Consider the following 67,573-nt stretch of genomic DNA (forward strand, 5'->3'; position numbering starts at 1 on the left):
CATCCTCCCAGCAGCAATCTCCTTCTCCTCCACCTCTTTGTTCTTCTCCTCCACCTCTTTCCTCTTCTCCGCTGCAAGACGGACCAGCTCCTTGTTTTTGCCCCTTTTCTGTTGCAAGAAGAACACCAAACTTTATTGAGCCAATAACAGCTGAGTTACAAGAACATGTCACACTCGCTTAAAATCGACCCTTACGTCAAGTGTTTATTGTCCTCACCATAAAAATCGAATTCTACTATCAAGATTGTTCAGCATTGTTATTCAAGAGTGTGTGGTCCACATAAGATAACTTGTATACTGTATATTGCAAACGTATATACAGTCATTTCTGCCAAATCCCTCTTAGCCCATCAGTGCCCAGCTGACCTCCATCTCCTTGAGTTTTCGGATCTCCTTCTCCTCGTCAAACTCCCTCTTTATTTGAGCCCTCTGCTCTGCCAGCCTCCTCTCCTCCTTCGCCTCCTCCAGACGTAGCTTCTCCTTCTCCTCTGCCTCCTTAAGGTACTTCTCCTCAATCTGGACAGGGCCCAAAAGGTAAACGGTTTGTTATACAAAATCATGTACCTGTGTGTGTGTGTGTGTGTGTGTGTGTGTGCGTGTGTGTGTGCGTGTGTTTGTGTACAGTACACAACATCCTGCAAATCAATGGCTTGTTGAAGCTAAAAGACCCTATAGCCACCAGAGGCCAGGGTCTTGAAATCTAAACAGAACACATCCCAAACCATACCACACAGTACCTGTTGTTTTAGGGCAAGCTTATACTTATCCAGTTCAGTGAGTTGATGAAGCGTTGGCTGGTTAGGAAACACATTTCCTCTGGCATACATGGAGGTCTGGACAGGGGCAAAACCTGCAAAGATAAAGTAGAACAGTCATGTGCATTTTGTGTACGTGTGTATTACATTTGCGTGAAATGATGTGATGTCTGCAGTGTGCCAGCTGGTGCAGTGACTGTCTACCAGAGACTGTGTTGATGGGAGGCAGTCTGTCCTCTCTCGGGATGGGCCTGGTGGCTTTTTTCAGAGAGGTCTCGGGGTTCAGCCAAGCTTCCTCATTCTGCTTGTGCATCTGCTTCAGGTCAGCTAGACAGGCAAAGTACAGTCAGACACTATACACAGAAATATCTGCCATCAACTGAACTCCAATCAACCTATGCAATCCTGTAGGGTGAGCCAACATGGAGTGTAAGTGAACCATGCTACAACGTACTAATGAGGTCCCCTTGGGTGTCTCTGAGGGGTGCGCCGCACCCTCCCCGGCCCCATGGGTCATAGTTTTTTATTTCGGCCTCCAGCTTGGCCTCGGCCCGGTCCCTCTCTGCCTTCTCCAGCCTCCGGCGCTCCTGCTTCTCCTGGATCTGCAGGGATTCAAGGTTACAAAAGAATTTGGTGAGGAATACTGACTCGCCTGGCACTACATGTACCAGAGGTTTGAGGATAGACACAGTCAGCGTACACTATGACATCATCATGAACATGAGACTTTCAACTTGCACAACTCGAATAATTAGTCCTTTGTGAATAAAGATGGTCTTGTATTTACCTTTATCAGGTTATAAAAGCATAATGATTATTTCATTATGAAACAGAGTCGCTAAAGGCTCTAAATGGAAAGGATCCCCTTTGGGAATTAAAGTAACGTATAAAAAACATAAATCTACTTTGATGTACAACTGCTCTGTTTCATCTGACCAAAAGGCTACCTACTCCCTTTTCTCTACCCTTTCTGTTAAAAACCTTACATGCCACCATCACAAGGTCCACCTTGAAATTTCAGTCTCCATATCTCAATTTTAACCACAACACATCAAAGTTGATGAAGAACATTCCATGTTCTACAGTTCAGTCCACATTGTGGTGAGTTTGTTCTTTCAATCCCGAAACATTATCTATGAGCAGAACTAATTGCATTTGGTGTATTTTGGTACTGATTTCCAACTGATAGAGGTGGGGGGAGGAGGTCACCTGCTGTTCCAGTTCCTCCTGGTATGTTGGCGCCCTCCTCTCATCAGGCTCCACCCTTCCCAGTCTGGTGGTCCTGCTCTCTCTATAGGGGGGTCCACCCTCATCAGCCCAGGGACCCCTGCCCTCGGCCAGGTGGTGCCCCCAGTGCGCCCCTGTCTGCTGGTTAGCCAAAAAACTCCTGGAAATGTCACTGGTCTGGACATGATCAGAACCTGCAAAGATGAAATATATTACAACCATGTGTATTCCATGCACATTAGTGTATGTGTTATCTGCAATGTGCCAGCTGGTGCAGTGATTGTCTACCTGAGACTGCGTTGATGGGAGGCAGTCTGTCCTCTCTCAGGATGGGCCTGTTAGCTTTTTTCAGAGAGGTCTCGGGGTTCAGCCAAGCTTCCTCATTCTGCCTGTGCATCTGCTTCAGGTCAGCTAGATAGGCAAAGAACAGTCAGACACTATACACAGAAATATCTGCCATCGATTGAACTCCAATCAACTTATGCATTCCTGTAGGGTGAGCCAACATGGAATGTAAGTGAACCATGCTACAACGTACTAATGAGGTCCCCTTGGGTGTCTCTGAGGGGTGCGCCGCACCCTCCCCGGCCCCATGGGTTGTAGTTTTTTATTTCGGCCTCCAGCTTGGCCTCGGCCCGGTCCCTCTCTGCCTTCTCCAGCCTCCGGCGCTCCTGCTTCTCATGGATCGGCAGGGATTCAAGGTTATGAAGGAATTTGGTGAGAAATACTGACTCGCCTGGAACTACATGTACCAGAGGTTTGAGGATAGACACAGTCAGCGTACACTATGACAATGACATGAACATGAGACTTTTAACTTGCACAACTAGAATAATTTGTCCTTTGTGAATAAAGATGGTCTTGTATTTACCTTTATCAGGTTATAAAAGCATAATGATTGTTTCATTATGAAACAGAGTCGCTAAAGGCTCTAAATGGGAAGGATCCCCTTTGGGAATTAAAGTAACGTATAAAAAACACAAATCTACTTTGATGTACAACTGCTCTGTTTCATCTGACCAAAAGGCTACCTACTCCCTTTTCTCTACCCTTTCTGTCAAAAACCTTACATGCCACCATCACAAGGTCCACCTTGAAATTTCAGTCTCCACATCTCAATTTTAACCACAACATCTCAAAGTTGATGAAGAACATTCCATGTTCTACAGTTCAGTCCACATTATGGTGAGTTTGTTCTTTCAATCCCGAAAAATTATCTATGAGCAGAACTTATTGCATTTGGTGTATTTTGGTACTGATTTCCAACTGATAGAGGTGGGGGGAGGAGGTCACCTGCTGTTCCAGTTCCTCCTGGTATGTTGGCGCCCTCCTCTCATCAGGCTCCACCCTTCCCAGTCTGGTGGTCCTGCTCTCTCTATAGGGAGGTCCACCCTCCTCAGCCCGGGGACCCCTGCCCTCGGCCAGGTGGTGCCCCCAGTGCGCCCCTGTCTGCTGGTTAGCCAACAAACTCCTGGAAGTGTCACTGGTCTGGCCATGATCAGAACCTGCAAAGATGAAATATATTAAAACCATGTGTATTCCATGCACATTAAAGTATGTGTTATCTGCAATGTGCCAGCTGGTGCAGTGACTGTCTACCTGAGACTGCGTTGATAGGAGGCAGTCTGTCCTCTCTCCGGTTGGGCCTGGTGACATTGGCTTTTCTCTGAGAGGTCTCGGGGTTTAGCCAAGCTTCCTCATTCTGCCTGTGCATCTGCTTCAGGTCAGCTAGACAGGCAAATCATAAGAAGAGTTCAAATACAAGATTCCAAAGTAAAAATCAGCAGACCAGCAAACATTTTTACCCCTGCCTTCAAAACTGTTTAAAATGTGGCCCTCTACAAAGTGACTATATCAAATCATGTTATTTGTATAGCCCTTCTTACAAACAATGTCACAGAGGGCTTCACAGATCAGATGAGCAAGTATACATATATGGGGATGAGCCTGTATCTCTCATCAATTTAACACAGATCCACTTATGCGATCCTGAAAGGTGAGCCAACAATGAAGGTAAGTGAACCATGCTACAACGTACTTATGAGGTCCCCTCGGGTGTTTCTGAGGGGTGCGCCGCACCCTCCCCGGCCCCATGGGTTGTAGTTTTTCATTTCAGCCTCCATCTTGGCCTCAGCCCAGTCTCTTTCTTTCTTTTCCAGCCTCAGGCGCTCCTGCTTCTCCTGGATCTGGAGGGATTCAAGATTTTGAAGGAATATGGTGAGGAATACTGACTCCCCTGGAACCACATGTACCAGAGATTTGAGGATAGACCCAGCCTAGATTGTGACATAATCATGAACACGAGACTGACTTTCACTGGGTGAGACGGTCTAAATGGGATGAATCATACTAACTTACAAATGATGTTAAAAATCGATATATAAATCTACAACTTTTATAATTGATCTGACCAAAACATTCACTCCTCCATTCTCTGTGCCATTCACGTCAAAACATTACGTGCCCACCATCATTGCTCTACTTGTTTCAAACATAGACCAAGGTAAGACACAGAATCTCAACTCAAAGTTGATCAAGACAATTCCATGTATCATAGTAGGGAGGGGGGAGTCACCTGCTGTTCTAGTTCCTCTTTGTACGTTGGCGCCCTCCGCTCATCAGGCTCCACCCTTCCCAGTCTGGTGGTCCTGCTCTCTCTATAGGGAGGTCCACCCTCCTCAGCCCAGGGACCCCTGCCCTCGGCCGGGTGGTGGCCCATGTACACCCCTCTTCCCCCTTCAGTCAGAGTGGAGGGATCTCTTCTGAGGGAGGCACCGTACTCCTAGGAAAGAGAGAAAAGGCTTCATGCTATGAGCAGTGATCCATTTCAAATTACATTTACTCACCACAAATGAGGTGCAATTCACAGATCAGTATTCCTCTCACACCATTTATAAAATAAAAGCCAGTCAGCTCTCTGTACTCTACTGAATAAAGAGAAACTCACCCTTGTTTCCATGTAAGGACCATCTTGTTTTAAGTTTGGGTGAAGCTTCATTTTCTGAAACTTTGGCCCTCTGTTGCTTGGGAAAGTTCTCAAGTTCAGTTTTCTCAATTTTGCAGATGGAAAATTGTGAACACTTCTATGAACACAAGACGCTGTTTACCTACTAGTATTTGGCAACTGGTAAGGCACACAGGTAGCCTACTTAAGGCTTCTCTTCCAACTAAAGCACACCAAAAGTTCTCACAAATGATGTAACTCCCATATTTCTGACAGTGCTTGTTCTTAACTATGCAATGACACTAATATTAGTGGTACGCATTAAGACCTTCTCTCTGTACTGAGTTTCTGTTTGTGTCAGTCTTAGCTAATATCGGCTGCCAAAAAGCATCAGGCGTGACATCATAATGCTTTGGAATGCCAAGATGTGTCCGTTGCTATGTCAACTTCTGATTATGATGTCACGCCTGATGCTTCTTTGCAGGGAAGTTCCCTATGGTAAAAGTGGGGGTACGTGCACCCCGAAGGACGCGGATCGTTCTCTGGTGTATGCAAAATAAATCAGTGATTTTCCTTCCCAAACAATCCTTTTGATGATTGGCCGACTGCAGTGTCAGTATCACAAATAAACACATGCACTCTAGGCCTAGTGAATCAACAGAATAATATCATCACAATGTCTAATATGTCGGCTAAGGGATAATGTTGAAATGATATCATTAGGCTACCAAATAACAGTGTGTGAATAGCGCATGGTCATTTACTTTTGTTCGTATGTTGAGTAAACATTTGCATCCCGCCGACACAATTCATTCATTCATTTTACAAGTTACATCGGAAAGTCATCAATAGGCCTACTAAGTATCTTGATTTGATCAGTAACACTCCTGAAGTTTTAATGTATTTAAATGGTTATCATGAAGATTTTGATCTCATTAGGCCTACAGCTTACCATTCTTTGTCAAGAACGGTCTGAAACAAAATCCTGTATTTACCTCAGTGTATTCCCTAAATGCTTTGAGCTGTGTGTGTCATCCAAAAATACTACCAGTGGAACGAGTTCTGTTGTTATGCCGTATTAATATTACAAGGGCAAAATCTGTCATTAATGGTTTAACCAAAAGAAAGAATTTGCTGGAAGGGAAATAATGGTAGAATTTGTGAAAGTTAGTGTAGAAAGTTGTGTCCAGTCAATCTTGAGTCTTATGTAATGAGTTTGTGTGACAAAGACAATTGGTTCAGTTACAAATGATGCAGTTCTAATGATGATGCTATTCAAGCTAGTTTTAATTCACTCAACAAGCAATTAATTTCCAGAAGTGATAAGTTGCCATTTATTCTCCACTTTTTTCCGGAACTTTTTATGATCTAATGGATTCTTAGGGTAAAGAAGGTTGCAGTCTAGAAGACATTCTTTTCTCAGAAAGCCAACGAGAGAGAGAGAGAGAGAGACAGAGAGAGAGAGACAGAGAGAGAGAGACAGAGAGACAGACAGAGAGAGAGAAAGAGAGAGAGAGAGAGAGAGAGAGAGAGAAAGAGAGAGACAGAGAGAGAGAGACAGGGAGACAGAGAGAGAGACAGAGAGAGACAGAGACAGAGAGACAGAGAGACAGAGAGAGAGAGACAGGGAGACAGAGAGAGAGACAGAGAGAGAGAGAGACAGAGAGACAGAGAGAGAGAGAGAGAGAGAGAGAGAGAGAGAGAGAGAGAGAGAGAGAGAGAGAGAGAGAGAGGGAAAGAGAGACAGAGACAGAGAGGGAGAGAGAGAGAGAGAGAGAGAGAGAGAGAGAGGGAAAGAGAGACAGAGACAGAGAGGGAGAGACAGGGAGACAGAGAGAGAGAGAGAGACAGAGAGAGACAGGGAGACAGAGAGAGACAGAGAGAGAGAGAGAGAGAGTTCTTTGGGTCCACCCTCTTTGACAGGATGTAGTCATCTGGCAGTCTGATAAACTTCCTGGAAGGCTCCATCCTAAGTCACATAGAGAAATTTAGCATCTCATACTTCATGACCAAACTCTGTTCTACTCTCCCCTAAACTTTGCAGTAGTGCCCCAGTAGTGGAGGGTGTTACCTGTCAAGTGAGTCCAGCTCCTCTCACTCTGAGCGCATCATCTGGCCCTCCGCCCGTTTCTGCTCTCTGAGCAGCTTTTTACGGATTGCAGACAATTTACAGAGGACTTCCTTCTTGTACTCTGGTAGGCCGTCTGACACACATACACACACATACCAGTTACAACTAATGTACAATGTGTTGGTTCTAGTTATATGGAACATTTTGTGTTTGTGTGTGTGTGTTACCTGCAGCTCTCAGCTCCTTCCTAACAGCTGGGACAGAAGGTGTCTGGGATTGGAGCCCTGAAAGAGAACCCGTCTAAAAGGTGTGTGGGGGGAAGAGAGACATCAGTTTCTACCTGTTTTCAGACCATGCTCTCCATACTACGTTTATGGTTTATACAAGCGGTAACCTACAGGCATGGGGGTGGTGGGGCATTTCCTGTCCATGCTGGGGGGACTGGGGGTGGACTGAGGTGCCCTGTGTCTCTTCTGGAGGGTGGGGATGGGGGGCGAGATCTCCCTTTGCATCTGCAGATAGACAGTAAGATGGGGATCATACTGATATTTCTGTTGGTTCAAATCTTTCTAATAAAGTTTTGTGGTCCTCTCACCTCTCGAATGCGCGCCTGTCTCTCTTTCTCATAGCGCATCCTCCCAGCAGCAATCTCCTCTTCCTCCACCTTTTTTGTCCTCTTCTCCTTTGCGAGACGGACCAGCTCCTTGTTTTTGGCCGTTTGCTGTTGTAAAAGGAGAAGACCAAACTTGATTTAGCTAATAACGGCTGAGTCACAAGAACACTCCTGAAAGAGAACACTCCTAAGAGGTGCCTGTGAGGGAAAGAGACATCTGTTTCTACCCGTTTTCAGATGATGCACTCCATAGCACGTTTATGGTTTATGCAAGCGGGTAACTTACAGACATGGAGGAGGTGGATCGTCTGCTGTCCATGCTGGGGGGACTGGGGGTGGACTGGGGGGCCCTGTGTCTCTTCTGGAGGGTGGGGATGGGGGGCGAGATCTCCCTTCGCATCTGCAGATAGACAGTAAGATGGGGATCATACTGATATTTCTGTTGGTTCAAATCTTTCTAATAAAGTTTTGTGGTCCTCTCACCTCTCGAATGCGCGCCTGTCTCTCTTTCTCATAGCGCATCCTCCCAGCAGCAATCTCCTTCTCCTCCACCTCTTTGTTCTTCTCCTCCACCTCTTTCCTCTTCTCCGCTGCAAGACGGACCAGCTCCTTGTTTTTGCCCCTTTTCTGTTGCAAGAAGAACACCAAACTTTATTGAGCCAATAACAGCTGAGTTACAAGAACATGTCACACTCGCTTAAAATCGACCCTTACGTCAAGTGTTTATTGTCCACACCATAAAAATCTAATTCTACTATCAAGATTGTTCAGCATTGTTATTCAAGAGTGTGTGGTCCACATAAGATAACTTGTATACTGTATATTGCAAACGCATATACAGTCATTTCTGCCATATCCCTCTTAGCCCATCAGTGCCCAGCTGACCTCCATCTCCTTGAGTTTTCGGATCTCCTTCTCCTCGTCAAACTCCCTCTTTATTTGAGCCCTCTGCTCTGCCAGCCTCCTCTCCTCCTTCGCCTCCTCCAGACGTAGCTTCTCCTTCTCCTCTGCCTCCTTAAGGTACTTCTCCTCAATCTGGACAGGGCCCAAAAGGTAAACGGTTTGTTATACAAAATCATGTACCTGTGTGTGTGTGTGTGTGTGTGTGCGTGTGTGTGTGCGTGTGTTTGTGTACAGTACACAACATCCTGCAAATCAATGGCTTGTTGAAGCTAAAAGACCCTATAGCCACCAAAGGCCAGGGTCTTGAAATCTAAACAGAACACATCCCAAACCATACCACACAGTACCTGTTGTTTTAGGGCAAGCTTATACTTATCCAGTTCAGTGAGTTGATGAAGCGTTGGCTGGTTAGGAAACACATTTCCTCTGGCATACATGGAGGTCTGGACAGGGGCAAAACCTGCAAAGATAAAGTAGAACAGTCATATGCATTTTGTGTACGTGTGTATTACATTTGCGTGAAATGATGTGATGTCTGCAGTGTGCCAGCTGGTGCAGTGACTGTCTACCAGAGACTGTGTTGATGGGAGGCAGTCTGTCCTCTCTCGGGATGGGCCTGGTGGCTTTTTTCAGAGAGGTCTCGGGGTTCAGCCAAGCTTCCTCATTCTGCTTGTGCATCTGCTTCAGGTCAGCTAGACAGGCAAAGTACAGTCAGACACTATACACAGAAATATCTGCCATCAACTGAACTCCAATCAACCTATGCAATCCTGTAGGGTGAGCCAACATGGAGTGTAAGTGAACCATGCTACAACGTACTAATGAGGTCCCCTTGGGTGTCTCTGAGGGGTGCGCCGCACCCTCCCCGGCCCCATGGGTCATAGTTTTTTATTTCGGCCTCCAGCTTGGCCTCGGCCCGGTCCCTCTCTGCCTTCTCCAACCTCCGGCGCTCCTGCTTCTCCTGGATCTGCAGGGATTCAAGGTTACAAAAGAATTTGGTGAGGAATACTGACTCGCCTGGCACTACATGTACCAGAGGTTTGAGGATAGACACAGTCAGCGTACACTATGACATCATCATGAACATGAGACTTTCAACTTGCACAACTCGAATAATTAGTCCTTTGTGAATAAAGATGGTCTTGTATTTACCTTTATCAGGTTATAAAAGCATAATGATTATTTCATTATGAAACAGAGTCGCTAAAGGCTCTAAATGGAAAGGATCCCCTTTGGGAATTAAAGTAACGTATAAAAAACATAAATCTACTTTGATGTACAACTGCTCTGTTTCATCTGACCAAAAGGCTACCTACTCCCTTTTCTCTACCCTTTCTGTTAAAAACCTTACATGCCACCATCACAAGGTCCACCTTGAAATTTCAGTCTCCATATCTCAATTTTAACCACAACACATCAAAGTTGATGAAGAACATTCCATGTTCTACAGTTCAGTCCACATTGTGGTGAGTTTGTTCTTTCAATCCCGAAACATTATCTATGAGCAGAACTAATTGCATTTGGTGTATTTTGGTACTGATTTCCAACTGATAGAGGTGGGGGGAGGAGGTCACCTGCTGTTCCAGTTCCTCCTGGTATGTTGGCGCCCTCCTCTCATCAGGCTCCACCCTTCCCAGTCTGGTGGTCCTGCTCTCTCTATAGGGGGGTCCACCCTCATCAGCCCAGGGACCCCTGCCCTCGGCCAGGTGGTGCCCCCAGTGCGCCCCTGTCTGCTGGTTAGCCAAAAAACTCCTGGAAATGTCACTGGTCTGGACATGATCAGAACCTGCAAAGATGAAATATATTACAACCATGTGTATTCCATGCACATTAGTGTATGTGTTATCTGCAATGTGCCAGCTGGTGCAGTGATTGTCTACCTGAGACTGCGTTGATGGGAGGCAGTCTGTCCTCTCTCAGGATGGGCCTGTTAGCTTTTTTCAGAGAGGTCTCGGGGTTCAGCCAAGCTTCCTCATTCTGCCTGTGCATCTGCTTCAGGTCAGCTAGATAGGCAAAGAACAGTCAGACACTATACACAGAAATATCTGCCATCGATTGAACTCCAATCAACTTATGCATTCCTGTAGGGTGAGCCAACATGGAATGTAAGTGAACCATGCTACAACGTACTAATGAGGTCCCCTTGGGTGTCTCTGAGGGGTGCGCCGCACCCTCCCCGGCCCCATGGGTTGTAGTTTTTTATTTCGGCCTCCAGCTTGGCCTCGGCCCGGTCCCTCTCTGCCTTCTCCAGCCTCCGGCGCTCCTGCTTCTCATGGATCGGCAGGGATTCAAGGTTATGAAGGAATTTGGTGAGAAATACTGACTCGCCTGGAACTACATGTACCAGAGGTTTGAGGATAGACACAGTCAGCGTACACTATGACAATGACATGAACATGAGACTTTTAACTTGCACAACTAGAATAATTTGTCCTTTGTGAATAAAGATGGTCTTGTATTTACCTTTATCAGGTTATAAAAGCATAATGATTGTTTCATTATGAAACAGAGTCGCTAAAGGCTCTAAATGGGAAGGATCCCCTTTGGGAATTAAAGTAACGTATAAAAAACACAAATCTACTTTGATGTACAACTGCTCTGTTTCATCTGACCAAAAGGCTACCTACTCCCTTTTCTCTACCCTTTCTGTCAAAAACCTTACATGCCACCATCACAAGGTCCACCTTGAAATTTCAGTCTCCACATCTCAATTTTAACCACAACATCTCAAAGTTGATGAAGAACATTCCATGTTCTACAGTTCAGTCCACAATATGGTGAGTTTGTTCTTTCAATCCCGAAAAATTATCTATGAGCAGAACTTATTGCATTTGGTGTATTTTGGTACTGATTTCCAACTGATAGAGGTGGGGGGAGGAGGTCACCTGCTGTTCCAGTTCCTCCTGGTATGTTGGCGCCCTCCTCTCATCAGGCTCCACCCTTCCCAGTCTGGTGGTCCTGCTCTCTCTATAGGGAGGTCCACCCTCCTCAGCCCGGGGACCCCTGCCCTCGGCCAGGTGGTGCCCCCAGTGCGCCCCTGTCTGCTGGTTAGCCAACAAACTCCTGGAAGTGTCACTGGTCTGGCCATGATCAGAACCTGCAAAGATGAAATATATTAAAACCATGTGTATTCCATGCACATTAAAGTATGTGTTATCTGCAATGTGCCAGCTGGTGCAGTGACTGTCTACCTGAGACTGCGTTGATAGGAGGCAGTCTGTCCTCTCTCCGGTTGGGCCTGGTGACATTGGCTTTTCTCTGAGAGGTCTCGGGGTTTAGCCAAGCTTCCTCATTCTGCCTGTGCATCTGCTTCAGGTCAGCTAGACAGGCAAATCATAAGAAGAGTTCAAATACAAGATTCCAAAGTAAAAATCAGCAGACCAGCAAACATTTTTACCCCTGCCTTCAAAACTGTTTAAAATGTGGCCCTCTACAAAGTGACTATATCAAATCATGTTATTTGTATAGCCCTTCTTACAAACAATGTCACAGAGGGCTTCACAGATCAGATGAGCAAGTATACATATATGGGGATGAGCCTGTATCTCTCATCAATTTAACACAGATCCACTTATGCGATCCTGAAAGGTGAGCCAACAATGAAGGTAAGTGAACCATGCTACAACGTACTTATGAGGTCCCCTCGGGTGTTTCTGAGGGGTGCGCCGCACCCTCCCCGGCCCCATGGGTTGTAGTTTTTCATTTCAGCCTCCATCTTGGCCTCAGCCCAGTCTCTTTCTTTCTTTTCCAGCCTCAGGCGCTCCTGCTTCTCCTGGATCTGGAGGGATTCAAGATTTTGAAGGAATATGGTGAGGAATACTGACTCCCCTGGAACCACATGTACCAGAGATTTGAGGATAGACCCAGCCTAGATTGTGACATAATCATGAACACGAGACTGACTTTCACTGGGTGAGACGGTCTAAATGGGATGAATCATACTAACTTACAAATGATGTTAAAAATCGATATATAAATCTACAACTTTTATAATTGATCTGACCAAAACATTCACTCCTCCATTCTCTGTGCCATTCACGTCAAAACATTACGTGCCCACCATCATTGCTCTACTTGTTTCAAACATAGACCAAGGTAAGACACAGAATCTCAACTCAAAGTTGATCAAGACAATTCCATGTATCATAGTAGGGAGGGGGGAGTCACCTGCTGTTCTAGTTCCTCTTTGTACGTTGGCGCCCTCCGCTCATCAGGCTCCACCCTTCCCAGTCTGGTGGTCCTGCTCTCTCTATAGGGAGGTCCACCCTCCTCAGCCCAGGGACCCCTGCCCTCGGCCGGGTGGTGGCCCATGTACACCCCTCTTCCCCCTTCAGTCAGAGTGGAGGGATCTCTTCTGAGGGAGGCACCGTACTCCTAGGAAAGAGAGAAAAGGCTTCATGCTATGAGCAGTGATCCATTTCAAATTACATTTACTCACCACAAATGAGGTGCAATTCACAGATCAGTATTCCTCTCACACCATTTATAAAATAAAAGCCAGTCAGCTCTCTGTACTCTACTGAATAAAGAGAAACTCACCCTTGTTTCCATGTAAGGACCATCTTGTTTTAAGTTTGGGTGAAGCTTCATTTTCTGAAACTTTGGCCCTCTGTTGCTTGGGAAAGTTCTCAAGTTCAGTTTTCTCAATTTTGCAGATGGAAAATTGTGAACACTTCTATGAACACAAGACGCTGTTTACCTACTAGTATTTGGCAACTGGTAAGGCACACAGGTAGCCTACTTAAGGCTTCTCTTCCAACTAAAGCACACCAAAAGTTCTCACAAATGATGTAACTCCCATATTTCTGACAGTGCTTGTTCTTAACTATGCAATGACACTAATATTAGTGGTACGCATTAAGACCTTCTCTCTGTACTGAGTTTCTGTTTGTGTCAGTCTTAGCTAATATCGGCTGCCAAAAAGCATCAGGCGTGACATCATAATGCTTTGGAATGCCAAGATGTGTCCGTTGCTATGTCAACTTCTGATTATGATGTCACGCCTGATGCTTCTTTGCAGGGAAGTTCCCTATGGTAAAAGTGGGGGTACGTGCACCCCGAAGGACGCGGATCGTTCTCTGGTGTATGCAAAATAAATCAGTGATTTTCCTTCCCAAACAATCCTTTTGATGATTGGCCGACTGCAGTGTCAGTATCACAAATAAACACATGCACTCTAGGCCTAGTGAATCAACAGAATAATATCATCACAATGTCTAATATGTCGGCTAAGGGATAATGTTGAAATGATATCATTAGGCTACCAAATAACAGTGTGTGAATAGCGCATGGTCATTTACTTTTGTTCGTATGTTGAGTAAACATTTGCATCCCGCCGACACAATTCATTCATTCATTTTACAAGTTACATCGGAAAGTCATCAATAGGCCTACTAAGTATCTTGATTTGATCAGTAACACTCCTGAAGTTTTAATGTATTTAAATGGTTATCATGAAGATTTTGATCTCATTAGGCCTACAGCTTACCATTCTTTGTCAAGAACGGTCTGAAACAAAATCCTGTATTTACCTCAGTGTATTCCCTAAATGCTTTGAGCTGTGTGTGTCATCCAAAAATACTACCAGTGGAACGAGTTCTGTTGTTATGCCGTATTAATATTACAAGGGCAAAATCTGTCATTAATGGTTTAACCAAAAGAAAGAATTTGCTGGAAGGGAAATAATGGTAGAATTTGTGAAAGTTAGTGTAGAAAGTTGTGTCCAGTCAATCTTGAGTCTTATGTAATGAGTTTGTGTGACAAAGACAATTGGTTCAGTTACAAATGATGCAGTTCTAATGATGATGCTATTCAAGCTAGTTTTAATTCACTCAACAAGCAATTAATTTCCAGAAGTGATAAGTTGCCATTTATTCTCCACTTTTTTCCGGAACTTTTTATGATCTAATGGATTCTTAGGGTAAAGAAGGTTGCAGTCTAGAAGACATTCTTTTCTCAGAAAGCCAACGAGAGAGAGAGAGAGAGAGACAGAGAGAGAGAGACAGAGAGAGAGAGACAGAGAGACAGACAGAGAGAGAGAAAGAGAGAGAGATAGAGAGAGAGAGAGAGAGAGAGAGAGACAGAGAGAGAGAGACAGGGAGACAGAGAGAGAGACAGAGAGAGACAGAGACAGAGAGACAGAGAGACAGAGAGAGAGAGACAGGGAGACAGAGAGAGAGACAGAGAGAGAGAGAGACAGAGAGACAGAGAGAGAGAGAGAGAGAGAGAGAGAGAGAGAGAGAGAGAGAGAGAGAGAGAGGGAAAGAGAGACAGAGACAGAGAGGGAGAGAGAGAGAGAGAGAGAGAGAGAGAGAGAGGGAAAGAGAGACAGAGACAGAGAGGGAGAGACAGGGAGACAGAGAGAGAGAGAGAGACAGACAGAGAGACAGAGAGAGACAGGGAGACAGAGAGAGACAGAGAGAGAGAGAGAGAGAGTTCTTTGGGTCCACCCTCTTTGACAGGATGTAGTCATCTGGCAGTCTGATAAACTTCCTGGAAGGCTCCATCCTAAGTCACATAGAGAAATTTAGCATCTCATACTTCATGACCAAACTCTGTTCTACTCTCCCCTAAACTTTGCAGTAGTGCCCCAGTAGTGGAGGGTGTTACCTGTCAAGTGAGTCCAGCTCCTCTCACTCTGAGCGCATCATCTGGCCCTCCGCCCGTTTCTGCTCTCTGAGCAGCTTTTTACGGATTGCAGACAATTTACAGAGGACTTCCTTCTTGTACTCTGGTAGGCCGTCTGACACACATACACACACATACCAGTTACAACTAATGTACAATGTGTTGGTTCTAGTTATATGGAACATTTTGTGTTTGTGTGTGTGTGTTACCTGCAGCTCTCAGCTCCTTCCTAACAGCTGGGACAGAAGGTGTCTGGGATTGGAGCCCTGAAAGAGAACCCGTCTAAAAGGTGTGTGGGGGGAAGAGAGACATCAGTTTCTACCTGTTTTCAGACCATGCTCTCCATACTACGTTTATGGTTTATACAAGCGGTAACCTACAGGCATGGGGGTGGTGGGGCATTTCCTGTCCATGCTGGGGGGACTGGGGGTGGACTGAGGTGCCCTGTGTCTCTTCTGGAGGGTGGGGATGGGGGGCGAGATCTCCCTTTGCATCTGCAGATAGACAGTAAGATGGGGATCATACTGATATTTCTGTTGGTTCAAATCTTTCTAATAAAGTTTTGTGGTCCTCTCACCTCTCGAATGCGCGCCTGTCTCTCTTTCTCATAGCGCATCCTCCCAGCAGCAATCTCCTCTTCCTCCACCTTTTTTGTCCTCTTCTCCTTTGCGAGACGGACCAGCTCCTTGTTTTTGGCCGTTTGCTGTTGTAAAAGGAGAAGACCAAACTTGATTTAGCTAATAACGGCTGAGTCACAAGAACACTCCTGAAAGAGAACACTCCTAAGAGGTGCCTGTGAGGGAAAGAGACATCTGTTTCTACCCGTTTTCAGATGATGCACTCCATAGCACGTTTATGGTTTATGCAAGCGGGTAACTTACAGACATGGAGGAGGTGGATCGTCTGCTGTCCATGCTGGGGGGACTGGGGGTGGACTGGGGGGCCCTGTGTCTCTTCTGGAGGGTGGGGATGGGGGGCGAGATCTCCCTTCGCATCTGCAGATAGACAGTAAGATGGGGATCATACTGATATTTCTGTTGGTTCAAATCTTTCTAATAAAGTTTTGTGGTCCTCTCACCTCTCGAATGCGCGCCTGTCTCTCTTTCTCATAGCGCATCCTCCCAGCAGCAATCTCCTTCTCCTCCACCTCTTTGTTCTTCTCCTCCACCTCTTTCCTCTTCTCCGCTGCAAGACGGACCAGCTCCTTGTTTTTGCCCCTTTTCTGTTGCAAGAAGAACACCAAACTTTATTGAGCCAATAACAGCTGAGTTACAAGAACATGTCACACTCGCTTAAAATCGACCCTTACGTCAAGTGTTTATTGTCCACACCATAAAAATCTAATTCTACTATCAAGATTGTTCAGCATTGTTATTCAAGAGTGTGTGGTCCACATAAGATAACTTGTATACTGTATATTGCAAACGCATATACAGTCATTTCTGCCATATCCCTCTTAGCCCATCAGTGCCCAGCTGACCTCCATCTCCTTGAGTTTTCGGATCTCCTTCTCCTCGTCAAACTCCCTCTTTATTTGAGCCCTCTGCTCTGCCAGCCTCCTCTCCTCCTTCGCCTCCTCCAGACGTAGCTTCTCCTTCTCCTCTGCCTCCTTAAGGTACTTCTCCTCAATCTGGACAGGGCCCAAAAGGTAAACGGTTTGTTATACAAAATCATGTACCTGTGTGTGTGTGTGTGTGTGTGTGCGTGTGTGTGTGCGTGTGTTTGTGTACAGTACACAACATCCTGCAAATCAATGGCTTGTTGAAGCTAAAAGACCCTATAGCCACCAGAGGCCAGGGTCTTGAAATCTAAACAGAACACATCCCAAACCATACCACACAGTACCTGTTGTTTTAGGGCAAGCTTATACTTATCCAGTTCAGTGAGTTGATGAAGCGTTGGCTGGTTAGGAAACACATTTCCTCTGGCATACATGGAGGTCTGGACAGGGGCAAAACCTGCAAAGATAAAGTAGAACAGTCATATGCATTTTGTGTACGTGTGTATTACATTTGCGTGAAATGATGTGATGTCTGCAGTGTGCCAGCTGGTGCAGTGACTGTCTACCAGAGACTGTGTTGATGGGAGGCAGTCTGTCCTCTCTCGGGATGGGCCTGGTGGCTTTTTTCAGAGAGGTCTCGGGGTTCAGCCAAGCTTCCTCATTCTGCTTGTGCATCTGCTTCAGGTCAGCTAGACAGGCAAAGTACAGTCAGACACTATACACAGAAATATCTGCCATCAACTGAACTCCAATCAACCTATGCAATCCTGTAGGGTGAGCCAACATGGAGTGTAAGTGAACCATGCTACAACGTACTAATGAGGTCCCCTTGGGTGTCTCTGAGGGGTGCGCCGCACCCTCCCCGGCCCCATGGGTCATAGTTTTTTATTTCGGCCTCCAGCTTGGCCTCGGCCCGGTCCCTCTCTGCCTTCTCCAACCTCCGGCGCTCCTGCTTCTCCTGGATCTGCAGGGATTCAAGGTTACAAAAGAATTTGGTGAGGAATACTGACTCGCCTGGCACTACATGTACCAGAGGTTTGAGGATAGACACAGTCAGCGTACACTATGACATCATCATGAACATGAGACTTTCAACTTGCACAACTCGAATAATTAGTCCTTTGTGAATAAAGATGGTCTTGTATTTACCTTTATCAGGTTATAAAAGCATAATGATTATTTAATTATGAAACAGAGTCGCTAAAGGCTCTAAATGGGAAGGATCCCCTTTGTGAATTAAAGTAACGTATAAAAAACATAAATCTACTTTGATGTACAACTGCTCTGTTTCATCTGACCAAAAGGCTACCTACTCCCTTTTCTCTACCCTTTCTGTTAAAAACCTTACATGCCACCATCACAAGGTCCACCTTGAAATTTCAGTCTCCATATCTCAATTTTAACCACAACACATCAAAGTTGATGAAGAACATTCCATGTTCTACAGTTCAGTCCACATTGTGGTGAGTTTGTTCTTTCAATCCCGAAACATTATCTATGAGCAGAACTAATTGCATTTGGTGTATTTTGGTACTGATTTCCAACTGATAGAGGTGGGGGGGGGGGGGGAGGAGGTCACCTGCTGTTCCAGTTCCTCCTGGTATGTTGGCGCCCTCCTCTCATCAGGCTCCACCCTTCCCAGTCTGGTGGTCCTGCTCTCTCTATAGGGGGGTCCACCCTCATCAGCCCAGGGACCCCTGCCCTCGGCCAGGTGGTGCCCCCAGTGCGCCCCTGTCTGCTGGTTAGCCAAAAAACTCCTGGAAATGTCACTGGTCTGGACATGATCAGAACCTGCAAAGATGAAATATATTACAACCATGTGTATTCCATGCACATTAGTGTATGTGTTATCTGCAATGTGCCAGCTGGTGCAGTGATTGTCTACCTGAGACTGCGTTGATGGGAGGCAGTCTGTCCTCTCTCAGGATGGGCCTGTTAGCTTTTTTCAGAGAGGTCTCGGGGTTCAGCCAAGCTTCCTCATTCTGCCTGTGCATCTGCTTCAGGTCAGCTAGATAGGCAAAGAACAGTCAGACACTATACACAGAAATATCTGCCATCGATTGAACTCCAATCAACTTATGCATTCCTGTAGGGTGAGCCAACATGGAATGTAAGTGAACCATGCTACAACGTACTAATGAGGTCCCCTTGGGTGTCTCTGAGGGGTGCGCCGCACCCTCCCCGGCCCCATGGGTTGTAGTTTTTTATTTCGGCCTCCAGCTTGGCCTCGGCCCGGTCCCTCTCTGCCTTCTCCAGCCTCCGGCGCTCCTGCTTCTCATGGATCGGCAGGGATTCAAGGTTATGAAGGAATTTGGTGAGAAATACTGACTCGCCTGGAACTACATGTACCAGAGGTTTGAGGATAGACACAGTCAGCGTACACTATGACAATGACATGAACATGAGACTTTTAACTTGCACAACTAGAATAATTTGTCCTTTGTGAATAAAGATGGTCTTGTATTTACCTTTATCAGGTTATAAAAGCATAATGATTGTTTCATTATGAAACAGAGTCGCTAAAGGCTCTAAATGGGAAGGATCCCCTTTGGGAATTAAAGTAACGTATAAAAAACACAAATCTACTTTGATGTACAACTGCTCTGTTTCATCTGACCAAAAGGCTACCTACTCCCTTTTCTCTACCCTTTCTGTCAAAAACCTTACATGCCACCATCACAAGGTCCACCTTGAAATTTCAGTCTCCACATCTCAATTTTAACCACAACATCTCAAAGTTGATGAAGAACATTCCATGTTCTACAGTTCAGTCCACATTATGGTGAGTTTGTTCTTTCAATCCCGAAAAATTATCTATGAGCAGAACTTATTGCATTTGGTGTATTTTGGTACTGATTTCCAACTGATAGAGGTGGGGGAGGAGGTCACCTGCTGTTCCAGTTCCTCCTGGTATGTTGGCGCCCTCCTCTCATCAGGCTCCACCCTTCCCAGTCTGGTGGTCCTGCTCTCTCTATAGGGAGGTCCACCCTCCTCAGCCCGGGGACCCCTGCCCTCGGCCAGGTGGTGCCCCCAGTGCGCCCCTGTCTGCTGGTTAGCCAACAAACTCCTGGAAGTGTCACTGGTCTGGCCATGATCAGAACCTGCAAAGATGAAATATATTAAAACCATGTGTATTCCATGCACATTAAAGTATGTGTTATCTGCAATGTGCCAGCTGGTGCAGTGACTGTCTACCTGAGACTGCGTTGATAGGAGGCAGTCTGTCCTCTCTCCGGTTGGGCCTGGTGACATTGGCTTTTCTCTGAGAGGTCTCGGGGTTTAGCCAAGCTTCCTCATTCTGCCTGTGCATCTGCTTCAGGTCAGCTAGACAGGCAAATCATAAGAAGAGTTCAAATACAAGATTCCAAAGTAAAAATCAGCAGACCAGCAAACATTTTTACCCCTGCCTTCAAAACTGTTTAAAATGTGGCCCTCTACAAAGTGACTATATCAAATCATGTTATTTGTATAGCCCTTCTTACAAACAATGTCACAGAGGGCTTCACAGATCAGATGAGCAAGTATACATATATGGGGATGAGCCTGTATCTCTCATCAATTTAACACAGATCCACTTATGCGATCCTGAAAGGTGAGCCAACAATGAAGGTAAGTGAACCATGCTACAACGTACTTATGAGGTCCCCTCGGGTGTTTCTGAGGGGTGCGCCGCACCCTCCCCGGCCCCATGGGTTGTAGTTTTTCATTTCAGCCTCCATCTTGGCCTCAGCCCAGTCTCTTTCTTTCTTTTCCAGCCTCAGGCGCTCCTGCTTCTCCTGGATCTGGAGGGATTCAAGATTTTGAAGGAATATGGTGAGGAATACTGACTCCCCTGGAACCACATGTACCAGAGATTTGAGGATAGACCCAGCCTAGATTGTGACATAATCATGAACACGAGACTGACTTTCACTGGGTGAGACGGTCTAAATGGGATGAATCATACTAACTTACAAATGATGTTAAAAATCGATATATAAATCTACAACTTTTATAATTGATCTGACCAAAACATTCACTCCTCCATTCTCTGTGCCATTCACGTCAAAACATTACGTGCCCACCATCATTGCTCTACTTGTTTCAAACATAGACCAAGGTAAGACACAGAATCTCAACTCAAAGTTGATCAAGACAATTCCATGTATCATAGTAGGGAGGGGGGAGTCACCTGCTGTTCTAGTTCCTCTTTGTACGTTGGCGCCCTCCGCTCATCAGGCTCCACCCTTCCCAGTCTGGTGGTCCTGCTCTCTCTATAGGGAGGTCCACCCTCCTCAGCCCAGGGACCCCTGCCCTCGGCCGGGTGGTGGCCCATGTACACCCCTCTTCCCCCTTCAGTCAGAGTGGAGGGATCTCTTCTGAGGGAGGCACCGTACTCCTAGGAAAGAGAGAAAAGGCTTCATGCTATGAGCAGTGATCCATTTCAAATTACATTTACTCACCACAAATGAGGTGCAATTCACAGATCAGTATTCCTCTCACACCATTTATAAAATAAAAGCCAGTCAGCTCTCTGTACTCTACTGAATAAAGAGAAACTCACCCTTGTTTCCATGTAAGGACCATCTTGTTTTAAGTTTGGGTGAAGCTTCATTTTCTGAAACTTTGGCCCTCTGTTGCTTGGGAAAGTTCTCAAGTTCAGTTTTCTCAATTTTGCAGATGGAAAATTGTGAACACTTCTATGAACACAAGACGCTGTTTACCTACTAGTATTTGGCAACTGGTAAGGCACACAGGTAGCCTACTTAAGGCTTCTCTTCCAACTAAAGCACACCAAAAGTTCTCACAAATGATGTAACTCCCATATTTCTGACAGTGCTTGTTCTTAACTATGCAATGACACTAATATTAGTGGTACGCATTAAGACCTTCTCTCTGTACTGAGTTTCTGTTTGTGTCAGTCTTAGCTAATATCGGCTGCCAAAAAGCATCAGGCGTGACATCATAATGCTTTGGAATGCCAAGATGTGTCCGTTGCTATGTCAACTTCTGATTATGATGTCACGCCTGATGCTTCTTTGCAGGGAAGTTCCCTATGGTAAAAGTGGGGGTACGTGCACCCCGAAGGACGCGGATCGTTCTCTGGTGTATGCAAAATAAATCAGTGATTTTCCTTCCCAAACAATCCTTTTGATGATTGGCCGACTGCAGTGTCAGTATCACAAATAAACACATGCACTCTAGGCCTAGTGAATCAACAGAATAATATCATCACAATGTCTAATATGTCGGCTAAGGGATAATGTTGAAATGATATCATTAGGCTACCAAATAACAGTGTGTGAATAGCGCATGGTCATTTACTTTTGTTCGTATGTTGAGTAAACATTTGCATCCCGCCGACACAATTCATTCATTCATTTTACAAGTTACATCGGAAAGTCATCAATAGGCCTACTAAGTATCTTGATTTGATCAGTAACACTCCTGAAGTTTTAATGTATTTAAATGGTTATCATGAAGATTTTGATCTCATTAGGCCTACAGCTTACCATTCTTTGTCAAGAACGGTCTGAAACAAAATCCTGTATTTACCTCAGTGTATTCCCTAAATGCTTTGAGCTGTGTGTGTCATCCAAAAATACTACCAGTGGAACGAGTTCTGTTGTTATGCCGTATTAATATTACAAGGGCAAAATCTGTCATTAATGGTTTAACCAAAAGAAAGAATTTGCTGGAAGGGAAATAATGGTAGAATTTGTGAAAGTTAGTGTAGAAAGTTGTGTCCAGTCAATCTTGAGTCTTATGTAATGAGTTTGTGTGACAAAGACAATTGGTTCAGTTACAAATGATGCAGTTCTAATGATGATGCTATTCAAGCTAGTTTTAATTCACTCAACAAGCAATTAATTTCCAGAAGTGATAAGTTGCCATTTATTCTCCACTTTTTTCCGGAACTTTTTATGATCTAATGGATTCTTAGGGTAAAGAAGGTTGCAGTCTAGAAGACATTCTTTTCTCAGAAAGCCAACGAGAGAGAGAGAGAGAGAGACAGAGAGAGAGAGACAGAGAGACAGACAGAGAGAGAGAAAGAGAGAGAGAGAGAGAGAGAGAGAGAGAGAAAGAGAGAGACAGAGAGAGAGAGACAGGGAGACAGAGAGAGAGACAGAGAGAGACAGAGACAGAGAGACAGAGAGACAGAGAGAGAGAGACAGGGAGACAGAGAGAGAGACAGAGAGAGAGAGAGACAGAGAGACAGAGAGAGAGAGAGAGAGAGAGAGAGAGAGAGAGAGAGAGAGAGAGAGGGAAAGAGAGACAGAGACAGAGAGGGAGAGAGAGAGAGAGAGAGAGAGAGAGAGAGAGGGAAAGAGAGACAGAGACAGAGAGGGAGAGACAGGGAGACAGAGAGAGAGAGAGAGACAGACAGAGAGACAGAGAGAGACAGGGAGACAGAGAGAGACAGAGAGAGAGAGAGAGAGAGTTCTTTGGGTCCACCCTCTTTGACAGGATGTAGTCATCTGGCAGTCTGATAAACTTCCTGGAAGGCTCCATCCTAAGTCACATAGAGAAATTTAGCATCTCATACTTCATGACCAAACTCTGTTCTACTCTCCCCTAAACTTTGCAGTAGTGCCCCAGTAGTGGAGGGTGTTACCTGTCAAGTGAGTCCAGCTCCTCTCACTCTGAGCGCATCATCTGGCCCTCCGCCCGTTTCTGCTCTCTGAGCAGCTTTTTACGGATTGCAGACAATTTACAGAGGACTTCCTTCTTGTACTCTGGTAGGCCGTCTGACACACATACACACACATACCAGTTACAACTAATGTACAATGTGTTGGTTCTAGTTATATGGAACATTTTGTGTTTGTGTGTGTGTGTTACCTGCAGCTCTCAGCTCCTTCCTAACAGCTGGGACAGAAGGTGTCTGGGATTGGAGCCCTGAAAGAGAACCCGTCTAAAAGGTGTGTGGGGGGAAGAGAGACATCAGTTTCTACCTGTTTTCAGACCATGCTCTCCATACTACGTTTATGGTTTATACAAGCGGTAACCTACAGGCATGGGGGTGGTGGGGCATTTCCTGTCCATGCTGGGGGGACTGGGGGTGGACTGAGGTGCCCTGTGTCTCTTCTGGAGGGTGGGGATGGGGGGCGAGATCTCCCTTTGCATCTGCAGATAGACAGTAAGATGGGGATCATACTGATATTTCTGTTGGTTCAAATCTTTCTAATAAAGTTTTGTGGTCCTCTCACCTCTCGAATGCGCGCCTGTCTCTCTTTCTCATAGCGCATCCTCCCAGCAGCAATCTCCTCTTCCTCCACCTTTTTTGTCCTCTTCTCCTTTGCGAGACGGACCAGCTCCTTGTTTTTGGCCGTTTGCTGTTGTAAAAGGAGAAGACCAAACTTGATTTAGCTAATAACGGCTGAGTCACAAGAACACTCCTGAAAGAGAACACTCCTAAGAGGTGCCTGTGAGGGAAAGAGACATCTGTTTCTACCCGTTTTCAGATGATGCACTCCATAGCACGTTTATGGTTTATGCAAGCGGGTAACTTACAGACATGGAGGAGGTGGATCGTCTGCTGTCCATGCTGGGGGGACTGGGGGTGGACTGGGGGGCCCTGTGTCTCTTCTGGAGGGTGGGGATGGGGGGCGAGATCTCCCTTCGCATCTGCAGATAGACAGTAAGATGGGGATCATACTGATATTTCTGTTGGTTCAAATCTTTCTAATAAAGTTTTGTGGTCCTCTCACCTCTCGAATGCGCGCCTGTCTCTCTTTCTCATAGCGCATCCTCCCAGCAGCAATCTCCTTCTCCTCCACCTCTTTGTTCTTCTCCTCCACCTCTTTCCTCTTCTCCGCTGCAAGACGGACCAGCTCCTTGTTTTTGCCCCTTTTCTGTTGCAAGAAGAACACCAAACTTTATTGAGCCAATAACAGCTGAGTTACAAGAACATGTCACACTCGCTTAAAATCGACCCTTACGTCAAGTGTTTATTGTCCACACCATAAAAATCTAATTCTACTATCAAGATTGTTCAGCATTGTTATTCAAGAGTGTGTGGTCCACATAAGATAACTTGTATACTGTATATTGCAAACGCATATACAGTCATTTCTGCCATATCCCTCTTAGCCCATCAGTGCCCAGCTGACCTCCATCTCCTTGAGTTTTCGGATCTCCTTCTCCTCGTCAAACTCCCTCTTTATTTGAGCCCTCTGCTCTGCCAGCCTCCTCTCCTCCTTCGCCTCCTCCAGACGTAGCTTCTCCTTCTCCTCTGCCTCCTTAAGGTACTTCTCCTCAATCTGGACAGGGCCCAAAAGGTAAACGGTTTGTTATACAAAATCATGTACCTGTGTGTGTGTGTGTGTGTGTGTGCGTGTGTGTGTGCGTGTGTTTGTGTACAGTACACAACATCCTGCAAATCAATGGCTTGTTGAAGCTAAAAGACCCTATAGCCACCAGAGGCCAGGGTCTTGAAATCTAAACAGAACACATCCCAAACCATACCACACAGTACCTGTTGTTTTAGGGCAAGCTTATACTTATCCAGTTCAGTGAGTTGATGAAGCGTTGGCTGGTTAGGAAACACATTTCCTCTGGCATACATGGAGGTCTGGACAGGGGCAAAACCTGCAAAGATAAAGTAGAACAGTCATATGCATTTTGTGTACGTGTGTATTACATTTGCGTGAAATGATGTGATGTCTGCAGTGTGCCAGCTGGTGCAGTGACTGTCTACCAGAGACTGTGTTGATGGGAGGCAGTCTGTCCTCTCTCGGGATGGGCCTGGTGGCTTTTTTCAGAGAGGTCTCGGGGTTCAGCCAAGCTTCCTCATTCTGCTTGTGCATCTGCTTCAGGTCAGCTAGACAGGCAAAGTACAGTCAGACACTATACACAGAAATATCTGCCATCAACTGAACTCCAATCAACCTATGCAATCCTGTAGGGTGAGCCAACATGGAGTGTAAGTGAACCATGCTACAACGTACTAATGAGGTCCCCTTGGGTGTCTCTGAGGGGTGCGCCGCACCCTCCCCGGCCCCATGGGTCATAGTTTTTTATTTCGGCCTCCAGCTTGGCCTCGGCCCGGTCCCTCTCTGCCTTCTCCAACCTCCGGCGCTCCTGCTTCTCCTGGATCTGCAGGGATTCAAGGTTACAAAAGAATTTGGTGAGGAATACTGACTCGCCTGGCACTACATGTACCAGAGGTTTGAGGATAGACACAGTCAGCGTACACTATGACATCATCATGAACATGAGACTTTCAACTTGCACAACTCGAATAATTAGTCCTTTGTGAATAAAGATGGTCTTGTATTTACCTTTATCAGGTTATAAAAGCATAATGATTATTTAATTATGAAACAGAGTCGCTAAAGGCTCTAAATGGGAAGGATCCCCTTTGTGAATTAAAGTAACGTATAAAAAACATAAATCTACTTTGATGTACAACTGCTCTGTTTCATCTGACCAAAAGGCTACCTACTCCCTTTTCTCTACCCTTTCTGTCAAAAACCTTACATGCCACCATCACAAGGTCCACCTTGAAATTTCAGTCTCCACATCTCAATTTTAACCACAACACATCAAAGTTGATGAAGAACATTCCATGTTCTACAGTTCAGTCCACATTATGATGAGTTTGTTCTTTCAATCCCGAAAAATTATCTATGAGCAGAACTAATTGCATTTGGTGTATTTTGGTACTGATATCCAACTGATAGAGGTGGGGGGAGGAGGTCACCTGCTGTTCCAGTTCCTCCTGGTATGTTGGCGCCCTCCTCTCATCAGGCTCCACCCTTCCCAGTCTGGTGGTCCTGCTCTCTCTATAGGGGGGTCCACCCTCATCAGCCCAGGGACCCCTGCCCTCGGCCAGGTGGTGCCCCCAGTGCGCCCCTGTCTGCTGGTTAGCCAAAAAACTCCTGGAAATGTCACTGGTCTGGACATGATCAGAACCTGCAAAGATGAAATATATTACAACCATGTGTATTCCATGCACATTAATGTATGTGTTATCTGCAATGTGCCAGCTGGTGCAGTGACTGTCTACCTGAGACTGCGTTGATGGGAGGCAGTCTGTCCTCTCTCAGGATGGGCCTGTTAGCTTTTTTCAGAGAGGTCTCGGGGTTCAGCCAAGCTTCCTCATTCTGCCTGTGCATCTGCTTCAGGTCAGCTAGATAGGCAAAGAACAGTCAGACACTATACACAGAAATATCTGCCATCGATTGAACTCCAATCAACTTATGCATTCCTGTAGGGTGAGCCAACATGGAATGTAAGTGAACCATGCTACAACGTACTAATGAGGTCCCCTTGGGTGTCTCTGAGGGGTGCGCCGCACCCTCCCCGGCCCCATGGGTTGTAGTTTTTTATTTCGGCCTCCAGCTTGGCCTCGGCCCGGTCCCTCTCTGCCTTCTCCAGCCTCCGGCGCTCCTGCTTCTCATGGATCTGCAGGGATTCAAGGTTACAAAAGAATTTGGTGAGAAATACTGACTCGCCTGGAACTACATGTACCAGAGGTTTGAGGATAGACACAGTCAGCGTACACTATGACAATGACATGAACATGAGACTTTCAACTTGCACAACTAGAATAATTTGTCCTTTGTGAATAAAGATGGTCTTGTATTTACCTTTATCAGGTTATAAAAGCATAATGAGTATTTCATTATGAAACAGAGTCGCTAAAGGCTCTAAATGGGAAGGATCCCCTTTGGGAATTAAAGTAACGTATAAAAAACACAAATCTACTTTGATGTACAACTGCTCTGTTTCATCTGACCAAAAGGCTACCTACTCCCTTTTCTCTACCCTTTCTGTTAAAAACCTTACATGCCACCATCACAAGGTCCACCTTGAAATTTCAGTCTCCACATCTCAATTTTAACCACAACATCTCAAAGTTGATAAAGAACATTCCATGTTCTACAGTTCAGTCCACATTATGGTGAGTTTGTTCTTTCAATCCCGAAAAATTATCTATGAGCAGAACTAATTGCATTTGGTGTATTTTGGTACTGATTTCCAACTGATAGAGGTGGGGGGAGGAGGTCACCTGCTGTTCCAGTTCCTCCTGGTATGTTGGCGCCCTCCTCTCATCAGGCTCCACCCTTCCCAGTCTGGTGGTCCTGCTCTCTCTATAGGGAGGTCCACCCTCCTCAGCCCAGGGACCCCTGCCCTCGGCCAGGTGGTGCCCCCAGTGCGCCCCTGTCTGCTGGTTAGCCAACAAACTCCTGGAAGTGTCACTGGTCTGGACATGATCAGAACCTGCAAAGATGAAATATATTAAAACCATGTGTATTCCATGCACATTAATGTATGTGTTATCTGCAATGTGCCAGCTGGTGCAGTGACTGTCTACCTGAGACTGCGTTGATAGGAGGCAGTCTGTCCTCTCTCCGGTTGGGCCTGGTGACATTGGCTTTTCTCTGAGAGGTCTCGGGGTTTAGCCAAGCTTCCTCATTCTGCCTGTGCATCTGCTTCAGGTCAGCTAGACAGGCAAATCATAAGAAGTGTTTCAAATACAAGATTCCAAAGTAAAAATCAGCAGACCAGCAAACATTTTTAGCCCTGACTTCAAAACTGTTTAAAATGTGGCCCTCTACAAAGTGACTATATCAAATCATGTTATTTGTATAGCCCTTCTTACAAACAATGTCACAGAGGGCTTCACAGATCAGATGAGCAAGTATACATATATGGGGATGAGCCTGTATCTCTCATCAATTTAACACAGATCCACTTATGCGATCCTGAAAGGTGAGCCAACAATGAAGGTAAGTGAACCATGCTACAACGTACTTATGAGGTCCCCTCGGGTGTTTCTGAGGGGTGCGCCGCACCCTCCCCGGCCCCATGGGTTGTAGTTTTTCATTTCAGCCTCCATCTTGGCCTCAGCCCAGTCTCTTTCTTTCTTTTCCAGCCTCAGGCGCTCCTGCTTCTCCTGGATCTGGAGGGATTCAAGATTTTGAAGGAATATGGTGAGGAATACTGACTCCCCTGGAACCACATGTACCAGAGATTTGAGGATAGACCCAGCCTAGATTGTGACATAATCATGAACACGAGACTGACTTTCACTGGGTGAGACGGTCTAAATGGGATGAATCATACTAACTTACAAATGATGTTAAAAATCGATATATAAATCTACAACTTTTATAATTGATCTGACCAAAACATTCACTCCTCCATTCTCTGTGCCATTCACGTCAAAACATTACGTGCCCACCATCATTGCTCTACTTGTTTCAAACATAGACCAAGGTAAGACACAGAATCTCAACTCAAAGTTGATCAAGACAATTCCATGTATCATAGTAGGGAGGGGGGAGTCACCTGCTGTTCTAGTTCCTCTTTGTATGTTGGCGCCCTCCGCTCATCAGGCTCCACCCTTCCCAGTCTGGTGGTCCTGCTCTCTCTATAGGGAGGTCCACCCTCCTCAGCCCAGGGACCCCTGCCCTCGGCCGGGTGGTGGCCCATGTACACCCCTCTCCCCCCTTCAGTCAGAGTGGAGGGATCTCTTCTGAGGGAGGCACCGTACTCCTAGGAAAGAGAGAAAAGGCTTCATGCTATGAGCAGTGATCCATTTCAAATTACATTTACTCACCACAAATGAGGTGCAATTCACAGATCAGTATTCCTCTCACACCATTTATAAAATAAAAGCCAGTCAGCTCTCTGTACTCTACTGAATAAAGAGAAACTCACCCTTGTTTCCATGTAAGGACCATCTTGTTTTAAGTTTGGGTGAAGCTTCATTTTCTGAAACTTTGGCCCTCTGTTGCTTGGGAAAGTTCTCAAGTTCAGTTTTCTCAATTTTGCAGATGGAAAATTGTGAACACTTCTATGAACACAAGACGCTGTTTACCTACTAGTATTTGGCAACTGGTAAGGCACACAGGTAGCCTACTTAAGGCTTCTCTTCCAACTAAAGCACACCAAAAGTTCTCACAAATGATGTAACTCCCATATTTCTGACAGTGCTTGTTCTTAACTATGCAATGACACTAATATTAGTGGTACGCATTAAGACCTTCTCTCTGTACTGAGTTTCTGTTTGTGTCAGTCTTAGCTAATATCGGCTGCCAAAAAGCGTCAGGCGTGACATCATAATGCTTTGGAATGCCAAGATGTGTCCGTTGCTATGTCAACTTCTGATTATGATGTCACGCCTGATGCTTCTTTGCAGGGAAGTTCCCTATGGTAAAAGTGGGGGTACGTGCACCCCGAAGGACGCGGATCGTTCTCTGGTGTATGCAAAATAAATCAGTGATTTTCCTTCCCAAACAATCCTTTTGATGATTGGCCGACTGCAGTGTCAGTATCACAAATAAACACATGCACTCTAGGCCTAGTGAATCAACAGAATAATATCATCACAATGTCTAATATGTCGGCTAAGGGATAATGTTGAAATGATATCATTAGGCTACCAAATAACAGTGTGTGAATAGCGCATGGTCATTTACTTTTGTTCGTATGTTGAGTAAACATTTGCATCCCGCCGACACAATTCATTCATTCATTTTACAAGTTACATCGGAAAGTCATCAATAGGCCTACTAAGTATCTTGATTTGATCAGTAACACTCCTGAAGCTTTAATGTATTTAAATGGTTATCATGAAGATTTTGATCTCATTAGGCCTACAGCTTACCATTCTTTGTCAAGAACGGTCTGAAACAAAATCCTGTATTTACCTCAGTGTATTCCCTAAATGCTTTGAGCTGTGTGTGTCATCCAAAAATACTACCAGTGGAACGAGTTCTGTTGTTATGCCGTATTAATATTACAAGGGCAAAATCTGTCATTAATGGTTTAACCAAAAGAAAGAATTTGCTGGAAGGGAAATAATGGTAGAATTTGTGAAAGTTAGTGTAGAAAGTTGTGTCCAGTCAATCTTGAGTCTTATGTAATGAGTTTGTGTGACAAAGACAATTGGTTCAGTTACAAATGATGCAGTTCTAATGATGATGCTATTCAAGCTAGTTTTAATTCACTCAACAAGCAATTAATTTCCAGAAGTGATAAGTTGCCATTTATTCTCCACTTTTTTCCGGAACTTTTTATGATCTAATGGATTCTTAGGGTAAAGAAGGTTGCAGTCTAGAAGACATTCTTTTCTCAGAAAGCCAACGAGAGAGAGAGAGAGAGAGAGAGACAGAGAGACAGAGAGAGAGAGACAGAGAGACAGACAGAGAGAGAGAAAGAGAGAGAGAGAGAGAGAGAGAGAGAGAGAAAGAGAGAGACAGAGAGAGAGAGACAGGGAGACAGAGAGAGAGACAGAGAGAGACAGAGACAGAGAGACAGAGAGACAGAGAGAGAGAGACAGGGAGACAGAGAGAGAGACAGAGAGAGAGAGAGACAGAGAGACAGAGAGAGAGAGAGAGAGAGAGAGAGAGAGAGAGAGGGAAAGAGAGACAGAGACAGAGAGGGAGAGACAGGGAGACAGAGAGAGAGAGAGAGACAGACAGAGAGACAGAGAGAGACAGGGAGACAGAGAGAGAGACAGAGAGAGAGAGAGAGAGAGAGAGAGAGAGAGAGAGAGAGAGAGAGAGAGAGAGAGAGACAGAGAGAGAGAGAGAGAGAGTTCTTTGGGTCCACCCTCTTTGACAGGATGTAGTCATCTGGCAGTCTGATAAACTTCCTGGAAGGCTCCATCCTAAGTCACATAGAGAAATTTAGCATCTCATACTTCATGACCAAACTCTGTTCTACTCTCCCCTAAACTTTGCAGTAGTGCCCCAGTAGTGGAGGGTGTTACCTGTCAAGTGAGTCCAGCTCCTCTCACTCTGAGCGCATCATCTGGCCCTCCGCCCGTTTCTGCTCTCTGAGCAGCTTTTTACGGATTGCAGACAATTTACAGAGGACTTCCTTCTTGTACTCTGGTAGGCCGTCTGACACACATACACACACATACCAGTTACAACTAATGTACAATGTGTTGGTTCTAGTTATATGGAACATTTTGTGTTTGTGTGTGTGTGTTACCTGCAGCTCTCAGCTCCTTCCTAACAGCTGGGACAGAAGGTGTCTGGGATTGGAGCCCTGAAAGAGAACCCGTCTAAAAGGTGTGTGGGGGGAAGAGAGACATCAGTTTCTACCTGTTTTCAGACCATGCTCTCCATACTACGTTTATGGTTTATACAAGCGGTAACCTACAGGCATGGGGGTGGTGGGGCATTTCCTGTCCATGCTGGGGGGACTGGGGGTGGACTGAGGTGCCCTGTGTCTCTTCTGGAGGGTGGGGATGGGGGGCGAGATCTCCCTTTGCATCTGCAGATAGACAGTAAGATGGGGATCATACTGATATTTCTGTTGGTTCAAATCTTTCTAATAAAGTTTTGTGGTCCTCTCACCTCTCGAATGCGCGCCTGTCTCTCTTTCTCATAGCGCATCCTCCCAGCAGCAATCTCCTCTTCCTCCACCTTTTTGTCCTCTTCTCCTTTGCGAGACGGACCAGCTCCTTGTTTTTGGCCGTTTGCTGTTGTAAAAGGAGAAGACCAAACTTGATTTAGCTAATAACGGCTGAGTCACAAGAACACTCCTGAAAGAGAACACTCCTAAGAGGTGTCTGTGAGGGAAAGAGACATCTGTTTCTACCCGTTTTCAGATGATGCACTCCATAGCACGTTTATGGTTTATGCAAGCGGGTAACTTACAGACATGGAGGAGGTGGATCGTCTGCTGTCCATGCTGGGGGGACTGGGGGTGGACTGGGGGGCCCTGTGTCTCTTCTGGAGGGTGGGGATGGGGGGCGAGATCTCCCTTCGCATCTGCAGATAGACAGTAAGATGGGGATCATACTGATATTTCTGTTGGTTCAAATCTTTCTAATAAAGTTTTGTGGTCCTCTCACCTCTTGAATGCGCGCCTGTCTCTCTTTCTCATAGCGCATCCTCCCAGCAGCAATCTCCTTCTCCTCCACCTCTTTGTTCTTCTCCTCCACCTCTTTCCTCTTCTCCACTGCAAGACGGACCAGCTCCTTGTTTTTGCCCCTTTTCTGTTGCAAGAAGAACACCAAACTTTATTGAGCCAATAACAGCTGAGTTACAAGAACATGTCACACTCGCTTAAAATCGACCCTTACGTCAAGTGTTTATTGTCCACACCATAAAAATCTAATTCTACTATCAAGATTGTTCAGCATTGTTATTCAAGAGTGTGTGGTCCACATAAGATAACTTGTATACTGTATATTGCAAACGCATATACAGTCATTTCTGCCATATCCCTCTTAGCCCATCAGTGCCCAGCTGACCTCCATCTCCTTGAGTTTTCGGATCTCCTTCTCCTCGTCAAACTCCCTCTTTATTTGAGCCCTCTGCTCTGCCAGCCTCCTCTCCTCCTTCGCCTCCTCCAGACGTAGCTTCTCCTTCTCCTCTGCCTCCTTAAGGTACTTCTCCTCAATCTGGACAGGGCCCAAAAGGTAAACGGTTTGTTATACAAAATCATGTACCTGTGTGTGTGTGTGTGTGTGTGTGCGTGTGTGTGTGCGTGTGTTTGTGTACAGTACACAACATCCTGCAAATCAATGGCTTGTTGAAGCTAAAAGACCCTATAGCCACCAGAGGCCAGGGTCTTGAAATCTAAACAGAACACATCCCAAACCATACCACACAGTACCTGTTGTTTTAGGGCAAGCTTATACTTATCCAGTTCAGTGAGTTGATGAAGCGTTGGCTGGTTAGGAAACACATTTCCTCTGGCATACATGGAGGTCTGGACAGGGGCAAAACCTGCAAAGATAAAGTAGAACAGTCATATGCATTTTGTGTACGTGTGTATTACATTTGCGTGAAATGATGTGATGTCTGCAGTGTGCCAGCTGGTGCAGTGACTGTCTACCAGAGACTGTGTTGATGGGAGGCAGTCTGTCCTCTCTCGGGATGGGCCTGGTGGCTTTTTTCAGAGAGGTCTCGGGGTTCAGCCAAGCTTCCTCATTCTGCTTGTGCATCTGCTTCAGGTCAGCTAGACAGGCAAAGTACAGTCAGACACTATACACAGAAATATCTGCCATCAACTGAACTCCAATCAACCTATGCAATCCTGTAGGGTGAGCCAACATGGAGTGTAAGTGAACCATGCTACAACGTACTAATGAGGTCCCCTTGGGTGTCTCTGAGGGGTGCGCCGCACCCTCCCCGGCCCCATGGGTCATAGTTTTTTATTTCGGCCTCCAGCTTGGCCTCGGCCCGGTCCCTCTCTGCCTTCTCCAGCCTCCGGCGCTCCTGCTTCTCCTGGATCTGCAGGGATTCAAGGTTACAAAAGAATTTGGTGAGGAATACTGACTCGCCTGGCACTACATGTACCAGAGGTTTGAGGATAGACACAGTCAGCGTACACTATGACATCATCATGAACATGAGACTTTCAACTTGCACAACTCGAATAATTAGTCCTTTGTGAATAAAGATGGTCTTGTATTTACCTTTATCAGGTTATAGAAGCATAATGATTATTTCATTATGAAACAGAGTCGCTAAAGGCTCTAAATGGGAAGGATCCCCTTTGTGAATTAAAGTAACGTATAAAAAACATAAATCTACTTTGATGTACAACTGCTCTGTTTCATCTGACCAAAAGGCTACCTACTCCCTTTTCTCTACCCTTTCTGTCAAAAACCTTACATGCCACCATCACAAGGTCCACCTTGAAATGTCAGTCTCCATATCTCAATTTTAACCACAACACATCAAAGTTGATGAAGAACATTCCATGTTCTACAGTTCAGTCCACATTATGGTGAGTTTGTTCTTTCAATCCCGAAAAATTATCTATGAGCAGAACTAATTGCATTTGGTGTATTTTGGTACTGATTTCCAACTGATAGAGGTGGGGGGAGGAGGTCACCTGCTGTTCCAGTTCCTCCTGGTATGTTGGCGCCCTCCGCTCATCAGGCTCCACCCTTCCCAGTCTGGTGGTCCTGCTCTCTCTATAGGGGGGTCCACCCTCCTCAGCCCGGGGACCCCTGCCCTCGGCCAGGTGGTGCCCCCAGTGCGCCCCTGTCTGCTGGTTAGCCAAAAAACTCCTGGAAATGTCACTGGTCTGGACATGATCAGAACCTGCAAAGATGAAATATATTACAACCATGTGTATTCCATGCACATTAATGTATGTGTTATCTGCAATGTGCCAGCTGGTGCAGTGACTGTCTACCTGAGACTGCGTTGATGGGAGGCAGTCTGTCCTCTCTCAGGATGGGCCTGTTAGCTTTTTTCAGAGAGGTCTCGGGGTTCAGCCAAGCTTCCTCATTCTGCCTGTGCATCTGCTTCAGGTCAGCTAGATAGGCAAAGAACAGTCAGACACTATACACAGAAATATCTGCCATCGATTGAACTCCAATCAACTTATGCATTCCTGTAGGGTGAGCCAACATGGAATGTAAGTGAAACATGCTACAACGTACTAATGAGGTCCCCTCGGGTGTCTCTGAGGGGTGCGCTGCACCCTCCCCGGCCCCATGGGTTGTAGTTTTTTATTTCGGCCTCCAGCTTGGCCTCGGCCCGGTCCCTCTCTGCCTTCTCCAGCCTCCGGCGCTCCTGCTTCTCATGGATCTGCAGGGATTCAAGGTTACAAAAGAATTTGGTGAGAAATACTGACTCGCCTGGAACTACATGTACCAGAGGTTTGAGGATAGACACAGTCAGCGTACACTATGACAATGACATGAACATGAGACTTTCAACTTGCACAACTAGAATAATTTGTCCTTTGTGAATAAAGATGGTCTTGTATTTACCTTTATCAGGTTATAAAAGCATAATGAGTATTTCATTATGAAACAGAGTCGCTAAAGGCTCTAAATGGGAAGGATCCCCTTTGGGAATTAAAGTAACGTATAAAAAACACAAATCTACTTTGATGCACAACTGCTCTGTTTCATCTGACCAAAAGGCTACCTACTCCCTTTCCTCTACCCTTTCTGTCAAAAACCTTACATGCCACCATCACAAGGTCCACCTTGAAATTTCAGTCTCCACATCTCAATTTTAACCACAACATCTCAAAGTTGATAAAGAACATTCCATGTTCTACAGTTCAGTCCACATTATGGTGAGTTTGTTCTTTCAATCCCGAAAAATTATCTATGAGCAGAACTAATTGCATTTGGTGTATTTTGGTACTGATTTCCAACTGATAGAGGTGGGGGGGGGGAGGAGGTCACCTGCTGTTCCAGTTCCTCCTGGTATGTTGGCGCCCTCCTCTCATCAGGCTCCACCCTTCCCAGTCTGGTGGTCCTGCTCTCTCTATAGGGAGGTCCACCCTCCTCAGCCCAGGGACCCCTGCCCTCGGCCAGGTGGTGCCCCCAGTGCGCCCCTGTCTGCTGGTTAGCCAACAAACTCCTGGAAGTGTCACTGGTCTGGACATGATCAGAACCTGCAAAGATGAAATATATTAAAACCATGTGTATTCCATGCACATTAATGTATGTGTTATCTGCAATGTGCCAGCTGGTGCAGTGACTGTCTACCTGAGACTGCGTTGATAGGAGGCAGTCTGTCCTCTCTTCGGTTGGGCCTGGTGACATTGGCTTTTCTCTGAGAGGTCTCGGGGTTTAGCCAAGCTTCCTCATTCTGCCTGTGCATCTGCTTCAGGTCAGCTAGACAGGCAAATCATAAGAAGTGTTTCAAATACAAGATTCCAAAGTAAAATCAGCAGACCAGCAAACATTTTTACCCCTGACTTCAAAACTGTTTAAAATGTGGCCCTCTACAAAGTGACTATATCAAATCATGTTATTTGTATAGCCCTTCTTACAAACAATGTCACAGAGGGCTTCACAGATCAGATGAGCAAGTATACATATATGGGGATGAGCCTGTATCTCTCATCAATTTAACACAGATCCACTTATGCGATCCTGAAAGGTGAGCCAACAATGAAGGTAAGTGAACCATGCTACAACGTACTTATGAGGTCCCCTCGGGTGTTTCTGAGGGGTGCGCCGCACCCTCCCCGGCCCCATGGGTTGTAGTTTTTCATTTCAGCCTCCATCTTGGCCTCAGCCCAGTCTCTTTCTTTCTTTTCCAGCCTCAGGCGCTCCTGCTTCTCCTGGATCTGGAGGGATTCAAGATTTTGAAGGAATATGGTGAGGAATACTGACTCCCCTGGAACCACATGTACCAGAGATTTGAGGATAGACCCAGCCTAGATTGTGACATAATCATGAACACGAGACTGACTTTCACTGGGTGAGACGGTCTAAATGGGATGAATCATACTAACATACAAATGATGTTAAAAATCGATATATAAATCTACAACTTTTATAATTGATCTGACCAAAACATTCACTCCTCCATTCTCTGTGCCATTCACGTCAAAACATTACGTGCCCACCATCATTGCTCTACTTGTTTCAAACATAGACCAAGGTAAGACACAGAATCTCAACTCAAAGTTGATCAAGACAATTCCATGTATCATAGTAGGGAGGGGGGAGTCACCTGCTGTTCTAGTTCCTCTTTGTACGTTGGCGCCCTCCGCTCAACAGGCTCCACCCTTCCCAGTCTGGTGGTCCTGCTCTCTCTATAGGGAGGTCCACCCTCCTCAGCCCAGGGACCCCTGCCCTCGGCCGGGTGGTGGCCCATGTACACCCCTCTCCCCCCTTCAGTCAGAGTGGAGGGATCTCTTCTGAGGGAGGCACCGTACTCCTAGGAAAGAGAGAAAAGGCTTCATGCTATGAGCAGTGATCCATTTCAAATTACATTTACTCACCACAAATGAGGTGCAATTCACAGATCAGTATTCCTCTCACACCATTTATAAAATAAAAGCCAGTCAGCTCTCTGTACTCTACTGAATAAAGAGAAACTCACCCTTGTTTCCATGTAAGGACCATCTTGTTTTAACTTTGGGTGAAGCTTCATTTTCTGAAACTTTGGCCCTCTGTTGCTTGGGAAAGTTCTCAAGTTCTGTTTTCTTTTGCAGATGGAAAATTGTGAACACTTCTATGAACACAAGACGCTGTTTACCTACTAGTATTTGGCAACTGGTAAGGCACACAGGTAGCCTACTTAAGGCTTCTCTTCCAACTAAAGCACACCAAAAGTTCTCACAAATGATGTAACTCCCATATTTCTGACAGTGCTTGTTCTGAACTGTGCAATGACACTAATATTAGTGGTACGCATTAAGACCTTCTCTCTGTACTGAGTTTCTGTTTGTGTCAGTCTTAGCTAATATCGGCTGCCAAAAAGCGTCAGGCGTGACATCATACTGCTTTGGAATGCCAAGATGTGTCCGTTGCTATGTCAACTTCTGATTATGATGTCACGCCTGATGCATCTTTGCAGGGAAGTTCCCTATGGTAAAAGTGGGGGTATGCGCATGTAACGGGTTAAGATTTAGTTTACATTAAACAGACACCCCCTTCAATTTTTTAAATTCATATAAGTATTCTAATTTTCTATTATAGCGTGTTTGTACACGCCAGGTCTTTAGATGGCGCTGAAGCGCTCCGGTGAATCCGGTGAGACCATAGCTTCCTCCGAACCCGCTCTTTCAGCACTTCAAATGGCGAGCAGATACACAAATGGCAGACCCTGGCATCAGAGGTATCTGAAGTTGTTTTTATTTAAGGGACAATATCAACATTTTGTCAAATAACACTAATACATGCATTTATTTACTTTGTACACTCAGCACTGAATTCTTCTCCAGCAGTTCATAATGCTGAGTAGAATATGATGCTGACGGGAACAGTCTCCAAAGCATAAGAAATACCTTTTTTTTAAACAACTGCAAACCTTCAGTGCAGCAATACATTACTTAAACAATTATCATAATGGTTATATATCTTACACATGTGGTGTTGATACCACACACTGTAAAAAATAAATAAAAATAGACATGAAATTACCTCACTTTTTCTGTCTATTATACGTTTTTTTCCTGTATTGCTGAATGACAGTAAATACAGATAGAAAGACAATGGAAAACTGTAAATGTATTATTTTACATTAGAACTAGATGTAAAAAATATATAAGTATACATATCTGGCTACTACAGTACGGCACTATCTGGTGGCTGCTTGAATTGTCAAGTAACCCCGAAAGCGTCTGGAACGGAAGACGAAAGGTCGAAATTAGCTGTACGATTAACTAATTTGTCGTTATACCTGCCATTCGTATTGTACAGTACCATAGGCTACCTCCCCAGGCCGAAGCGATCTGGAACGGAAGACTACAAGGTCGCAAATTAGCTCTAGCTCTAACTTACGGTCTAACACTTTTGGTAACAGATAGTAGCAGAGATGTGCCGGGGAAACAGCTAGAGCCAACTCCTCTGTGAAAATAGGAGACCGTTTAGCGTTACTGTACACTGTTTACGAAAGTAGATCTAGACTAGCTAGCTATCTCTAGCTATAATCATCAGATTACACATTTCACAAGTGTTTCATATCACATTTTTTTTTGCTAGTCAAATCGTTTACTAATGAAATAATAAATCGTTTACTAATGAAATAATAAATCCAAAAACGAAAATGTGAGGAATGTTTAATTAAAGATTGAAAACAGATGTAGAGTTATGTTGTATGTATGTGCCCTGTGTCGCCCGGGCAACAGAAGCTATGTCAAGACTCATGAAGCTAACACCTCAGTCGCAGACTATTGTTTCCGAAAATAGATGTACTAGCTTAATAACAATGCGTACATCATATTGTACACTACATTTCATAATTTTGAGTAAATAGTTATTACCCTGGTGTCTTTGCTTGTGGCGTTTCTAGTTAGCCTATCATCTCCCAGAAGTTAACGAGCTGCTAAACTGATGTTCTGCTACAGGTAGTCAAGCATGTTTTCGTGACGTTAGTGACGTTAGTAACGTCAGTGACTGTGGCTAGCAAGTTAGCCACCGTTAGCTTCACTTTTCACCACAAAAACGTAATTTCCACTTAAACCGTGCAACAGAACGTAAATCCCAATACAAGCAACTCAATCGCTACCAAGACGAAACGTTTGACACCGGTTGTCTATGTAGTCCAAATATTAACAAAGTTTTAGGGGGGCAAAAAGAATAATAATATTAATATATATGTGAGATAACAATGGTTTGTGCTCGCCAAAGGCAAGCACACCCCAATTACAGCCAAATGTTGTTACTTAAAATGCACTAAAATGTCTGGGGGTTTTTTAACAAAAATTAAAAACATTTTCACGACAATGTTCTGTTAAAACACACAACTTCATTTTATAAATAAATAAATGTAAAGACGCCAGAGTAGGACGAAGGAAATTTGATTAGATAGTTGTGTAGCGGCAGCGCTCCTGTGACCCAGAATGCCCCGCGGCAAGCTGAAAAGCTACAGAGTTAAAGGTATAGGCTGAATACCAATACACCCCCTTACGCCTTCCCCTTAGTTTTGTGCATTCCTGTGAGAGCTAGTGGTGTCCCAATACTCTTTTGGAGCTAGGGGTATGGCTAAGACGAAAGGATATACACCCCTTAAAAACAAGTAAGATCGGGAGCTTACTTGAAACCTAGGGCTATGTGAATACTGCGCGACCGGCAGCAATGGCGGCCAGATCATCCAGAAATTCCTATAAATGTAATATTTTCGGTTTAATTAATTGGTAAAAAAAATTATGAGGTGAACTCTGAAGCACTGGGAATATCTGTAGTATCTGGATACTGATTACAGCATCTGGATGTTGTTTGTTGTGCACACGAGTTGTGTAGAATTTACGTTAAATCATTATTACTTATTTAGGCTGTATTGAGTATTTTTACTGATTGAAAATGCCGTTTTTTACAGAGAAGTTTAATTAATAAAAGTCATATTTACTGGCAAAGAACAGCCTATAATGTGATATTACAAATATATGGTACTAGAAAATTACAATAATTTTACGGTTAATTAATGTTAATGATTTTTTGTGTGTGTGTAATTTAATGGGTGTAATCTGGCATCCTAGCTGCCAGATTGTTCCAGTTTTTTTACACTTTTTTTTTTTAACATTGTACATGAACTATGTGATACAACATAATAAACATAATACAACAGTCAGATGCAAGCATAAAATACCTCTCAATTGAGTTAATTGCAAAAAGTGCCAACTTGTTCCCAGGTCATACATTAACCACAAAATCATGGGAAAGTACCATGAATGTTAGCTTTGGTTTTGTACATTTACATTTTGCAGATGCTTTTATCCAAAGCAACTTCCAAGAGAGAGCTTTGTGCTAAAATATTTTGGATCGCATACAACAGTTTAAATCAGTAACCACTAACCAACAAGAGCAACAAGTCCCTAAGCAAGAGTCATTGTGATCCTTGAGGAAACTAGCACTGGGTTCAGCAATCCATTCCGAAGTACCGTTGTTGAACAAGTGCGTCTTGAGCCTTCTCTTGAAGGTGGAGAGACAGTGTGTCTCTGATGGAGGTGGGGAGTTGATTCCACCACTGGGGGGCCAGGCAGGATAAGAGCTTGTGTTGGGACCGGGCGGTCTTGAGCGGTGGTACCACCAGGCGGTTGTCTGAAGAAGACCGTAGGTGGCGGTGTAAGGCTGCAGGAGAGACTTGATGTAGTCAGGTGCAGTCCCGTTCACTGCTATGAAGGTCAGTACCAGGGTCTTGAATACAATGTCCATTAGTCAGACACCTGCCTTCCAGAAACTAGAGTCAAGCTGGGATTATTGCACCAAGCAAGATTACTCAGTCAGGTAACTTCCATAATACCATGCAACAACTTTTCTGATAAATAGCAATAATCGATACTGAAAACAAATTGACATCTGCTTTGTCCCTTTCAATCCAAACCAGGACCAACGCCAGTCTCCCTTCTCTGCAGAACGCAGAGAAGGGTGTGACGGCATACCCCACCCTACCACCTTAACTACAAACTAACATTTTCTGCGGGAAACCCTGATTGAGACCTAAACCTGTCCTAAACAAAACAATCCCATTTGGCCTTTTCACAAGGACAAAATGGCAAGGAATGCAATGTAATTTGTGGTTTTAGTAGGTAACTAATTACTTTTGAAATATACCTTTTTGACTTTTGCTGGTCGGTCTTCATTTAAATCAAAGGATTTCTTTGGTTGTACTTAACTTTTGGCGCCATCAGTCCAAATGCATTCTCCTTTTATAAAACGCTCCCATTTCTTACAGAGGTTGCTGTAGTTGTCTGTTTTATTACACGTGGGAAAAGTTACGTTAGTTAATAAGATAGTTGTGTCAAAGCATTTTCTCGACACTGTACTTTCAATCAAAACTGGAAGTGATAAATCATGGAAGACCGATGTCGGAAATAAAAGATTTGTTTTAAACGACGGGACAGAAGATAAAAACATAACATAAAACAAGATAATAAATTGTTGAAGTTATTTTAAAGACTAAATTTACTACATTTTCAATAAATATTACTTTTTGTTGTGTACTGTAGCCTATATAGGCTACATTCATTTTTACTGAATGTTTATGAATTGTGGAATTGTGATGGCAAATTATGCTAGCTAACCTAGCTACTGTAGTCTGCTGAATTCATATATGAGAAAACAAAAGTCTGAGTCAGTGCCTCCCCAGCCACAAACAGGGTTCGTACAGATACTGTTTAATGAAATTCCAGTACTTTCAAGGACTTTTCAAGCACTATTTTGGGGGTTTTCAAGGCCCACAATCAGAATAAGAATCAGAAAGGGATTTATTCGCCATGAAAGTTTGCACAGACAAGGAATTTACTTTAGCAGGAAGGTGCATACAATAAACATATAGGAACCTAAAATTAAAATATGTGGACTATCTATACTAAGGGTACATAAACTAGCAGGACTAAGTGGAATTACAATTAAATAAAATGTGCAATAAAATATAAGTTGCCAGAAAAAAATATAAGTTGCTAAAATACAATATGAAAATACAAAAAATATTACAAAAGATACAAATGTACAAGGTAGAATTGTGTAGATATAATGTGTTTTTGCAGAAAGTAATTTAGAGTCAGTGTGGACCCTTGGCCTTGTTGAAGAGGCCAACAGTGAAAGGGAAAAAACTGTTTTTGTGGCGTGAAGTATTGGTCCTAATGGACTGCAGCCTTCTGCCGGAGGGGAGTGACTGAAACAGGGAGTGGCCAGGGTGGGAGGAGTCGGCCACAATATTCCTCGCTCGTCTCAGGGTCCTCGAGGTGTGCAGGTCCTCGAGGGAAGGCAGATTGCAGCCAATCACCTTCTCAGCAGTGCGGATAATACGCTGCAGCCTGCTCTTGTCCTTGGCAGTGGCAGCAGCGTACCAGGTGGTGATGGAGGAGGTGAGGATGGACTCAATGATGGCTGAGTAGAAGTGCACCATCATTGTCTTTGGCAGGTTGAATTTCTTCAGCTGCCGAAGGAAGTACATCCTCTGTTGTGCTTTCTTGATGAGGGAGCCGATGTTCAGTTCCCACTTGAGGTCCTGGGAGAGGATAGTGCCCAGGAAGCGGAAGGACTCCACAGTGTTGACTGGGGAGTCACTCAGGGTGATGGGGGTGAGTGGGGCTGAGTTCTTCCTGAAGTCCACAACCATCTCCACTGTCTTAAGAGCATTAAGCTCTAGGTTGTTCTGGCTGCACCAGGTCACCAGGTTGGCCGCTTCCCACCTGGTGACCCACCGATTTGTTTGTTTTAATTGTTTGTTTGTTTTATTTGGATCCCCATTAGCTCCAGCACAAGCTGAAGCTATTCTTCCTGGGGTCCTACAATCTATCATGTGACAATACAATTTACGACATCACATTTCACACCATACACACAAAACATTATTCACATTACAAATCATATTTACAATAAACACATACACATAAAACTAGGACATCAGGTATTATTCAATTACTGATTCTATAGCCTTATATGTTACGTTGAATTATTATTATTGGAAAAACAAAAACATATATATATAAATACAGTGAAAACTGAAATACAGTTATGTTGTTTTATTAAGGACTGTTGGTTTTTTCCTAAATTGTTAGCATCATAAGTATGCCAGATCAGATTCTGCAACGTAAAGGAGGAACTTACACATTTTTTTTTATTCATTTAGGATGAGAGTTATATTAAGGAAGATAATTTAAGAGGAGCTCAGCTCACTTACTATTGCAACCTTGACAACTAGAGTGGCAATACAAATGTTTTTGTTTGGATGTATGTGTATGACTGTATATATGTGGTTTAATTTAGTTATTTTCTGTAAACTATTTTGCTCCGACATAGAAGCTAAAAGTATGAATTTAAAAAAAAGATACCCTTGGTATGTTACATAAACTACCGAAGAAAGGTCTTAAAATTGCCCATGTTAATATATGCAGTCTCAGGAATAAATTGAGTGATTTAACAGATATACTGCAACCAAATAACTTGCATATATTGGCAGTGTCCGAAACTCATTTAGACTTTACATTTGATGATGCAACTTTAATGATTGATGGATACAGCATTTTTAGGAATGACAGGAATGAACATGGAGGAGGAGTTGCTATTTATGTTCAACATCATATGCCTGTCAAAGTGATGCCAGATTTAATGTACTCTAGTATTGAAGTAATTTGGTTAAAAGTTAGCCTGAAACATCTTAAGCCAATACTCATAGGATGCTGTTACAGACCTCCAAATGCTAATAGTGAGTATTTGGACAAAATATGTGATATGCTAGATCATGCTAGTAGTATGAATCTTGAAACTTACTTAATGGGTGACTTCAACATAGATTGGAATTATTCTGACTGTCCTAGGAAAATCAAATTAATGAGCACAGCAACGGCATGTGGATTATCACAGGTAATGAATAAACCGACTAGAATATGTGTAAAAAAGGATGGCACTCAATCAGTTTCCTGTATTGACCACATGTTTATAAATAGACCAGAACTTTGCTCATATTGTGTATCTGTGCCAATTGGTTGTAGTGACCATAATCTCATTGCAATTGTAAGGAAAACAAAAGTTCCTAAATTGGGTCCAAAAGTAATAATGAAAAGATCATTTAGAAGATTCAATCAAGAACAATATGAAGAGGATATTAAAAATGCAAATTGGTCAGAAGTATTTCTACAAAAGGATCCAGAGAAAGCTTTTCAGTTCTTTGATAGAACGTTAATGACAATTGTAGAAAATCATGCACCAATAAAAAAGTTTACTGTTCGAAATGTCAACACCCCGTGGTTAGATCAAGAATTAAAAGATCTTATGAAAGAGAGAGATGTAACTAAACAAGTAGCAATTTTATCTGAATTCAAATCAGACTGGCAAATATATTGTAAACTTAGTAACTATGTTACTAAGTTGAATAAGAAGAAAAAGAAATTGTATTACAGCAAGAAAATTACAGAAACAAAACATGATAGTAAACAATTATGGAATACATTGAATAATATATTAAGAGGAAATAATAAATCAACTCCAGGTTATTTAGAAAGTGAAGGTGAATTTTTTTACTAAACCCAGTGATATAGCGAATCATCTCAATGACTATTTCATAAATAAAATAAATAATCTTTAAAATAGTACACAGTCATATAAAATAGATGTATCAACTACATTGATAAATAAGATGATGGAAGGTAAAACATGTAGTTTTAAATTCAAGAGTGTCAGTGGTTCCAAAGTGGAATTACTTCTGATGAATTGTAAAAACAAACCACCTGGTGTTGACTATCTTGAATATAAGTTGCTTAAACCAATAGTTTCAATCATTGCTCCTACTATTGCTCATATAATTAATGTGTGTTTTAAGGAAAATATATGTTTGAGAGCATGGAAAATTAGTAAAGTGGTGCCAATACCTAAAAATAAGAAAATGCCTTTCTCTGGCTCAAACAGTAGACCAATAAGTTTATTACCAATTCTTGGTAAAATAATGGAAAGAATTGTTTATGAACAGATTCAGTCTTATTTTTTAAACGATGATTTAATTACAAATTTTCAACATGCATATAGAGGAAAACACTCAACAGCCGCTGCCTTGACTCAGATGGTAGATGACTGGTTTAAGGATATGGAGGAAAGGAAAATAATAGGTGTTGTAATGCTGGATTTTACTGCAGCATTTGATATCATTGATCATGATTTACTGTTAAAAAAATTGAAATATTATGGTTTTTCAGGAACTGCATTATTATGGATGGAAAGTTATTTGACAGAAAGAAGACAATTAGTTTACTTTAATGGAAGTTTTTCAGAGGTAAGGGTTGTGGAACACGGCGTGCCTCAAGGAAGTTGTCTTGGGCCGCTCCTCTACTCAATCTTTACCAACGATCTTCCATTGGTTTTAGATAAAGCAAGCCTTTCAATGTTTGCTGATGATTCCACTATATATTTAGCAGGAACTGATATTGGTGAATTAAATACAAACCTACAAAAAGAGCTACAGTTAGTGGTGGACTGGATAAGGAGTAACAAATTGATTCTCAATGTATCTAAAACAACTTGTTTAGTGGTTGGAACTCCATTTTCTTTATGTTCCAAACCAAAACTTGAACTCAGCATAGAGAAGAATTCTGTGGAGCAAAGAGAAGAGGCTAAACTTTTGGGAGTGACGATAGATCATACATTGTCTTGGGATAGACATGTTCAAAAACTGGTAACTAAAATGCGCAACACTTTGTCTGTTATTAAAAGGTGTGCAAAACACTTTACACCACAGACTGTCAAACAAGTAATTCTTTGTTTTTTTCACACCTTGATTATTGTTCTGTTGTCTGGTCCAGCACCTCAACAATTAATATAAGAAAACTACAAGTAATACAGAATAAAGCGGCACGTGTGGCTCTCATGTGGGTTTAGATTGAATGTGGCTAAAATGCATGAAAGACTCGCATGGTTTACAGTTGAAAACGGATTTTTGTATTCACTAATGTTCTTTATACACAATATTATAACAAACAAAACACCTTTTACTATATATTCAAAATTATCATTTAGTAATGAGATACATCACTATCCAACAAGGCATGCAGTAGGAGGTAGTTTTATGTTACCGAAGGTGAAAACCAAATCGATTCAACGTGCAGTCAGGTATAGAGCAATGTGTGAATGGAACGCTCTTCCAAATACCATCAAACAACAAAACACCCAGTATGGTTTTAAAAAATCACTTAAGAACCATCACCTTCAAAGACATTGCAATAATTAAGATCAATTAAGAGAGATTCAGTCATAGGGCTTTCATTATATCTGATTTAAAAATAGATATGATATAAAATCAAAAAATCTATTCGGAGTAGCGTAATCTTGTCAACTTCTCAATATTATTTATTTTTTGTATTTTTTCTTTTTGTATGTGTGACATGTGTTTATTGTAAATATGATTTGTAATGTGAATAATGTTTTGTGTGTATGGTGTGAAATGTGATGTCGTAAATTGTATTGTCACATGATAGATTGTAGGACCCCAGGAAGAATAGCTTCAGCTTGTGCTGGAGCTAATGGGGATCCAAATAAAACAAACAAACAATTAAAACAAACAAATCGGTGGGTCACCAGGTGGGAAGCGGCCAACCTGGTGACCTGGTGTAGCCAGAACAACCTAGAGCTTAATGCTCTTAAGACAGTGGAGATGGTTGTGGACTTCAGGAAGAACACAGCCCCACTCACCCCCATCACCCTGAGTGACTCCCCAGTCAACACTGTGGAGTCCTTCCGCTTCCTGGGCACTATCCTCTCCCAGGACCTCAAGTGGGAACTGAACATCGGCTCCCTCATCAAGAAAGCACAACAGAGGATGTACTTCCTTCGGCAGCTGAAGAAATTCAACCTGCCAAAGACAATGATGGTGCACTTCTACTCAGCCATCATTGAGTCCATCCTCACCTCCTCCATCACCACCTGGTACGCTGCTGCCACTGCCAAGGACAAGAGCAGGCTGCAGCGTATTATCCGCACTGCTGAGAAGGTGATTGGCTGCAATCTGCCTTCCCTCGAGGACCTGCACACCTCGAGGACCCTGAGACGAGCGAGGAATATTGTGGCCGACTCCTCCCACCCTGGCCACTCCCTGTTTCAGTCACTCCCCTCCGGCAGAAGGCTGCAGTCCATTAGGACCAATACTTCACGCCACAAAAACAGTTTTTTCCCTTTCACTGTTGGCATGAGAGTCTTGAGAGTCTTTCATGCATTTTAGCCACATTCAATCTAAACCCACATGAGAGCCACACGTGCCGCTTTATTCTGTATTACTTGTAGTTTTCTTATATTAATAGTTGAGGTGCTGGACCAGACAACAGAACAATAATCAAGGTGTGAAAAAAACAAAGCATGAATTACTTGTTTGACAGTCTGTGGTGTAAAGTGTTTTGCACACCTTTTAATAACAGACAAAGTGTTGCGCATTTTAGTTACCAGTTTTTGAACATGTCTATCCCAAGACAATGTATGATCTATCATCACTCCCAAAAGTTTAGCCTCTTCTCTTTGCTCCACAGAATTCTTCTCTATGCTGAGTTCAAGTTTTGGTTTGGAACATAAAGAAAATGGAGTTCCAACCACTAAACAAGTTGTTTTAGATACATTGAGAATCAATTTGTTACTCCTTATCCAGTCCACCACTAACTGTAGCTCTTTTTGTAGGTTTGTATTTAATTCACCAATATCAGTTCCTGCTAAATATATAGTGGAATCATCAGCAAACATTGAAAGGCTTGCTTTATCTAAAACCAATGGAAGATCGTTGGTAAAGATTGAGTAGAGGAGCGGCCCAAGACAACTTCCTTGAGGCACGCCGTGTTCCACAACCCTTACCTCTGAAAAACTTCCATTAAAGTAAACTAATTGTCTTCTTTCTGTCAAATAACTTTCCATCCATAATAATGCAGTTCCTGAAAAACCATAATATTTCAATTTTTTTAACAGTAAATCATGATCAATGATATCAAATGCTGCAGTAAAATCCAGCATCACAACACCTATTATTTTCCTTTCCTCCATATCCTTAAACCAGTCATCTACCATCTGAGTCAAGGCAGCGGCTGTTGAGTGTTTTCCTCTATATGCATGTTGAAAATTTGTAATTAAATCATCGTTTAAAAAATAAGACTGAATCTGTTCATAAACAATTCTTTCCATTATTTTACCAAGAATTGGTAATAAACTTATTGGTCTACTGTTTGAGCCAGAGAAAGGCATTTTCTTATTTTTAGGTATTGGCACCACTTTACTAATTTTCCATGCTCTCAAACATATATTTTCCTTAAAACACACATTAATTATATGAGCAATAGTAGGAGCAATGATTGAAACTATTGGTTTAAGCAACTTATATTCAAGATAGTCAACACCAGGTGGTTTGTTTTTACAATTCATCAGAAGTAATTCCACTTTGGAACCACTGACACTCTTGAATTTAAAACTACATGTTTTACCTTCCATCATCTTATTTATCAATGTAGTTGATACATCTATTTTATATGACTGTGTACTATTTTAAAGATTATTTATTTTATTTATGAAATAGTCATTGAGATGATTCGCTATATCACTGGGTTTAGTAAAAAAATTCACCTTCACTTTCTAAATAACCTGGAGTTGATTTATTATTTCCTCTTAATATATTATTCAATGTATTCCATAATTGTTTACTATCATGTTTTGTTTCTGTAATTTTCTTGCTGTAATACAATTTCTTTTTCTTCTTATTCAACTTAGTAACATAGTTACTAAGTTTACAATATATTTGCCAGTCTGATTTGAATTCAGATAAAATTGCTACTTGTTTAGTTACATCTCTCTCTTTCATAAGATCTTTTAATTCTTGATCTAACCACGGGGTGTTGACATTTCGAACAGTAAACTTTTTTATTGGTGCATGATTTTCTACAATTGTCATTAACGTTCTATCAAAGAACTGAAAAGCTTTCTCTGGATCCTTTTGTAGAAATACTTCTGACCAATTTGCATTTTTAATATCCTCTTCATATTGTTCTTGATTGAATCTTCTAAATGATCTTTTCATTATTACTTTTGGACCCAATTTAGGAACTTTTGTTTTCCTTACAATTGCAATGAGATTATGGTCACTACAACCAATTGGCACAGATACACAATATGAGCAAAGTTCTGGTCTATTTATAAACATGTGGTCAATACAGGAAACTGATTGAGTGCCATCCTTTTTTACACATATTCTAGTCGGTTTTTTCATTACCTGTGATAATCCACATGCCGTTGCTGTGCTCATTAATTTGATTTTCCTAGGACAGTCAGAATAATTCCAATCTATGTTGAAGTCACCCATTAAGTAAGTTTCAAGATTCATACTACTAGCATGATCTAGCATATCACATATTTTGTCCAAATACTCACTATTAGCATTTGGAGGTCTGTAACAGCATCCTATGAGTATTGGCTTAAGATGTTTCAGGCTAACTTTTAACCAAATTACTTCAATACTAGAGTACATTAAATCTGGCATCACTTTGACAGGCATATGATGTTGAACATAAATAGCAACTCCTCCTCCATGTTCATTCCTAAAAATGCTGTATCCATCAATCATTAAAGTTGCATCATCAAATGTAAAGTCTAAATGAGTTTCGGACACTGCCAATATATGCAAGTTATTTGGTTGCAGTATATCTGTTAAATCACTCAATTTATTCCTGAGACTGCATATATTAACATGGGCAATTTTAAGACCTTTCTTCGGTAGTTTATGTAACATACCAAGGGTATCTTTTTTTTAAATTCATACTTTTAGCTTCTATGTCGGAGCAAAATAGTTTACAGAAAATAACTAAATTAAACCACATATATACAGTCATACACATACATCCAAACAAAAACATTTGTATTGCCACTCTAGTTGTCAAGGTTGCAATAGTAAGTGAGCTGAGCTCCTCTTAAATTATCTTCCTTAATATAACTCTCATCCTAAATGAATAAAAAAAAATGTGTAAGTTCCTCCTTTACGTTGCAGAATCTGATCTGGCATACTTATGATGCTAACAATTTAGGAAAAAACCAACAGTCCTTAATAAAACAACATAACTGTATTTCAGTTTTCACTGTATTTATATATATATGTTTTTGTTTTTCCAATAATAATAATTCAACGTAACATATAAGGCTATAGAATCAGTAATTGAATAATACCTGATGTCCTAGTTTTATGTCCATATAACAATTCCCAACTCCTCGAGATGTATGTCAGGCAGTTCTCAATTCAGTTCCGTTCATCATACCTGACCCTGTCCTACTACTAGTTAACCGCCAGACAGCGTTGGTTCAATCACTTGATTGTAGTAGATGTCTCCTGACTTTTGATCTTGAAAATATTTTGTGTCTCCATTGAATGTTATAATTAGTGTCGCAGGATGAATCAGACCATGTTTTATTCCTGCCTGATGTAATTTCATTCTGAGATCTTTAAACTGCGCTCTTCTCTTAGACACTTCTGCTGTTAAATCTGGAAATATTTTGATATTCATCCCTCTGAAGTGGAAGACTTTTTCCTGCTTTGCCATTTGTAAAATAGCCTCTTTGGTCGCATACCTCTGCATCCTGACGATCATCGGTCTCGAACCATGAATTGTAACAGGGCCCACTCTGTGCGCGATTTCCACTTCGGGTTTATAAGGCAATTTTTTGTCTTTAAATACCTCATTAAAGAAGGACTCCATGAATTCGGTGGGGTTTCCTTTTTCTATATCTTTGTTGAGGTTAAATCTGCGGCTGTGACTCTCCAGCTTTTCAGTTTTGTCCCTCAATTCTTTGTTTTCTTTCTGGAGACCTTTACAGATGCGTTCCGCTCTTTCCAGAAATGCATTTTCATTTTAAGAATGTGGCTGCATTATTTGACTCATAAATAAAATGAGTAATCAATCATTCTATTTGCATTTTAATTTTCTTCTTTAAGACTGCTCATTCTTTCACTTAATTAAAATGAAAACGAAAAAGACATATGAAATTTAATTTTCAAAATATGCCCCAGCAAATAGATACCAAAATTCAATTTGAAATGTAAAATTCGAAAATGAAAATGCATTTCCAGAAATGCGTTTTCATTTTAAGAAAGTGGCTGCAAAATCGTGACCACAATTCAAATTCAAATGCATTTCCAGAAATGCTTTTTCATTTTAAGAACGTGGCTGCATGACTCATAAATAAAATTAGTAATCAATCATCCTATTTGCATTTGCATTTTCTTCCTCAAGACTGCACATGTTATGCCATAATCAAAAACGAAACAGAGCGGACATTGCATTTTCGTTTTCGTGTTCTGCCCGCAAAGAACTGCCCATAATTCGAAAACGAAAATGCATTCTGAGCGGCGCAGCAGAGTGACGTCAGTAGCCTCTCTTCTTCAGCTCCCTGATGACCGAGCTACCCCTCTTGTTCGGTAGGGGGCGGTGTGCACATACGCATTGCATTACATGGCAAAATTTGCCGGGAAATTGATTGAATTGCCGGGTCTTTAGAGGACGCATCACAGATCATGGCGCTCCCTCAAATTGTGCAGACACTGAGTGAATTAGCTGAGCTGGTAGAAACCAATAATATCTCTGAGTCTGATGCCCGTGACCGAGGAGAACAAGTCACAGAGAGCTTGGCTGCATACTCTGCCGTCACAGACGTCCATATTAATGAGGTTGCCATAGTAAACCTCTCTTCAGTCCTGGAACGGTTGGATGCTGTGGAGCCTCGAATGGGACGGGGACGACCAACCATCCACATCCCGTTCGAGTCCATAGAAAACTATTTATTAAATGGTTTAAAAATAAAGGACATAGCGGAGCTGTTCGGCGTAGGCCACCAGACCATCCGTCGGAGGATGCAAAGCAACGGATTGAGGTAACAGACTCCTTATTACTATTATTTGTAAAGGGACCGTGTTCACAACTAAGTATAGGCTATTTGTTGCCATTTGATGCTTTGTGCCAATAAAATAAATAAAAAAACATATTTCTTACTCTTGCCCAGATAATTCTCAGAAATTGTTTTTTTGTTTGTTTAGAATGTCAGACATGTATTCTGCACTGAGTGAAGAAGAGCTGGATGCAGTCATTGCAGAAATCCACCAAAGTCACCCGAACACAGGATACAGGATGATGAAGTAATTCCTTCATGCCAGGGGACTGCTAGTGCAAAGTAAGTTTAATATGAAGTTTATCCCCATATGAATGCATTAAGTCCTCTGTAAGCTCAATCAGTGCACATTCTCTCAGTTTGACCTATGTTATAATAATAATAATTGGGGAGTCAGGTGGCTGAGCGGTTAGGGAATCAGGATAGTAATCAGAAGGTCGCTGGTTTAATTCCCGGCCGTGCCAAATTACGTTGTGTCCTTGGGCAAGGCACTTCACCCTACTTTCCTCGAGTGGAATGTCCCTGTAGGTACTGTAAGTCGCTCTGGGTAAGAGCGTCTGCTAAATTACCAAATGTAAATGTAATATAAGAAACTTTATTTATATAACTTTTCTAACAAAAATGTAGATAAAAGTGCTTTATATAACAAAGATGATTCAAAGATAATAACATGATTATTAAAATAAGAAAATACAATAAAAATATAATTATTTAAATGAAATAGCCAATTTAATAAATTAAATCTTACCTTCATTAGCATTACCTGTGCTGTGCTAAAACAGATTTTTGAAGTGCTGTTAATATTTCATGTAATTTGTCTTTGAAATTTAACGTTTGCTATTGTTGTTGTAGTTACAAGAGTACGTGACTCCTTAAAAAGAGTAGACCCAATTGGGAATGAGGTGCGGGCCATGGCCAATCGGACGCTAAGACGGAGGCAATACTCTGTTCCTTCACCAAATGCAATGTGGCACATAGATGGAAACCACAAATTAATACGGTACATGCTTAAACATACAATATATTGAGTTTGTTCACCCGCTCCACAACTTTTCTTTGTTGTACCCTACCATTCTTTGTGTCAAATAAGCTGTGTATGAACCTTTTTCAAATGGCTATCTGATACTGTGGTACAGCCTTTCACAATACCTTATATATTTTAGAAATGTTTTTTCTTCTTTTCTTTCTTTTCTTTTACCAACAGCTGGAGATTTGTTGTTCATGGTGGAATAGATGGCTTCAGCCGTTTAATTGTGTATCTGTCTGCTGCAACGAACAATCGGGCATCTACGGTGATGGAGAGCTTCATTGGTGGCATCAACACATTTGGTTTGCCATCACGTGTGCGCTCTGACAAAGGTGGTGAGAACATTGAGGTTGCCCAATTCATGGTGGAACACAGAGGAGAGAACCGTAACTCTCACATTACTGGAAGAAGTGTCCATAACCAGCGGTAAGTTTTCAATAGCACTGTATTATGAGAAAACCATTTCAGGAGAATATATTGGTACTAACAATAGTTATAGGGAAACCTATAAAGGGTTTTTATGTTATTGTTTAAATATTTATTGAAAGACTTGGAGTATTTAAAATTCAAAGCAAAAACTTTTTTTCATTTTGTTTCACTTGCCCTTCCAGGATAGAACGCCTATGGAGAGATGTGTACATCCAAGTCCTGGACCCATTCCATGTTCTCTTTCGAAACCTGGAAAGAGAAGGAATGTTGAATCCTGATGATGAGAGTCATCTTTTTGCACTCCACTGGGCTTTTCTGCCTCAACTACAGAGGCAACTGGCCTTCTTCATGGATGCTTGGAACAGTCATAGCCTGAGAACAGCAGGTAGCCAGTCTCCCTACCAACTTTGGACATCATTCAGAAACCTTGAGGATCCTGATGAGGTATGTTAAAATGATTGAGTGTATCATATTAGGAGCCATCATTTCAATTAAACATTAAAAAAATAAAAATTATGTGGCTACATTTATTTAAAAAATTAATATGTAAAGGAGTCATCACCTTAAAATCAAAATTTTCCTTGTTAAAACATGTATATTATAGTTGGACCTCAGTTGAAACTTGACTGAACATTTGGAGTTTGAAATGTTTGTTTTTGCATGCATACATACATACAACAAGAAAATTAATTTGTGAAAGCCAGGGGGACAGCAGCAGACCTGGTCCAGCTCTGCCCTTTCTCAATCAACGTGCACCTCATTACCATTACTACAATGAGCATCCAGACCAGTCAAAATCTCATGTGCAATCATTTTGAGACAATTACAGAGACAGGATATGTTAAAACATCAGGGGATGACTCCTTTAAGCTTAGGAGAACTGATTGCATAACTCAACATTTTTTAAACTGTAATTGTAAGTCTTGAAGTGAAACATTTTAAGATGCCATAGGTTTTGTATTGTGTTGTATCCAAACAAAGCCTCAGTTTTCTGAAACAGTTACAAAGTTTATGAAATGTTTAATAATCTTAAAATTCCAATAGTTTTTTATTTGTGTTTAGGTGGAGGCAGACTATGGTATTGATTGGGATGGACCGTACGGCTTTGATGACCTTGAAGGTCAAAGGGAACAAGTTGAAGTACCTCAAGTGCAGCTGCAGCGACACCTGACCGAAGAGGACATGGCTAGCTTACCTGACCCCAATGTTCCCTTCTTGGATGCACTGGACATCTACACAGCCACACTACAGCAGTTGATGCAGTGACAGTCTCAGTCTCCCCTTCTCCTATCCATAACTACAACCACTACTGATATGGCAAGAATCAAACCCAGCATTATTAAATACCGGCAACAGCATTACAGTCAATGAAGTTCACATGTAAAGGTTATAGTGCATTTTTAAGGTGCATTTTGGAAGCAAGAAGCACAAATTTTTTTTTCTTCTTTTTGAAGTTGTCTTTATTCCACAACCTTAAACATTTGTCAATAAAATATCACACTCCTTAACTGTATGATATTAAAATGTAAACATTATTAAACGGTTTAAGGAGATAGTTCCATATGGAGGTACTTCTGTATGATTGATTATACAAATGTATTCAACATGAGCATAGAACTATCTTTTTACAAACTGTGGAAAAATAAAGAGAAGCATCACTAAAATTTACAAACACTACAAACCAGGCATGGAAATGTAGGAGTTAGGCTTCTCTTACTGCCTACCTCTGCTTTTAAAGACAGTTTCTCAGATCAGTCCAAACCCGAACTCTGTAGATCTCATAGATGCTTCCAGGTTTTCTTCCAATGCCTGGTAACTTTGGCACTTCAGTGGGAGTTTCAGCGTTGTGAGGCAGGTTGAGGCAACTGGCAGAGTAATTTCCGGAGATACTTCAACATAAAGGTGCTGGGGAGGTATACTCCAACCTGTCCAAAACTTCAGGAGTAGTTGTAGTTCCTGAGAAGACCCTACAAAGACAGTCATACCTTTTTGAAGTTTACCCAAACATCATTAGTCACTGCTTCACTGTAAAGTGATAAAAAAGTGTACTTTCTATAGTAAAATAAAACATGGTTTACAAAATCTGATTTTTCACCAACATGTTTCCATAAATATGGACTCAATGTGAATAATTAGCAACAGCTCTAGGATATTAACAGTGTTCCGAATCCGATCTGTTTCAACATGTATAGTCTGACCTTTTTCAATGTAGTCTCTCAAAAAGCCTGTGACCAGGCATGTCCCCTCCACGTTTCTGTGGTCATCCTCATCCTCACTATCTGGCATTGGCCAGATGATCCTTTTCAAGATGGTCTAAGAAGTAAAAACATTTTCAAAGACTATCAATTAAAGGGTACATCAACAGAGTAGAGCTACTTTGCAAATATCACATTTAGAAAAGTACAGGTAGAAAAGGCAACCTTAATTGTATATAAAAATGGAGGCTTGTTATCTGAATGATATAACTCCAAAATGTTATGTTATATCTTATTCGTTTCATAATTACAATGACAATAACCATATTGATATGTATGTAAACAGTCAGCAGCTTCTTATGAGAAGCTAATTACCTGTGAGTCCATCACTTTTTCTGCTGATCTTGCGAAAAGGACCTCTGCTAGGGCCGGACGCTCTTTAATCATAGTGACAACACCGCTGTCTTTCAGCCCCCTACGGAGCTGCTTCATTTGTGTTCTTCTCCGTTCAACTACCTACAAAAATAAATTATCAATAAGTTTAAGTATAATTTGATAGTTATTGGTGAAAAAAAGACATTATGACACTAGTGAATCTGTTTGTTTTACAACATACTTGGCATAATTATTTTTGGTTGGACTACTATTAATGTTTTTTACCCAATAAAAAGTTAAAGAAATGCAAGCATGTTAAACCAAGCCAAGAAGGTAGCCTAACTAATGGGGGAATTTTGTATATGCTATATGTGTGTGTGAGTTTGTGTAAGTGTGCGTGTACTCTGTATTTATAAGTGCTTGTATATATATATATATATATATATATATGGGGATATTTCAGTTATAATGATAATAACAGCAGCAAAGAAATAAATAAAAATAACAGAAATAATAGAAAAAAAGGGAAAAATAACTTAATTTCATTTATAATTATTAATATACCGCATGCTGTAGGATTTTCTGTGCCAACCACCTCCTGTTGTTATTATTGACGGGAGGAAGATCCCAGCTGAAGGCCAAGTTGTTCACCTCGCATCGTTCCTGTGGGGTCAGTTCTCTCTGACTATCAAGCTGCAATTAATAAAGTAAAGCAATGGTATATCACTTTTATGGTCTATGCTATGTTAAATACGAAGTAAACATATTTGCATGATAGCATAGGAATAATCAATTCAAGTGAATAAAAACAAAATTGTCATGACAATAAAACAACTTCAAGTGACACTTACTACAGACACTACATCAACAACATCTGTATCAGGGCAGTCAGCAACCTCAGGTGCCACAAAATTCTTGTTACTTCCAACAATTAGCTGCAACATTGCTGGAGTCCAGTGAATCGAGGACCTCCATGAATAAAAGAATGTCCTATGGCACGTCCAGCTACTCGGAAAAGGTCTCCATCTATCAGGGCTTTGGAAGTGGATGGGACCTTGTGATCGCCTGTCCCATTGAACAGAAGAGTTCTGGTAGTGTTCTCTGAGAGTAAAAAAAAAATAAAAGCTGATTTCTGGTGAGACAGTAGCATGAGGTTTTTCAATCGCAGTTCAAGGAAATATCTAGCTCTGATAATGATTTACAGTGTCACACAAACAGATTATGGTGAGTCAAAATACCAGACATGAGAGAAGACAATTTTCGGTTAAAGAATACACACAATACGCCCTCAGATGTCATTTGAGATCAATTTTGGTGACCAACCTTTCCAAATCCAAAAAGGGCTTTAGGTCCACCTAGTCAGAGCCAATTAATCAAACCCCACTACTTCTGTTTGAGTTTGTTTGAAATTGTATATTTTTTTTTTACAAACAAAACATTACAATAAACTGTTAAACTCACCAAAGTCAAGGTCGAAACCAAACTGGATTTTTTCCATCACCATCGACAGAAAGTGCCGTTTTACACCATCTCCAATAGCTGCATCACCTGAAATACAAGGAGTTACTCTGTAGACTTAATAGGGATGTGTAAGGGTCAATTTCAATAGATTATTATTCCCGGCTCAACTACTTCCTGAAGGTGTGCCTGATCATGGTTATTGTGACTGCTGCGGAAAGGCACATTTGGATTAATCAATTTGGCATGTAATGTAAGACAGGAAATAAAGGAGCTGTTTAAATCTAAGGAAGTAGTGGAGCAGGGCATAAAGCCTATTCAGCTAGTTAAAAGATTTACTTCATTTTTAAGTTGTAATCACTGTTCGTATTTCAAATTTTGCAGTAAAACACATTTAATGAAAGATACCTACCAGTCAGTATAACAGAAAATGGGCTTGCCCAGTCAATTCCTGTTTTTTTGTAGAAAGTTAAAATCTCCCTTTCACGATCTTCCTCAGTGGATCCGAGATCAATCCTGGCAACCAACCTGGCTTGAGTTCAGCATTGTTGAGCAAGTGACGTCGAAACATGTTGGCTGCCTCGTAAACATCAGGCTCTGTTGTCCACTCTGAAAATCAATTAATTATAAGAGAAGAAAAAAAGGTGATTTTAGACTTTTTAGGACAGCAGCTAAAAGTTTCTTCTATTTTGTAAGGACAACATTAATATCAGTACTTTTATTCATTAACTGTATATGGTTATAAACAATAAGACAGTTGTACCTTCAGAGCTGCTACTTAGATTTTCTTCAAGTGGATTTTGGTTGCTTGATGAGCTAGCAGGAGCTGAGGTTCCTGTCTTGGTCTCTTCTGAGCTTCCTGACGGGGTATTCTCAAGGGTTTCTTCAGCAGTTGAATCTGATTTATTTTTTCTAGGAATGATAGCAGGAAATTGTTAATACACCGAAGAAATCTAAAACATAAATAACAGTTCAGTGCGTGAGACACTGTAGGGCTGTTTTGGCAGCCCCTTTGTCACTGGTCACCCAGACACTCGTCTGGGACAGTTGTTGATTTGCATGAATGCTAAAATGACAATCACACCTTGATGACACACCTCTGGAGAGGTGGTCTCAACAGTTGAAGAGGAAGGTGGACAGAGGAAGACTCTGAAATTATCATTAAAAGTTGTGTTCTTGAAAATAAGGTTCTAAACAGCTTTAAATGTCATGTTTGATATGCTTTTGTTTCTTATTTTGTGTGTTACATTCTAGTAATAATTTTAACACTGTAACATGTACATGTACAGGGTTTACAGAGTTTATGCCTGCAGCAGACCAACATATGTTTAACATATTCCCTTGTCTTGCAAGGGCACCACTTGGTCTACTGCAGTCTTGATTAATGATCCAATTTGAATTTGTATGCGTTCGACAACTTTTCTGTCACATGACCGGTGTCCCCATTTTAGTCAGGTTTGGGTGTATATAGGAAGAAGTTTTTACCAATCACTTCGAGTTCTGTTTACGATACAGCTTCGGTGCGTTAGGCGCCTAGTCCTCATTGTGAATACCTTTGTTAACCATTGCTCTGAAGGTATGTTTTGTACTTGATGATATTTCATTATCATTGTATTGATTATCTTGCTATTTAGATAATAAACTATTAATGTGTGCATTTTAAAGTTACTTGTTCTCCTTGAAACGTATCTATCAAGCTACGGCGGTGAAAACTTTGATCTAGTCTGGTTGATGCGGCTAACTGATTATAAACATAGACTTTTGGAGTAGGTTTTAACTTAAGGCCTCTGAGTCACTTACAGTGGATCTCCACGCTCCGAAGGAATTTACCGGAGCCTCTGAGTGATCGATTACATATCCTACTAGGTCTACTATGGTTAAAATCCATATTATAGTAGAGATAAACGACTGTTTAGTGAACACGCATACTTTAGGGTCGGTGCTCTGATCAAGCAGACGATTTTTACCTACGTCAGAGTTTCATGTCATTAACTGTTTAGCGCTCAAGGTTACGGGTAACGCACTTGTGCACATTGTCAAAAATTGGAGTCAGATATTAACCAGTCAATTATCTCCCTGAGAATCTAACCAAAGGTGACTTGTGGTTCCCAAGCCAGGGACAAACACCAAGCGCGTCTCTGGCCTTTCGATTCACAGCCTACACACTAATAAAATAACAAAACAACCATTTTTGTGTCAACTGATGTTTTAGGAAAATTAAATGTTGTAGGACTTCACAATTTACACCATGTAGATTCATGTTTAAACAAGAAATATCTCTCACTTCTCACAACAGTCAATGTGGACTTGAATCTCAGAGAAGCTAAATATCTCTGCACAGTAGACGCATTCCACCATTGGTCCAGTTGTTTGAGGAGTGAGGGTCACACTGGGAAGATCCTAGCATAAATGAGACAATAGTAACATAAATATGCATCACGCAATCAAACATCTTTCTTTACATTAGAGCTTGGTGGATTTTGTACAGACATATTTCAGTTGTGAGGGTTACTGGCTGCGGATTTCCTTGCCAATATTCTATCATTCTCCAGAGAATCAAATACTACATACTACTAAAAATACATAATACTACCTGCAGGTCAATATCTTTTTGGAGTGGCCTTATGTAAATCACAGCTGCCCCCACTCCAAGTTCTTTGTTGCACAGGCCCTCTGGAGTATACCCATTATGTGGGCAAGGAATGATTTCCAGGACCTTGTAGAGCCCCAGCTCCGTAGGAGTTGAAACCCACCACAGTGCTTTAGTTGTGGAAAGTTCAATTCTAGGTGATTGGAAAAGTCAGATGCACCACGGTATTTATCTGAGAAAAAAAAAAGTATTATAAACAGTTTGGGGGTAAAATGTAAACATTTGAGCTTTATTACAACATCATGGTGCCTTAAAATTAGCTAGCTGACCAATCTTTGACATTTTAAGTATCACAGCTGAGGCATTGGTCTTACTGACTGACTAGTTCATTTTGTGTTAATTTAGTTTACTTTGTTTCAAGCACATGGCACATTACAGACAGAAGGCAATATACATGCGTTTTGTTGTCCTTTTGTGTCCAGTTCAGTAGGTCTGTTTTGTCTTTTCTTGGGCAGTTACATTGTTAGTTTGTTCAGTTAACTCACTTTATATTGAGTTTGTATTTCTTGCGTTATGTTCTGTTAGGTTGACCTGACCTCTTTTATGTGCCCAAACCTTTATTATATCTTTGTAAAACATTTTTCTTTAGCATTTTTGGGGTAAATACATTTTTCAGTCAGGTATTATGCAATACATACTTGTAGACCTACCTGGGAATGTGATTTTCCTTTCCCCTAAACCTGCCCTTTCAAGTGCTCTTTTTGCTGCTGGGGTTGGGGTATCACTGTCCTTTCTTTTAGCCAGGCAGAAGAAAGTGTGAGTGTATGTGGTCTTTTTAAATTTTTTGGTCATGGTGGCTGGTGAGGTTAGCTTCCGTTGTACACCTCGTGCAGGGTAAGGACTGAACAACCTCAAAACCTCAGCTGGAAGAAATATGGAGGGAAGAGCAGAAGATAAATTAAACTGAATTGAACTTTATTTTGAATATGTTAAAAAGAAGAAACGGAATGAAAAAATAAAATACGGATAAAGTGTAGTTATATATAAACATACAAACAGAAATGGTGAGATAAACATACAGTCCAACAATTCCTTTGATCGATGGATTTTTTTTGCTTAGCGTTAAATGTTTAATGCAGAACACAAGATGGCATGATGTAATTTAATTTCTATCACGATCAAGATCATGCTAAATTAATAGTAGTGTAATATAGGCCTACCTATGAAACGTATACAAGTTTACAAGGGTCTTTGTTGACTGCAGCTAGTTAGTAATGGCCTCCAGGCTTATTACACACTGATGTCAGACTTGCCGTTGTTGACATTTAAGTTAGTTGATATATGGATTACTGTGAATTTGCTAATCTACTGTAGCTGTAACTTCAGTTAACAAAAAAAACACTGATGCTGGTGGGCCCTAACACTCAACAACTGTGTATCTCGTTGTAATGACATCATAATAAATCGATCTGACGAATGCATGTTATTTTGCTAGGCCCTAGCTTTACTTGCTAAAATCTTACCTCGAGCATTGTTACGGCGCTCAGGAGCATTTGGTGTTGCCACTGAAGTGTTGGAAGATACTTGGTGATTTTCCAAAGCAGCAGCGGCCTCCCTCAGTAGCTCTGGCACTGTTTTAGTCATTTTTGGATATGAAGTTGCTAACTCTGTGATGCGTCCTCTAAAGACCCGGCAATTCAATCAATTTCCCGGCAAATTTTGCCATGTAATGCAATGCGTATGTGCACACCGCCCCCTACCGAACAAGAGGGGTAGCTCGGTCATCAGGGAGCTGAAGAAGAGAGGCTACTGACGTCACTCTGCTGCGCCGCTCAGAATGCATTTTTGTTTTCGAATTATGGGCAGTTCTTTGCGGGCAGAACACGAAAACGAAAATGCAATGTCCGCTCTGTTTTGTTTTTGATTATGGCATAACATGTGCAGTCTTGAGGAAGAAAATGCTAATGCAAATAGGATGATTGATTACTAATTTTATTTATGAGTCAAATAATGCAGCCACGTTCTTAAAATGAAAAAGCATTTCTGGAAATGCATTTGAATTTGAATTGTGGTCACGATTTTGCAGCCACGTTCTTAAAATGAAAAAGCATTTCTGGAAATGCATTTGAATTTGAATTGTGGTCACGATTTTGCAGCCACGTTCTTGAAAATGAAAAAGCATTTCTGGAAATGCGTTTGAATTTGAATTGTGGTCACGATTTTGCAGCCACGTTCTTACAATGAAAACGCATTTCTGGAAATGCATTTTCATTTTCGAATTTTACATTTCAAATTGAATTTTGGTATCTATTTGCTGGGGCATATTTTGAAAATTACATTTCAAATGTCTTTTTCGTTTTCATTTTAATTAAGTGAAAGAATGAGCAGTCTTAAAGAAGAAAATTAAAATGCAAATAGAATGATTGATTACTCATTTTATTTATGAGTCAAATAATGCTGCCACATTCTTAAAATGAAAAAGCATTTCTGGAAATGCATTTTCATTTGAATTTTGGTCACGATTTGCTTCCATAGGTAATCGCTTCATGTGCCTTTCTGCACAATTTCTGTATGGACAATGGTGACATACTGATTCCAGATGAAGACATTTTTGGGAACTTAAATGACACCCAACCTCCCCATGAACCCATGGAATACAATGAAACCTCTAGGAATTAGTGATGGGTCGTTCGCGAACGATCCGGCTCTTGAAGGTGAACGTAGGGAGCTGGCTCGCATATCTGAAGAGCCGACTCTATTTTTAATAGATTAATACAGCCTATAAAAACTAAATGATTATGAAATAATTAATTTTAATTGTATTTAAAATAATTGACTAATTCAAAGCAGTGCCGGATTAACAATGTTGTGCCCTGGGCAACAAGGCTCAAGGGCCCCCCTCCCCCCCCTGTTTGATGTGTTGCTTGTTTCGGATTTCCAAATTTAATGCGATGCAAATATTTTGGCCCTTTACTCGAGCGCAAAATAGTTCTTTGAGCTTTATGTAAAATAAACATTTTGCAAGCCGTTTTTCAATTGGTAAAATCTTGTCAGACAGTAGGTAAGACAGTAACAGCTGGCTGGCATCAGTTACTTGTAAAATGCATAGATAATGTTTACACAGTAAAATCTCAATTTAGCTTGCCCTTAAGTTTAAACATATTTGAGTGTGCTAACATTAGCAATAACGTCAGTAAGTTTGGTGTATGCATAGGCTAACCATTAAATTAGCAGCACATTTCCCGTATTTAACAATTATGAAACATGTACTTACCTGAAAGTGATGCACGGGCACCATCTTGCAGTCTCTTTCTTTTTTTCTTCCCCCGATTCCTGTTATCGTTTTAAGCCAATTTTAGAAAAGTTTACCTACCCTACTGTCAAAGTTCGTCAGCCCACTGAGGGAAGGGCACCCGCAGCGAGCTTGGGAAGTTGACTGTGTAGCCTATTTGTTTTGTTCGGGGCGGTGGGGGGCACCATCGTAACTTTTTGTGAGCATTTAAATAAATTTCTTGTTCTGCCTATTCTGTAATATACGTGTCTAATAGTTCTATACTAAAATAATATCGGTATTATAAGTAGGCCTATTTTTATGATTTTTCAGTTGGCTATTTTTTGGTGCCCCCTCAGGCTTGGTGCCCTACGCACAGCGCGTTATGGGAGCGGCGGTACTGGCTACTAGACTACACAAACACTGTTTTTAACGTGATTTAACATACCATTTTGACCGAACGAGTTGCAATAAGGTACTAACATTAAGGAAAGTTAGGACTGCGTTCATAACGTGATATAACATTTTAGTTGACATTGTCCAGGGCCCCTTAGATGTCTTGTGCCCCTGGGCAAGTGCCCAGTTGCCCTAATGGTTAATCCGGCCCTGATTCAAAGAACAACAAAAACATACTTGTAGACTTAAAGGCGCACACGATCATCCTCACATTCTGTTCCTGTTAGTGATGGGAAGTTCGGTTCATTTTACTGATTCGGTTCTTTGAATCTCGTTCAGTAAAAAGAACAAATCTTTTTTCGAGTCATTCGTTCATTTCAACGGGAAGGGGGGGGCTATACGTCCACTGCAAACACGTATGATATTCTCATGTAGGTTAGTGCATGACATGTGCACCAGCAGATATTATTTCAAAAGAAATTCCTGCATTAAAATAATGTATCATGAGTTTGTATGATTTGGTCATGTATAATCACACTAGCATTTAATTATCACGTCAAACAATTACACTGCACTAAACTGTAAGTGTAAATGTAAAGTGAAAATAACAAAACCAGTCAGTATGATGAGTTGAGCGAATATCATTCACGTCTTACTAAAACAGCGGCCACGCAAAAGGGAATAAGGAAACTGTTTCCTCTACTAAAAAATACAATGCGGGTCACATGAAAAAAGTATCCAAAGACGCGTAGAAAGACCGAGTCGGAAAAATGAACAAATCGTTTGTTTCCTCTAGCTACAGAGCCTATGCAGGCCACGTGAAAAATGATCCAAATACTCGTAGAAAGACCGAGACAGGAAATGAACGAATCACTCGTTGAGAGGACTCGTTACTCCCGAGTCCTTATAAGGATTTGTTCAAAATGAACGAATCGTTCACAAACGACACATCACTAGTTCCTGTCAATCCTGCATGAGGGAGGGCCGAGCCAACTCACACAGTCAGAGAGTAGTCAAAACTCGGAGGAGAGCCATGACAAATCAATGCATTTTTAAAGATATGTGGTTACGGTCGAGTATTATTTTATGACTTAATTCAAATTGTTTTCACACCCATCATAGTCAAATTCATAATTTAAACATGTATTTTTTAAAGAGCCGTTCAGGAGCCAAAAGAGCCGGCTCTTTTTGGTGAGCTGAGCCATACGAGCCGGCTCACGATAAAGAGCCGGAATGCCCATCACTATTGGGAATGACACAAGAAACAGACTGGCTGCCCTAGTTTCAGACGATGTGCTAGCCCCATGAAAATGACAAGTGTCATGTGTCATATCTTGAATTTATGCACCTTCCTGACAACTAAAATTCCTTGTCTGTGCAAACATTCATGGCAATTAAAAACCCTTTCTGATTATGATTCTTATTCTGAAGCCCCAATGAACATGACAACAGTGTTTTATATTCTTACTTTTATACTCAGGTTGCAGCGGTCACTTCCCGCCGGTCTGTACCTGACCCTGTTTTGGGAGTTTGTAGTTCCTAGAAGGACACATAACACACACTAAACTAAATAATGCGTACAACTTATAGTATGCATTCATTGTATTGCATTGAGATTGAAGATGTAATGGAACATTACATACCTTGTATCTTTGTTCTCCCACTTTTTGGCTGCCTGTTGGCCAGTCACCTTTTCCTCCAACCCAATGTCTTTCACCAGTGCCCTGTAACCAACAACAATGTACAGTTGCATGAACAGGAATTATGTAAACATTATTACAATAATAGAGTACCAATAAAGTAATGAATTGCTACAACATGAACGCATGACTCACTCCCATTGGTGCTTTGGAGCATATTTCGATTTTAGAAACTTCTGCTCGTTTCCAGCCCGAAAGCTGATCAGCTGGCGGGTTTCCTCCGACGTCCCTGTGTGACGGTATATATATACAAATCACGTATCAATGTATCCAAAAGCAACTAGTGTTATGCACTGATATCAAACGAAATTTGCTTATAATGCTGTTTGTTAAAACTGTAGACATGCATGGAGTTTGTTCAAGGCTAGTCAGAGAAATGCAGGACGTGCAAATCAGCTATGTAACGTAGCAAACTAGCAATAAAAAAAAAAAACTTTTCAATTAAGAACAAGGCTGCAAATATATATGTACAGGACTGTGTAGAGCACAAAACAAGACTGTCATAATTTTAAAATCAATTATTAAGCCAAAAATACTTACATTTATGGGAGCTTCGGATCGATCTAGCCTCCATTGTTGCTGGTTGCGCAGTGTATTTTGGGTACCCCTAGGTTTCAAGTACGCTCTCGACCTTACTTGGTTTTAAGGGGTGTATACCCCTTAGTCTTAGCCCTACTGTAACGAGTGTCTAACTTTAACATTGGTGACAGAGAATAATAATAATGATCAATGGGAGGTGTATCAGAATAGGTGGTTCTTTGGAAAGATGGTACTGTTTGCACTACAGAATGAAACACACAACACGTTGGCTATATTTCAGAACTAATAGAATTGTTGTTGTTATTATTTTTGATATTTTGTTTCTCTATTACCTCTGTTTTATTTTTTCCTTCTCATGAAAAAACACATTTACCAAACATACAACAATTGCAATTGACTTAATGACAATAACACAAAAAGAGTAATTCCCCAAATCAATGTGAAAGTGTCAATTAATTGTTCCCCTTGATTCCCTTAAGTTTTTTTATCTATTTATTCTTATTAGCTTGAGGTTTATTTCTGCTTTTAAAATATCTATGGGATTATCACTATAATATATTGATTTGATTGTGGGACTCTTATTTTGGAAAACGGGCTTGACTTTTCAGATATTATTTTACTCTAATTAAATGAGGGGATTATTGATTTGATTGAAAGTACAAGTATAAAAACAACAAATACATCAATACACACGTCAAGTAATAGAACAACCAAAAATCCCTCACTCCAACCTCATCTCTAAATCACAGCATGGGTACAATACACAGTGCTGCAGCGTGAACTCACGCGCACTCACAAACGATTTTTGTACAAGTCTTTCAAAACAACACAAAAGTGATCAGTCCAGGGGCCTGTACTACGAATCAAGATTTGGCGTTAGCGAGGTAACTTCAGGTTCAACCCAGGGTTTTCTGTACTACGACAGTGGATCACCTGTTACCGGGGTAGATCGCCATGGTAACACATGCTGAACGACTAACCTGGTCGGGAGCAGGATAACGTAGAGATCAACCGGTAAAAAAAAACCCGCCCACTAACTCATTCTTGAGAGGATAATGCCGTCACCATTCGTAGAAGACCCCGTGGAGCTTGGTGCGCGGATATTGAGAGGTGTGCTCAGAAGAGCCAGCACTTTTAGAGACCAGCAAAACCCGTTGGCATTCCATGATAATCCATCTTTATGAACGATATAGATTTTCAGCTGAGGGAATGACCTATCTGTGCCAGTTTCTTGA

At 42.0% G+C, this 67,573-nt stretch overlaps 4 protein-coding genes and 3 long non-coding RNA genes across 8 annotated transcripts in view; 1 reads left to right on the forward strand and 6 right to left on the reverse strand.

The window, feature by feature from the left end:
- LOC146273595 (uncharacterized) overlaps positions 1 to 1,075 on the reverse strand; it is a 2,416-nt gene extending 1,341 nt beyond the window's left edge. For both annotated transcript variants that reach the window (XM_084706042.1, XM_084706041.1), the window contains exons 1-3: positions 960 to 1,075; positions 367 to 850; positions 1 to 108 (exon numbers count right to left, since the gene is read on the reverse strand). The exon at positions 1 to 108 is cut by the window's left edge and continues 36 nt beyond it. In XM_084706042.1, the coding sequence (XP_084562168.1) occupies positions 1 to 108; positions 367 to 372 (114 nt within the window). In that variant the 5' untranslated portion in view covers positions 373 to 850; positions 960 to 1,075. The remainder of the gene's footprint in view (positions 109 to 366; positions 851 to 959) is intronic.
- Positions 1,076 to 16,240: 15,165 nt separating this feature from the next.
- LOC146273596 (uncharacterized) lies at positions 16,241 to 17,441 on the reverse strand. Its single transcript, XR_014766423.1, has 3 exons — positions 17,208 to 17,441; positions 16,621 to 17,098; positions 16,241 to 16,362 (listed from the first exon to the last, which is right to left on the reverse strand). It is a non-coding gene; the product is annotated as an uncharacterized LOC146273596 (long non-coding RNA).
- Positions 17,442 to 24,354: 6,913 nt separating this feature from the next.
- Positions 24,355 to 25,530, reverse strand: LOC146273597 (uncharacterized). The gene is made up of 3 exons (XR_014766422.1): positions 25,322 to 25,530; positions 24,735 to 25,212; positions 24,355 to 24,476 (listed from the first exon to the last, which is right to left on the reverse strand). It is a non-coding gene; the product is annotated as an uncharacterized LOC146273597 (long non-coding RNA).
- Positions 25,531 to 32,018: 6,488 nt separating this feature from the next.
- Positions 32,019 to 32,543, reverse strand: LOC146273598 (uncharacterized). Its single transcript, XR_014766739.1, has 3 exons — positions 32,444 to 32,543; positions 32,247 to 32,360; positions 32,019 to 32,068 (listed from the first exon to the last, which is right to left on the reverse strand). It is a non-coding gene; the product is annotated as an uncharacterized LOC146273598 (long non-coding RNA).
- A 1,436-nt stretch (positions 32,544 to 33,979) lies between these two features.
- On the reverse strand, positions 33,980 to 35,992 carry LOC146273599 (centrosome and spindle pole-associated protein 1-like). Its single transcript, XM_084704023.1, has 5 exons — positions 35,753 to 35,992; positions 34,994 to 35,141; positions 34,744 to 34,866; positions 34,438 to 34,649; positions 33,980 to 33,985 (listed from the first exon to the last, which is right to left on the reverse strand). Exons 1-5 carry the CDS (start codon positions 35,990 to 35,992, stop codon positions 33,980 to 33,982), a joined length of 729 nt encoding a protein of 242 aa, XP_084560149.1.
- A 16,414-nt stretch (positions 35,993 to 52,406) lies between these two features.
- Positions 52,407 to 55,171, forward strand: LOC146273600 (uncharacterized). Its single transcript, XM_084706234.1, has 5 exons — positions 52,407 to 52,639; positions 53,210 to 53,357; positions 53,562 to 53,810; positions 53,996 to 54,257; positions 54,876 to 55,171. Exons 2-5 carry the CDS (start codon positions 53,269 to 53,271, stop codon positions 55,077 to 55,079), a joined length of 804 nt encoding a protein of 267 aa, XP_084562360.1. The 5' UTR covers positions 52,407 to 52,639; positions 53,210 to 53,268; the 3' UTR covers positions 55,080 to 55,171.
- A 188-nt stretch (positions 55,172 to 55,359) lies between these two features.
- Positions 55,360 to 59,138, reverse strand: LOC146273601 (uncharacterized). Its single transcript, XM_084704025.1, has 9 exons — positions 58,605 to 59,138; positions 58,254 to 58,450; positions 57,845 to 57,931; positions 57,326 to 57,484; positions 57,235 to 57,242; positions 56,948 to 57,076; positions 56,384 to 56,524; positions 56,012 to 56,126; positions 55,360 to 55,780 (listed from the first exon to the last, which is right to left on the reverse strand). Exons 3-9 carry the CDS (start codon positions 57,885 to 57,887, stop codon positions 55,560 to 55,562), a joined length of 816 nt encoding a protein of 271 aa, XP_084560151.1. The 5' UTR covers positions 57,888 to 57,931; positions 58,254 to 58,450; positions 58,605 to 59,138; the 3' UTR covers positions 55,360 to 55,559.
- Between the last annotated feature and the right edge of the window lie 8,435 nt (positions 59,139 to 67,573).

Source organism: Hypomesus nipponensis, chromosome 9 (assembly GCF_054491055.1).
Source record: "Hypomesus nipponensis isolate SF chromosome 9, ASM5449105v1, whole genome shotgun sequence".
Taxonomy (NCBI): Eukaryota; Metazoa; Chordata; class Actinopteri; order Osmeriformes; family Osmeridae; genus Hypomesus; species Hypomesus nipponensis.

Bases quoted from the DNA above. Each gene is read 5' to 3' on its own strand.
- LOC146273601 (XM_084704025.1), bottom strand. From the start codon at position 57,887: ATGGTGATGGAAAAAATCCAGTTTGGTTTCGACCTTGACTTTG. The intron at 56,525-56,947 runs GTATATTAATAA...TTATTTTTGTAG, and splicing joins AGAAAATCCTACAGCATGCG to GTAGTTGAACGGAGAAGAAC. The intron at 55,781-56,011 runs GTCAGACTATAC...CTGTCTTTGTAG, and splicing joins GAGAGACTACATTGAAAAAG to GGTCTTCTCAGGAACTACAA.
- LOC146273599 (XM_084704023.1), bottom strand. From the start codon at position 35,992: ATGGTTTTAATATATTTCATCTTTGCAGGTTCTGATCATGTCCAGACC. The intron at 35,142-35,752 runs GTGACCTCCTCC...GAATCCCTGCAG, and splicing joins AGGAGGAACTGGAACAGCAG to ATCCATGAGAAGCAGGAGCG. The intron at 34,650-34,743 runs GTAGACAGTCAC...TCATCTTTGCAG, and splicing joins TCCCATCAACGCAGTCTCAG to GTTCTGATCATGTCCAGACC.
- LOC146273600 (XM_084706234.1), top strand. From the start codon at position 53,269: ATGGCCAATCGGACGCTAAGACGGAGGCAATACTCTGTTCCTTCACCA. The intron at 53,358-53,561 runs GTACATGCTTAA...TTTTACCAACAG, and splicing joins GGAAACCACAAATTAATACG to CTGGAGATTTGTTGTTCATG. The intron at 53,811-53,995 runs GTAAGTTTTCAA...TTGCCCTTCCAG, and splicing joins AGAAGTGTCCATAACCAGCG to GATAGAACGCCTATGGAGAG.